General features: G+C 50.7%; 1 protein-coding gene across 1 annotated transcript; it reads left to right on the top strand.

Moving 5' to 3' along the window:
* The first annotated feature begins 10,114 nt into the window (after positions 1-10,114).
* On the top strand, positions 10,115-46,092 carry LOC122387099 (irregular chiasm C-roughest protein-like). Its single transcript, XM_043376947.1, has 12 exons — positions 10,115-10,294; positions 21,785-21,922; positions 26,914-27,119; positions 28,718-28,853; positions 30,459-30,761; positions 32,371-32,533; positions 33,172-33,308; positions 37,210-37,465; positions 38,518-38,676; positions 43,081-43,206; positions 44,135-44,346; positions 45,374-46,092. Exons 2-12 carry the CDS (start codon positions 21,785-21,787, stop codon positions 45,632-45,634), a joined length of 2,097 nt encoding a protein of 698 aa, XP_043232882.1. The 5' UTR covers positions 10,115-10,294; the 3' UTR covers positions 45,635-46,092.
* The last annotated feature ends 9,742 nt before the right edge of the window (positions 46,093-55,834 follow it).

Below are 55,834 nucleotides of genomic sequence, written 5' to 3'. Positions count from 1 at the left end.
GGAGTAGTTCGAAAAAAAAAAAATAGATAAATAAATAAATAAATAGGTAAATAAATGAATAAAAAACAAAGTAAATTTCTCCAAAAAACTAAGAACAACTAAGAAGAAACGAATCGAAGTTATGATCATTGTTCGAGCAACTCTCAAACATGCCAAATCAGGGCCTTCCGGTGTAGGGAAACAGACCACACATACGCTGCCAAGTAGATGACGTGCCGATGCACTCCGAGCCGCCTGTCGTAAAAACGCACAGGTGCGCCTTTTTACAGTCCAATTTGCGCTTCCATTTTTGGTATAACATTAGCGGAGCCGTAAAACTTGGCAAGTGGCCATTGTCACGCCGAAACAAGCTACACGCCGCGCCACATTTCTCGTTTTTCAACACCAGCAGTGCTAGCTTCAAACCTAAGTGATCAACATCATTTATCCGGCAAGATTTACGATTTTCTCCTCTTTGTAGAGCGCCGAAGCTGTTCTAAGACTGCAAGCACCTCCAATCCGCAGCGGGATGAGCCAGCGGCAGGAAACGGCACAAATCGGCCGCTCACTGCCGCCTAATTCATGTAATTTCGCCGGCGAATGGGCTTCGCGAAACATCTTTATGAAGCCGGTGTTGGCGGCGGCGGCGGCGCCGGTTCGTTAGCGCTCTGGGAGGTAATTGCACGTGCAGGGCGGCCGGGGCGGCGCCGGCGGCGGCGGCGCTGCATCTGGCCGGCCGCCGGGGACCGGGCCAGACCGCACATGTCAGCGAGGCCGTCCGCTGGGAGTGATGGCCTCGCACGGCAGGCAGAGTGGCGCACACGGGAGTCCAGCAGCCGCGAAGAAGACCTGTAGCAGTGACACTTGGGTTTTGTGGGTGGAAAGAGTCGAGAAGGCTGTATGTATCGTGTCAGAAGGCTATCTATGAGTACTAAGCAATTGCCGAGAACAAACGGCACGATTCAGCGCTCAAAACAGCGCATTAAAAACTTGAATAGCCTTTTGATGTTGCAAATCAAACAGCTTTGTTCCTTTGTGAAGAGTCTCTCTGTCACAAGAATGCAATAAATAACCCTTCAGGAACACAACCAGCGCGAATAAAAACCGGATTTTAGCGCTGGTGTCAGCCCTCTCCTAAATGCCACTTTGTCACATGCCAAAGATGCCTATTTCATCGTTCGCCCGCAGATCTGAAATTAGATAGAAGCAATCAAAACCATCAGGGTTTGAATTGAGATAAAGCCGTGGCCGCCCTTTGATTGACGGTTCGTCAAAGGGGCGCTGTATCACCGACACCAAACGTCAATTACTGACCGGGACATGGTCAGATAAGAGTGGCGGGCTATCGCGCCGTCTTAGGACAGCTGTCTCTGTCAGTTGTGTCTGCCGCATCCGTCTCTGTCAGTTGGCTGCGCTGTGGCTGACTCAATTCATTGTCTTTCCCGTTTCTGTTCCGTCCCTCAATCTGTCGGAGAACCTGACAAGTCAATAGCCTTTGACTCGCCGTGCTAGACAATACTCTGCTCAATGAGCAATCAACTGTCAGCTGTTAGAATACCATACAATACTTTAGGGAGTTTTTGGGTGTGAAATTTACCATGAAAATCATCATTTACTATACGTTCACGGGAGATAGATTGAGAGGAAAAGAAAGAGAGAGAGAGAGAGAGAGAGAGAGAGAGAGAGAGAGAGAGAGAGAGAGAGAGAGAGAGAGAGAGAGAGAGAGAGAGAGAGAGAGAGAGAGAGAGAGAGAGAGAGAGAGAGAATGAGAGAGAGAGAGAGAGAGAGAGAGAGAGAGAGAGAGAGAGAGAGAGAGAGAGAGAGAGAGAGAGAGAGAACGATAAGAGACTCACACGTTTGAGTAGGTACCTACTGCGTTGCACTTAATACTGAAGCTATTGCAGATACGGGTACTTTGCGTGCGAGAAAGCTGCAAATGCTATTGTGTACACATAGGCTCAACGCCCTAACAATTTCGACATTGTATTCTATTTTTCGGTCACCTAAGCCATTCAGCCTCGTATTTTGCGCTCACTCCAAATTAGCCTCAGTTATTGTCTGTATATCACATCTGATTAGACGGTAGATAAAACCAGATCCAGTCAGCTCCTTTTGTGGCTTCCTCGCTCGTGTGCGTGTCGGTCAGCGGCTAAACACGCTTCTCCAATTATCCAGGTCCCTGTGTGTCTCGGGTGCGTCAAATTTTGGTGAGGAGACACCCACGCCTGTCCGTGAACACGTGTTTGTTAGCCATGTTTGTGTATCGCTGGCTGCTGTCGGAAGGTTGATAGTATCATAGGAGGGAGAGACGAGGAGGCTACCGCTACGTCTCAGGATAAAATCGGCTGGAAAGAGGAACCAAGCTAGTTGGCGGACGCTGGGGGTTTTACTAGGCAGATGTGTGTCCAAACCTGGCCTGCTTATTTGCATTAAACGCTTTTAAAGGCATTCATAACCACATTCTTGTCCCTATGTGTATATTTTCGCCGCTATCAAAATCACATTACAACAGTTCATCATGCTTAGCTTCTCCGCAGCTCGTCCCATTTACCACGGCCACACCCAATCAACACGTGATCCTCTCGCTCAAACGACGCTTCTTGCTGCTGGATTTATCCAACACCTCCCGTCTAACTTCACCGCTCCGGCAGCTGGAGCGACTGTCAGCTGTCCCAAATGGATACACCGGGATGAAGCACGACGGCCGTCCATCACAGTTATTATAGAAGTTTGCTGGCCGACCGCGATGGACGACGTCACGAGGCACGCACGCGCCATCCTCCTGACCCTCAAACCAACGGTTGGACCACAAGCAAGGTAGTTATACCTTATATCAGCTGCTGGGAGGAGTGTACCAGTTGGAAGTGACCATTGAGTGCATTTGATCGAGTGACTGTGGCCTGTCCTACTGGGCCAGAGTCATCACTGCAGATACATTATTCTTAGGTAACTATAATGTACGGCTCCCAAATCCGCTCTTGTTTATGAATAATGTTTTATGGCAGGTATGGGTCAAGTCAGCTCATAACAAAATTATAGAGGCCTGCTGTGCCCAGGTAACCTTACGACCTATCTTTCTCCTTCATTCCCCTCCCCTCACTTGGAAGAGTGTGCGGTAGTTTTTCTTTGCCTTTATGAATACCCACGGCTACGCCTAATGAACAGAATGAGCTAGAAATCATCTCGGTAATGAATGAAAAAGATAAAATTGACGGCCAATAAAAAGCCGCCAGCTCTGTGAGACCGGCGGACCGTCAGCAGCTACATGCCCTCGAGAGTGTTTTAATTGCAGCTCACAAACAAAAACGCCAGCGCTGATTGGTGCGCTCCACATACTGACAACAGAAAGCCTCGCTGACCGTGGTCTGCTCTCGAATGCCGGCGATGCCAGCCACGGCACTCCCACTAACGTCCAACATTCGAGGCTGACATCGACACTGGCCCTGGTAATGACACTGACACTGACAGGACACAAACACTAACATGACACTGACACAGACCCGAGACTAATCTGGTGCGATCAGTTCAACGCAGGATAGTTACCCTTATCACATAAAAAATATGGTTGTAGGCATTTTTCTATAAGTATTGTTTCAGTTTAATTGCAAAAAATGGCAAATATGTATTCTAATGGCACCAGAATCCAGATGCTAACAAGGGTGTGCAAACGAAATAAATCAAAATTAATCTTTTTTTTTGTACAGAAAAACCATGACATGAAATTATCGAGGGTCATAAAGCAATTAAAAAGCATTTAGATCGGACCACCCAATTAATGCCTTGTAAAGGTTTGGAGGAGCATGCTTGGGCAATGCGTTACATGCCCTTTTAGTAGGTACTTTTGAGCTCGCCCCGTCTGAGGCCTATAGCCGTGCGCTGCCACAGTTGCAGTAAAAACGAGGCCGGGACACGTCACCACATCACGTCAGTGTCACGTCCACCGCCACCCTGTGACGCACGCGTGACGCGCGTGACGGCGTGACACCGGCTGACACGTCGGCAGCGGGTGTCACGCACCGGTGACGTGTCAGTCTGACACGTGTATTGGCAGGAAATGTGCAGTGCAGTATGCACCACAATGGTGACATTTGAGCGCGTTTCAGGGTATTCATCCCCTTACAAAATGCTGTAAGTTCGCTGCTGAGCCCATTCTTATATTCAATCCTTTCAGGAATATTGTATTTACATCCGGTCAGTGAATCACTTCATACTGGGGTTCGAGACCCACCGTGCAAATCCAAATGGATTTCTAAACCAGGATTTACATTGAACCTGATAATAATGTTCATGAGCCGTCGATGCAGCCGCTTCTCAGCACATCACTATTGCTGTTACCAGACTTGGTTCTGGCAACAGCGAGGCACATTGCACTTCCATGTGAACAAGTCTCATACAATTGTTTGATATTCTACCAAAAACGTTGGAAAGTGAATCAATGCTACATAATCCTTTTCATAAGAATCAGGATGCTTCCTTAATCCCCCCATATGCTCAGGGCTCTCTTTGAAGGCCGTCTCAACCGACTGGAAGTACACCCCTTCCGGTATGTCCGCTACCGAACGTAACCCTTCCTACACCGCCACCGAGGTCTGACCTCTGCTTATGTGGGCTGGAGGCGAGCTATGCTTGGGTGAACTGGAGCACGCAGCCGGACTCGGAGAGGGGATTATCCCCGGCGAAGACATGCCCCCGCGCGCCCTACTGCCCCCGGCCTCCCTGCCGTCCCTCTAAGAAGCGGAAGGAACTGAAAGGCCGGGAAGTGCTGTCGGCTGCGCGCGGAGGTGGCTTAGCGCGACCAGGCGGGTGCGTTGAGGCTGAATATTGAGTGCCGTGAAGCGTGCCAAAGTGCGAAACCAGAGGAAACGCTGGGTGAACGCCTTGATTGTCGTCGTCTGCGTGCTGATTTTATGTGCGAATGAGCCCCAGCTAGAAGAACTTGGATTGACATGATCTTCAATGCGGAAACTGTCCTGACATACATACGTTCGACTATCTATACTAGGTACAGGTGCAAGCGGGAAAGTGACAATGCTTCGAGTTGAGGCGTCGTTTTTTGTCAAATCTTAAACATGGTTTCAGGGGAGCTCTGCAAGCTTGATGAGCCGAGCTTACATAAGGTAGCAGCATTTCTACGAGATGCATAAGCGCATTTGTGTAACATAACAAGAATGGCTTATAAGGATGATTAGAAACCAAGGCTTACAAGGCTTTTAAATATAATATATCCGAATTAAAACGTCATCCCATAATTCATATTTGTCAGAAAAATGCCGGGATTCAAAACATGTCATGAATTTTCGTCGGATATTTGCTTTATGATTTTGAGACATCTACTCGTCCTTCTTATATTCGACATAACACGACATAACATCTTTTGGCAGCTGGACCTGTGAGCAGCTGGTCGCAGCGTCCATCGCTGCGTTTGAGGTGAAGACAGGCATCCCCGTAATGCTTCTGAGAGGCAGTTTCACACTTGAGTTCCATGCTCCGGTGTCCCGAACTGCCTCCCATGTCTTTTAGTTAAGGGCAGGCTAAATCATTGTCAAAAAAATGACCTACACGGCTTTACATTTCACAATCCAATGTAAGTTATCTGATATCTTGCTACCATAAGCCGTCAGGGCCGAATACAATGTTCAACGACCTTTCGTGCTTCAAAATGAATACTGACCAATCCATCAAGAGAGGTCAATGACATTTTCACTATCCCTAGTCTGTCTCATTGTCAGTGGTCAGTTGTTTCAGAGACGCCCGGCAAACAATCGCGGACCAATGTCCGTTCCTTTGTCGCACGGTTCGAGCCCCGCCGTGCCGCCAGTGACCGAGTCGGCATGTCAGAAACGCTGCGGCAATTAATTAGTGAAATGTTCGACATTCGGACGGATTTAATTTAATGGCCACGACCACTGGCCGGTGGCAGCCTGTCAGGATCACGTTTGCCTGACCCAGACGAGGTCATTTGCGGCACGGAGCGTTTTCTCGGCGCGGTAGAGGCAAGGACTGTGGGCTCGGTGTATAAGGTGGCCGCGAATAGCTCGGTGGTGGCAGCTGCCGCCCATCTCGGGACGGCAGTTAAAGGGCCGACATCCATGCAGCTGCCGACATAACAAGCCGACGGGAACAGCAACAACATGCTTTGTCTCCCGCGAAATGTCCGAAGGTAAAACTGGAGATGATGATAGGAGATAGAAGAAGAGCCTTGCAGCTGCCTCTCCTCGAAACAGATGTTTTGCGGTAAAATTCAATAGCGAATTTTTATAAAAGAATCTTTCTTGGCCAAACAGATGTTCAATAGTAACAAATGCATTAAATGCTAGCAAAAAATGCATTTTTATACTCATGATACAGTTTAAAAGCGGGAACTAATGATTAGCCTGCACTTTTAAGCCTGCTAGCTCTAAGATATATGGTTCAGCATCATATAAGTGGAAGACTGCAGTGCCCATCTTCCAACCAAGTTAAACGTTAAATGCAAATTATGGTAAGTGTGCAGGTGTAAGGCATTATTAACTATTAAGCATGCATTATAGTACACTGGAACAATGAATATGGCTGATTATTAAGTAGTAAATAAGGCTGATGCCCCGCGCTCTGCTATGTATACCAGTCCAAACTCTAACTCGCCCAGGAGGTACATTCTTCTACTAGGCATGTCGCTTCCGTAGAGACGGGTAAAACGGCAAACACAGATCTCATACAGTCGGAAACAATACAGTAGGCTATCTCAATGCCGGGGTAATTAAGTGTATTTACTATTTATGCTAGAAACAAAGGGACTGTGGAGAAAAACACTGTCACTGATATATGGCTTCTGCCTCCTGGCGATTGCCTCCTTAGCGGATATCAGCTATTGTTAATTAAGGCAAAATTTTCCCACAAACTATCAAAACTAGCCCTGTGTATAGTAAGACTGCGGCGCCAACCAGCTTCGCCACGCCGGCTAATCTGGAGAAATGGTCTAATTATCCAGCTCGCCGCCAGGCCCGGATGCAGCCCGAGTTCCCTCCTCGAGCGACACCCGTGTTCATTGTTACCTAGTGCACGGGGCCCTTATCAAAACTTGTGGAACAAAGTACCACTGTCATCACCCATTTATCAACTTCTTCCTCGCTGAAATAACACGCTGGCGTATTTGCTTCGATCGATCACTGCCTCAATTAGAGCACCCGACGTCGATCTGGAGGTCATCCTCCTCGGTCCCATAGTCATTTTGGCATCGTAACGCTCCCGGTGCCCTCCAAAGTGCGTCCAAATGATCTGACCCCCAGGATGCCGCTGTCGGGAGCTCATTATCTGCCCCGGTATGAGGAACCGGCCTGCCGGACATACTGCCCAGTCCTCTCAGTCCTAACCGCGGGCCAGTAGTTTGCGCTGATCATCGGTCGACCATAGGACATTTCTCACGAATTCGTATTGTTTGGATGATTAAGTTACCAGTGTGGTATGTTCCGCGTACAGCGAGGTCACAGGGGACATGTGGCTGGTTCGACCCAGCAGGCTGCAGGCTGGTTCGGCCGGGCTGATGGAAGTTCATTTCACTTCATGATTGGTTTGTCGGAAGCTGCGGTATGGATAACTGATTTCGAAGCAATCCAGTTCATTTCTAATAGAATGCAATGGTGTCAAAGCTTTTTTGCTCTGAATTTCATTCCTTGCACCTATAACTCTGCACCCGTACCTATTTTTGTTTTCCAGCCTCCAACGGCTAACATGGGGGTCCGGGGGGGGGGGGTCTGTTGGACTCCTGTCATTTGGTCCCTGAAAGAGCTAGTTTCGCGGAAAAATGAGCATGTTGCCCGTGACAAGACGAAGACTATGATACCCAGCTTTCAGGTCCAAGGTCAGTGCTTGACCTTCTAGGCCACGTCAAGGGTCCAAAAGTCGGGAAAATCGGAACCTGCTAAAACGTTGTAAATTTAGGTCGTTCTGGGGGGGGGGGGTCATGATTACGAATTTAGTGTTAGTTTTAATCAAAGGCGATGCATTTGGAGACTGGGGTAGGTCGGGTTAAGGCAGGTCAGGTCAACTAGTAGGCGTCTTGCCGGCAATCCATAGTAGGTGTTAACCACCACTGGCAGCTTAATAACATGTTACATGGAAACCAAAACTACTTATCAAATTTTCAAATGGCTTCTGAATTCGAAATCAGTTCCAAAAACTACTCTAGAGACATGCGAAACGCTAAAACGTGAACCAAAGTCATTTTAGGTTAATGACCTTGACCTGGCCATCACGTGACATCAACATCCACCATAATGCATGGGACAACTATAATTTCGCACGTTAGAGCCGTGTGCGCGTCAAACTGCGACTCAGAAAACAGCGACTTAAAAACTGCGACAGAAAAACAGCACTCACTCAAAAGAGCGATCGCATTTAAGCCCTCTAATACAGCGACTCGCAGCTTGAGCGAATATAATCGCTCAAGCGTGCGAGCATTTAGATAATTATCAAGCCGTTTCGATTATTATGTAAAAAGGCCATGCGTAATAGAGCGACCCCAGAGGTACAGTGACTATTCTAAGCTAATGGAGATTGAAAAAGCAGAAATTGACGATTCCCTGCGAAGAATATTTTTTTTTTATGAAAAATGCACTCGTTGTGTAGAACAGGACATCATATGACACTCTCAGATATCCCCGGGCAATCGGGGGGACTTGGCAATTAATTTAACCTGAAAAATTAACGATGTCAACGAAAAATCCCTTATCATCATCGAAGCGAATGAGCGACTAGTTGAAGCGAACTTGTATGTTACGAAATATGCTTTGATATTGAATGTTTACTGTGATTTTTTCAGTAAATAATGCGAAACGAGTGCATTTTACACAATGATGTACTTCGTAAGAAATCGTCAATTTTTGCTTTTCCATCGCCATTAGCCTAAAATAGTCGCTGTAGTTCTCTGAAGTCGCTACTCTATTACGGATCATCGCTTCAAACAATCACTCAAACATGTGAGTCACTGTTCTAGAGGTGGCTCTAAACGCGGTCGGTGTTTTGAGTGAGTGAGTCGCTGTTTTTCTGTTGCTGTTTTTAATTCGCTGTTTTCTGAGTCGCTATTTGAGATGTCAGCCCGTTAGAACGTTTACAACTACATACAAACTGGAAATGCACGGATAATATGCTCTGACGTGCGCCGAATCGCTACTCGCTATTCTGGCGCCTGACGTGGTCTCCAGAAATAGGTCACAGATCAAAGGCCTTTTAGTTCAGGGTCATTATTTTTTGGGATATAGCTGTAATCTTAATTAACTCGATGATACTGAACGTTTGGTAGCAATCAACCATTTTTGCGAGCTATTTGAAGAAAAAACAAGATTATCCGTATTATCATAGTAATATCAGATTATCCGTATTATCATAGTAATATCATATAAACGTATTATCCGTTTGATCCCGTCCCTCTCCCTGTAAGTGCGAAGGTTGAAATAGGTTTCGGTATTTTTCTCAAACACTCACTTCGCATATCATTATCGTAAGGGATCCCAGTTGTATTTAACTTCCTTCTCCAAGACAAAATCGACCGTCACACAACGCAACTGTTACACTTTACAGGGTTTGATTATAGGATCTAAAACTGCAAATTGTTTGGTTTCCCAGTAGCCCGAATAGGAAAGCAATGTTTCGTCAATGTTATAAGAATGTTCATTCCAAGCTCCACTGGCAAACTACTTGCATTCATGGCCGTATAGTTATGGTCAACTGTCATGCGCACTGCGTATACTGCAACGGATATGAGCTTCACCCACGCAACAGCAAGTACTAAATACATTGCGCCGCAACTGCCCTCATGCTATGAACTTTTTACTTTGAGTGCATTGCGGTTACCAGCTCGGTGAAGCACAAGATGCCATAACTAGCTCCCGTTATTAGAAAATTAAATGGCATACCACCATAAGCGGCACGCTGAAATTAAACACACTCCGACGCGCATTCATGACCAAACATTCACCTTATACGCAACACTAGCTCTCCCACACAAGCAACATAACACGCGCGCAGCCTCCAAGTTCCACACCCCTGACTACCCCAGTCCAGCCAGCCGCGGTATGGGTCCTTCCAGGCCGGTAGCCCTCCCTGGATCGGCCGTCGGTGTCGGTCGCCGCTCGGCTCAGCGGGGTCGGCGGCCGCCAGTCGTCCAGAAGCCGTCGTGGAGAGAGGGTGCGCGCCGGACGCTCCAGACGCCAGTCCAGTCGCGGCAGACTAGTGTTTGTGTGAGAGGGAGGGAGGACAGTGCCGCGCGCGGTGACAGACGAGATAGTGCGATTGGAGTGGGACTGCTGTTTGTCGGTGGAGGATTACAGAAGCGAAGGTGAGTTGGCTGCCGCTGAGAGTCGCGGGGATGGAGGATTAAATGTCGAATCTAGATTTGTTATTCTTTTGTTTTGGTTTTGTTCTGCAAATGGGAACATCTCCATAACTACATAGAATCATGATGCATGAAACTACAACCAAATTTGCATAAATTAAGGTGTCTTAACTCTTTACCGTGTAAAATGAAATAGCGTGTACACACTGAAGCAGTCAGCTGTTCAAACATATGTATTGGTATACAAAAATTATCTAACAGAACATGATGTCGACTACGTACTACGTACTACGTAGTACAGACTAAAATGAGGATCAAACATTTAGCAACAGAGGTCTGGTTATGAAAGATTACTACCAGTGACCCAACAAACGCTGGTAGCCATCACGCACCGGTTAAACCGCTGTGTTCCGTCTGACATGCTGTGACAGTGATCTCATCGAATGCAAATTTAGATGAATCTATGTGATATAGTCTTTGCGTCGGAATGGCTCCTGCTAACGTGGAGTTAAAGACGCCTTTTATCTGATTTCTCGAAGCGTTTAACGATGAAACGACTTCGCCCACGGAAACTGATTAAATTCCCGCTTGCCAATGACATTGAGCGTTTGATCTACGCTCTGGAACCCTTGGAGCCGGCGGCTGTGCGTGGTAAAGCATTCCCGATAATCATCGCGTATCAGTTGGTGTAGCCCTTTGGGTCTTCCTTTACATCACCGGGTGATTTCAGTAGGTACCCCTGGTGTCTGGTACAGCCCTGTAGGGGAGCGATAGGGTAGGATAAGACGGCGCGTTGCGGCTGTCGACATGTGATAAAAGCAAAAACTACAGGTGCTCCGGTTTTAATTAATACGTTATCTCGTTACACATCAGTACATGAAGGCAACTCATTTGAATAACCCTTATCATAGCTGGCTTGAGTTTGAATTTTTTTTTATGAATAAACAGTAAACAACATATGCATTATGCGGTACAAAGCGTTTTGCTATCGATTGCACTATTTTAGAAGGAACTTTATGAGCGAAACAATTGTCTTTGTCCTCGTTATGTTCAGCGCAAGGCACTCGAGTGTGCTTCTGTTCTTATCCGCGCATCATGTTCGACGTTTTGCTGTTTTGCATATCTTCTGTATCAGCTACGTCCGCTTCGGTGTTATTTGGTTGCGATGCCTTCGGTCTTATTAATCATCCTTCGTGAAAGTGGGCGTTTGCTGCGAAAGTGAATTATTGATTGTTGCATGCTATTTCAGAACATTTTTCAAGCTGTCGCGACCAGTTTTGATGCCAGGAGCGCAACGTTGCAATTGGCGATGAATACTGAGCCCCTGGCATGCACGCGAGATTAAATCATGGGCTAGATTCTTATCCAAACTTATTTTCTTTCACCGTTCTGTCTACACATGTAATGTGCATGCATGACCACATCCATCCGTTTGGCCGTCTGTCAAAACAAGGAATATTTTTATCAGCCTTCGTACAATTTCAGTTTTAAGATCACAAAAGAGGAAGAAGTACGACACCTGCGTATTCAAATGCCTCATTGGTTGCCATATCCCCCGTCGAATTCTTTACTACCCACGCCTGCCCCGTGTGTTTCTTGGCGTGCGCTTTTCACACTTTTCTACTGCTCGTTATGGCAGACCACGCTATCACATACCGAAATAAAATATCGAAATAGCCGCCGTCTCGGTCGGGGAGCGTTTAGTGGCGCGCGTGGCCGCGGGCAGTGTCCGCCCCGTTCTAACCGTGTCGCAGAGACCCGGTTCCGTGTCGGGGTCCAGTGAGACAGGGTCGCCGCCGACCCGGCTGCGTGCCCCGAGGCATTCGCCGACCTCCGGCCGAGTTTGAGCGGTCGGACGACCCCGACCGGGTGGACCGAACGGCCCGACCGACTGGAGCCCACAGCCGGCGGCGCCGAAATGTTGAGGGAACGACCTCCGACCAATAGCCGGCTGTGGTGACCGCCGGCCAGGTCTCGGCACGCCCCGGGCGGGGGTGTTTCAAGTTGGGCTCGAACGGTGACCTCGGTGGTCACGGACAGAGTTCTCAGAATCGCCTGGGGCACAGCATGCGCCCGAGGGCGAGGGGAGGGTAGTGATCGAATGGACGGACACAAGCCAAACGTTGGCGCTGGTCGAATCTGTCGGCGGCGCTGGTTAAAATGTAAAGCGATTCGTACGACGCAATGCTATTGATGCCGGAACAAAATGTCGCTGGAGACTGTGCAGTTATTGATAGGGAGGTGTATTGAGTCTCGCAGTGACGCAGAAGTGGACTGAATTCAGCTCGCTGAATGAAACGGCAAGGTCTTTGGACGCGATTGATGCCATATTTCCCTTGGCCATTGAGGCGCTGTTATTGAGAAAGTCTCGACTGCAGGTGTTGTACATTGGAACATGTAGTTCTAGTCAGTCTGTCAGTTCTGTATTTCTTGAGATTATAAAGCGATAGACTTCGGCTGTCGCTCGCATATTGCTGCTCGTTTCGTATCAGACCTCGGGCTTTTTAGGCAGATTTTGGATTCTTCGCATGCTCCGCAGGGAAATTTCGCATGTCTTCTAGTAAATGTCTTCTTGAAGGGAAAGTAGTTTATAATCAGCAATATATAACAGGATGATTGGCTCAATAAAATCACATAAGCAAACACATATGCATCATCATAACTCTGAACAGCTCTGATATCAGCTCTCGAAATCCATAAACATGTCTAAATTTTGTTTTTATATCGTCAGTTTACTGAAAATATGCGATATCTGATCTATCCAAGTACCGTACTAATCCAACTGGATGACATAAATCCGCAGTGCAGTGTGCTGAAAAAGCGCCATATTTAAGCTGCCTTTGACTGCAAACAGCTGTTTTTGTGTTTTGTCTTTGTCCGGGGAGAGCAATGTTTGTAATTACTGACAGATTCCTCCCGGAGCTTTATGGCTAGCCAGTTGCTGTTTTCCTTGCACTATTGCATAGTTGTTGTGCAGGAGCCAATAGCCCGTCTCGTGCCCTCTCCATCTTTATTGATCTACTACCTACTGTAGTTTGCTCAGAGTGTTACATTTCCAAACATTTCTCAGAAATGTTGTAATAACATTGATGAGCTTCCAGCCTTGCAAACAGGCAAGTTATGCATGCATTTATCTAAAATAGCGCTATGATGCTAGCGCCGGCTATGTAGCGAATGTTTACAACAGGATAAGCTACCAATTCTATCTGTGAACTGAGGCATGATGAATGTCACACAATTAAGTAAAATATGCAAAGTGCACGGGACATTCAATGGCGGCCGCGAAGTGGTAAAAATTGATGACGCGGTAACATGAACTCCATTTGTAAATGATAGCGCCTTCATGCATAACATAATTAAAGGGCATTGGAGTAAAAATAGCAAGGCTTAAGTGAATACCACTGCTTGTCAATGAGTGTGTCCCTACTTGTTTTCAACGCTCTAAAACTCATGTATGCCATTTTCATGTCTGTTCTTTTTCTGTCATTGCATTGTGCAAGCAGCAGCTGTCGTGCCGGCCGCCGGGTATGCATATCACTGCCGCCCGGCCGGATCGCCCCCGATTTCTGTCAGCTGGGGACTTTTGTGGCTGTTAATGAGGCTGCCCATCGCCCTTAGACGGCACCTCATGATCGCAGCGACGGTCTGAACAGTCACCGCCGGCCCAAACCAGCGGCCCTTACAATATCGTAAACCGATCTAAACCGGGCTTTATTTGCCTGCTGTGCTGCGGACTTCGACGTTGGCCCGTGTTCGGGATAAATAGTAAATGAAATGGCCCTCGAACACCACTAGGAGCTGGTAATGGCTGGCGTCGTGATGTATTAGACCAGGTGGATGATGGTTAGTGCTGTCCGTAGAAGTGACTCGCTGACTTAGCGGCTTTTGCAGATTGAACGGCACCACCTTCGCGGCTCATCTGAGTGTTATCCAATATCACAGCCGCTGGTGTCATACGACACAAACTCCTATCGAAAGACGTGTTTTCCGACCGCAGAGCGGGCTCAGCCAGCGCTGAGGGCTCGTGGCAGAGGTAAACCTGCGGTCAGTTGACCAATCCGGTGGCGAAAGTGGTCTGACGGCCCACGGTGACGTCTGGTGGGCCATCACCGACCGAGGACGGGCTTCTTCGTTACCAGTTCGGTGACGGTTGCGCCATCAAGAATCTGCAAACCTGACGGTCATTGAGGAGCTTCGTTTTCCTTCATCGGTCTTCTTTTAGTTTTCCTTTAGTACAGGAGTCTCTTGCGAATAACTCCTATGCATGCAGTGATGGGTAAGCTGTACAATGTAACCTAATTAGCGATTTGTGCCAGGGGCCCAAACCACCGGGCACCGGCATGCTCTAAAAATGCGTCCAAGACCCCAAATAACCACGTTCACACCATATACGGCATTCCTGCTTCCATATATGGTAGCATAGTTATGCATCTCATGCACATTTTATGGCTGCCAGTATAGCAATATTCCTGGATTACCGGCAATAGAGGCGTCATTCGTCCGCTTCCTTTGTTAGTAGCTGAAGGGCGCTGGGAGACTGGTTTGGAGGGCGGCCTAGTATGCGACACGCTCTGACGGACCCTCCTCGTGATGCCTCGGAGTGGTGCCGTGATGTCTCGTGATGCCGTGGTGCCTCGTGATGCCCTGATGTCTCGTGATGCCGCCTCGTCTTGGCGCCCACCACGCCGACTCGCGTGTCCCAGTGCACATGAGAACAGCGTGCGCTTCGCGTGGTGATATGGGCGGCATACTCGTACGTGTGAAAGACATTGCGAGGGCTGAGATTTGTTTTGAGCATTGATATGAATTGATCATAAGTGTAGGTACCTATTGGTAATAATGAAATGTAACTTTTTTATCGAAACATTACTTGCCCATGGACTGATGCGCCCAGATTCCGAGCTACCAAGACTACCAAGCCAAGGTAGAATGACATTGTGTCAATGTGAAATTATTATATTCAAACGATACACTTTACCACCGTCCGGCCGCCATGCCGTTGGAGTCCACTGCGCCGCATGTCGTCCATGTCGTCTCCGCTCCTCCTGTACTGCCGTCGTTCGCGACGATTCTTTGCGTCGCCTCCGTCGGCAGTTTACTCGCGCCGACACCGACCACTAAAGCCAGCGATAACAACTCGTCGGCCTCTCGCTCACCCAACTGTTCGCCAATCGGTAACGAGCGGCGGGTCGATCAGCCGGGAGTGGCGCGGCCCAAAGACCGGCGGCGAAAGCTGGCGCACCGATGGTGTGCCGATGCTTTGTTAGGTGCCGACGGCTGGCTTTCAAGAGGTCGACGCGCTGTGAAGCTCGCTTTGACGCGTTTGGGTGCCCGTTTGACAACGCTACGTTGGCGGTGAATGTAGGTTTTGATGGTTAACTGGGTCATTCACGAAGCCACATCGATAAGACAGGTGACAGCTGACGCTTATGCTTTGACCGGCTGGCTTCAGGCTGTCACCTGTCTGCGCTATCTCGAACCGTCGCTGGAGCTGTCAAATGTGACAGTTGTCAGTACTTGTGAGCTCGCAAAAAGACGCAATGTTTGTGTGTTTTATCCAGCTCTACAATCTACATCTCACTCACCGGCCAGATGATAAGTCGTCACCAGGACCCATTCTGCTCAATTTGGGCATCCTTGCATTCATAAATGCCGCCTGAGGCTAATCGATAAGTAGAAGGCACCTGGCTAAGAAAAATGCAACGTCACCCTATCGACTGCAAAGATAGAGACGACACACGCCGGTCGGCGGCGCTGAATCGCTCCACCACCCACGCCTCCATCCTCACTCCGTCCTTCGCTCGTGCTCCGGCGCGTCCTTCCGTACTCTGGCGTGGCCTGGCGTGCTCGGTCGTTCTCCGGCGTACCGGGCGTGCTCGGGTGCCGTTTGGCAGGATCCGCCGCCCGGAGATGTGGTCACGAACTGGTGCTTCTATCCCTGGAGGCACAGCGGTGCGGTGCTGCTCCTGAGGCGGGGCTCTCTCATCACGGCGCTCCCAGCTGCGCGGGAGCTACGGGAGCGCCGCGAAATGCTCCGTAAGAGAGCTGTTACACGCTCGGCTGAATGCCACCACGTGCGAGCTGTGTGGGCCAACGGTTAGATGCGCCAGTCGGGAATGTTGAGCAGGCTCAGACGACCAGCGGCGAGGTTGTCTGAGAGTTCCCTCAGAGGGAGAGAGAGGATTACGGCAGAAAGACGAGTGTGTTTGTCTGGCTCTATTAAATCTGGATATTTTGTACACAGTACCTCAAGGACGGTGTCTTATATAAGTGTTGTCTTCACACACTGCAAATTGCATGCATGGTAGGTTTTATTTTTATGACACGCATAGGTAGCTGCACTGCGTCTGAGAGCTTGATGGAATGAACGATAGCATAGATCAAAGATGCTTTCAAGCGTGGCAGTGTTTATGAATTCGCGAACCCTCTCCACGGCCGGCCCATGGCACGTTGGCACTGGCGCTGCAGCCAGTCCTGGTGGCCAGACCGGTCACCGGGCGGCCCTGGTCGGGGCAGGTGAGCAGGTGCAGGGGCGCTATCACTGCTATCCGCTCGTCCTCCGCGCGGACCGGACGGCTTTTTCTTACAGTCCGGTGGACCGGAGCGTTATCGGCGCCCCTGTGGCTGCCGACCAGACACACAAACCTACGTGACCAACAGCGCCGGGTCGGACCGGGAGCCGAGTAGACCGCGAGCGGACCGCCGTGGTCCGGCCCGCAGCCTCCAGCGCGGCCCTCCCTTCACTCCGATTACCGCCATACAGGCGCCGCAGCGTCGCGCCGCCGGCTGCCGGGCCGACCGCACTAACCACAAGCCGGCCGCTGCGCGGACCGCCTCATCTCGCTCTCTCTGCTCTCGGCTCTCTCCCTCCTGACCACCGCGCCGCCATCCGCGCCGCTCGCGCTGCCGCGGGCCTGGTTCTTGCCCTCGCGGTGCGGGAGCCCGCCGCGAGCCCTGCCGCCGGCGCTGGCTCGAGCGGGACTAACCAGAAGGCGGCGGAACACCGCCCATCGTCCCAACCGGCCACCAATCGGTCGCAGCCAATTACCGCCGCCGCCTAATGACCGCTAATTATCACCGGGGGAGCTCAGCGTGCGCGCACAGCGTATTTGCATTTGGCGGCGACGGCGACGGTATCTCTGCCGAGGCAGTGGCGGAGTGGGCGATGGTCTGACGCGCTAGAACAATGCGCCAGTTTTGTCGGCGCTGCGGGCGGCGGCGCGGCGGTCGCGGCGCGGCTGATTTGTTGCCCGTGTCCGCCGGCTAATGACTGGCGGTGCGGGGCGCCGGTGCCTGCCTCATTACCAATGGCTCGGTGCGGACAGAAGTTATCTGCCGAGACGGTCGGACCGGCCGGCCGCGGTCGGCGCCTCCGCCCGTCACCTGCCGCAACTCGGCGAGAGAATGCGGAGATGCACACAACGAAAAAAAGATGTGGGAAGATGGCGAGACCGAGCATCTGACGTTTGATTTTGCAGCGCGGGTGAATGCAGAGGACATCCTTGTCTGTGGTTTCCTCTCCCAAGGTGTTCTGAGAGCCTGCGGGGATATCTTGACAAACTTTAAAAAAGAGAGAACCTGCCTCAAGTGTGAGAGGGACGTACTCGTATGCGGATGCAACACCACAAGATCTGCTCCGGCAAGGGCAAATGAGAAGGAGTCGGAATTTTTGGAACTATGAGAACAAAGAGCGCACCAACAATAATAAGTCTTTTTGGGGGTCGTGAAAGCCAGCACATTAAAAGCAGCCATGCGCGAATAGATGATAACTGCACAAGAGTGATTTGACGGTCAGCCCTATAAGAATTCGTTCACAAGGTTACAAATCACTATGCCTGAATGACTGGTGGCTGATTTGGTCAAAGAAGCCTCACTCATATCGCAGCACTAGTGCATAGAGCATGGATTTGGCCGAGATGAAAACGACCTGGTGAATAAGGGGCTCACTGCTCAGTGTTTTGCACTGAAAGTTTCTCACGAAATGGCACCGTCTCTCTCATCTCCATGCCTCTCTCTCTCTCTCTCTCTCTCTCTCTCTCTCTCTCTCTCTCTCTCTCTCTCTCTCTCTCTCTCTCTCTCTCTCTCTCTCTCTCTCTCTCTCTCTCCCTCCCTCTCTCTCCCCTCTCTCTCTCTTTCTCTCTTGCTCTCGTGTCCGCTTCTGTAGGTACATCCTCTGTTCTGCTCCTCTCACACCTGTTCCTCTCGCTCTTCAAAAGCCATTCTCCGCCATCTCTACCAATCGGCTCGAAGAACGGCTTCCGAGGCGTGGGAGCCTCACAGTCATCTGACAGCGATGACACTGCTCTGTTCTGCCGCGTCATCCACCACCTGCCGCCGCGGTCACGATGGTGATGGTGACGTCACTGGTTCGAGATGACGTCATTGGCCCGAGATGAGCCGGCGGCGGATGTGAGACGCCCAAGGCCAGCGACAACAATTAGCGCATACTCGAGGAGCGGAGCTGTTCACTGCTATACGAATGCGAACAGGACAGGCCGCACGCTATCTAGACAATCTTCGACGTGGCTTGTATCTGCAGCAGCATCTGTGTGCCAATTAAAATATCAACAGACACCAAGATAACTTACATACCGTAAAGTGGGGCTATTTGAGACAGTGGGGCTATTTGAGACAGTATTTAAAATCGCTATAAAATGAAGAGCGTTTGATTTTTATGTGATATTTTTTATCAGGAAGGTGTGGAATCGAGCAGTAAATCGCCTCAGCAAAAATTAAGCATAAATTTGAAACGCTCTTCATTTTATAGCGATTTTAAATACTGTCTCAAATAGCCCCACTGTCTCAAATAGCCCCACCTTACGGTAGCGTATTATTGGCGGCCAGTGCGTCTGATAAGCTCATGCTGGAAGTTAATGAGGGTACCGACAGACGCAGGCATTCTAAAGTTTACGAGACATTTTTGTAGAGTTTCGCCGTTTATGGCTCAGTGGGAACCCGGTTTTGTTGTTCATAAAATTTTACCTTGAGGTTAGCCGAAGTTTATAAATCAGTCTACCACCTCGTCTCGCTTTCCGTGCTCTTAAATCTCTCCAGTGAATTGCGTGATAATTCTTCAAAGTTTCTTAAGTTTCTTGATTATTTCCCTAGGAACATTTACAGGTGGCTGACATTTTCTAAGGTGCATAGTGACACGACAGTGACATGTGGCACTGCGCTATGATCATGCGTACCAACAATGGCATCTTTTGCATAACTGAAATGTTACTCGTCACAGCCATCCAGCCCATCCAGTTCTTCGACCTCTGCAGGAATATGTCGTATGGCATCCACGTGCTCCTATGCTGCGGCACAAAGCTATTGCCTGCGTTCTGCGCGCCTACCCGACATTCTGTAAAACGGAACGGCGTGCAACGCTCCTCAGTTGCCATCTAGCGTTGCAGTCACGTAGCCATACATAAGGATAAAGTCACCTCTCTGGAAAGTGGGCATGCATTTCTCTAAGTGGCACACCGCGGCGCATTCCAATGGAGCGTTCCATTATGGCCTCGAGAGCCAAATTACCCGGCCGGCTTACCGATCCCGTTTCCCGATTTGTGGCTCCGTGCTGGTCGCCCCACGGTGCCGTATTCTCCGATCAGAGCGGCCCGCACAGTGGGCGGACGGGCCGCCTTCTTTGGCCGAGATCGCATGCCAGACTGAACCGCAACGCTGGGCTCCGACATCGCGGCGCCGTGATACGGAATCGCGAATTCATTAGAGGCCAGTTTTCCGTGCACGGGGTAGCCCGACGGTCGCGTGTTCGTACCTCGTTCGTCGGAGTCGACGCGGGTCGTCGGAGCGACGATCTGGCCCGACGGGACGGGACAGGTCGTGTCCGAGCCGACGACCACACAGCGGCAGTCTGTCCGGCAACGCGACGTAACGACGCAAATTATGCAGCGCAATCTGATAGGGCGTATATGGCACACATGGCGTGGTTTGACTTTTGTTTTCGCGCTGCTCGAGTGGGATTTAACGTCTTGATAACCTGGAAAAACGTCGTCGAAAATGAAGGCACTCATGTCAGATTTCCCGTTCGACCGTTCACGATGTAATGTCGTCGTTCAGTAGCCGAAATCAATCATGTGTGGACAATCCATATCGCCGCAGAATGTAGGCCATCCCGGCGTCATTTCCGACTATATCACCACATCACGGCGGGCATTCCGGCACAATTCCCGGCCACACGCCGTGCCGGCATGCATTCCGGCAAAGTTGCATTTCATTCCGTGCCGGCGACTGATGAATGACGTGGATAGCGCGGCGCGCCGGGCGCCCTGAGCTGTAGTCCGGCCCGCTGCAGAGCTGCAGCCAAGGTAGTAGCATTATGCAGATGTGGCTCGGTTCGGTGACCTTCGTGGCACGTATGTCCGTGTCTTCTGTCGTAGGGGCTGCCCTGGGCTGCTACAGTCGGACCTGATCGTAGTCGACCCTTTAGCGTCGCCGTGTGCTCAGTCGCTGTTCGCTGTATTATTACTAATGTTTCAGTCTCTGATCAAGACGTGCAAATCACCGAGCAAACATCATCCTCATTCATGAGCGGCTAATGGTTCTGTCGAGGCGAGGAGTTCCGATGTCTGTTGTCATGACGACATGCACACAAACGACTCACTTCAACCAGTGGCGTCTGCTCCCAGGGCAATTAAACAATCGTTTACTTCCAAAGAGTGGTCTCTCATGGCAAAACCAGATACCACAACGCGTCAAAGGGGTGGCAACTATGTATATAATTCAAGAATATGGGTTATGCTATGTGCAACACCTTATCATCAAGCTACAAGCTTATCAAAACCGCTCGTACCACACCTGATGTCCGCTGGCGTCTATCAATAGCAGGATCTTTGCCAATTTGCAATTCAAAGCTCCCTCTGGCATTCGAAGCGGCTGAGTTGCTTTTAAAATAACACGGCTGATCTCATGCTGTGCTTAGAGCTCCTGAGTCCTGATGGAACATAGCTGCACAGACGGATGGCAGGATCACGGCTCAAACATTTTTAGCTGTACGATTTTATTCCGGAGCACCGATATTATTCACTCCAGACTTCAAAGAATCAAAGACAAGGCTCCGTGCACACTGCACATCTCTCGTGTCCTGTCGGCTATTTTTAGACTGTTCAAATTGAAGTGTTGAAATGAGATACAGCTACGATGTAAATGAGCCTTTACCATGCAGCAATAAGGGGAACATTTCTCAATCCTTATGCTATTCTTCCCGTTGATTAGGTATATTTTAATTCAAGACCCTCTCGTCGTAAGTTTGTCGTCTCGCACTTATTACACTCTTCAGACGGTATTCTTTTTCTTTTGGAAAATTCTTGCACTTCTCCTCACACTTAGTCTCCAACTGCTATTTCACTTCTCCTACTTCTTGCAGATTTCTTACCCTCTCGCCATGGCGTCTGACGCTGATCCCGCGCTATGTATCACCCAAACGTGGACATTTATCGAAGGCATACCTGACGTGACCTGACCTGACCTGACCTGTGCTTTCAGATGCGTCGGTGGCGGTGTGCCGCCGCGGCGCTGCTGTTTCTGCTGCTGGCCTCAGCGGTCACAGCGCTGCAGACTTTTGTTCGAGAGCCGTCCGATCAGTACGTCCGGCTCGGGCAGACCGTGGTACTTCCCTGCCAGGTGAGTGACCTCGGGTCAGGTCAGGTCAGCGGGTGTTACGAAGGAGGTTAGCTGACCTTAGGTACAGTTGTTCGACCTTTGAGGGAGGGCAATAAATTCCATGAGAGATCTGTCCATCTAAAAGAGTGATGTCTTTTTACTGAAGCTAGTTGATAGTCGTCTCAACAGTACCAAGGCACTTCTCATCCGTCATTGCGAGTGGCCTCTGATCCTTTCAATATTCTACACTAGGCTGCAACAATAAAACTGATAGAGGAACCTGTCTGACCAGTCTCCGGTTGAAAAAAAAACAGTCTCCCGTTTGGGTGCCGTCGTTATGTCTGGATAGTTTATCGATCAGGCCGACCATTAGCGCTCTGACGTCGACAAAAAGAAGCGTCTCAACATTTATTTTTGATCATATAGTAAAATGCTGATGCACGATAAATGCCAAATTAACTTCGGAACCATTGTATTTCAACTTTCCCATGACAGCGCGGCTGCGGCACACACAAATGCAGGTTCCGTTCCATCTTTCAACTCCAACCAGAAATATGTCAACAAAAGATCAATCAATTTATTTACAGCTTTCTTAATATCCCAAAATACCGCTTTACCAGTAATTTCGTACTGAATCAACATTCATGCTCATCCATTCAAAATGAGTCTGACATAGGGGCGGGCATTGCGACACACTGCGGTACGCCGGAACAATGTGAACACATGCAATGCTGGGGTTACATGGGACCATGTGCATCGAACTACACGGTGCATTGTGAAACTTCAATTGAATGTAACCAATGCACTGTAATTAGCCGGGACTTCACCCCAGGATCATGACCACACGTTGATAGTTGTAAGCGAATGATGTCTCAAAGGACCGCATGGCTACTGCAATCAACCAAAATAATCTGTGCTGGGCGGTGCTGGACCATACATACAGGCCTAGTTGAGTCTGTAATGAGACCCCATGGTCCTGGTGCGGACCACACGGCTCGGCCGGCCGGCCCGCTCGGGAGAGATGGCGTGCACCTAACAGCCCATTAGGAGGTGCGGACCGCTCCGCTGCACGGCCCAGAAGCCGCCACCTGCCTGATGTGGCCGCTGCAGACGCTGATGGCCGCTCGGACGCTCTCTGCGGTCACTCCGCCGCTCTCTCCGGTCGCTCCGCTGCTCTCTAAGGTCGCTCCGCTGCTCTCTCTCCAGGTGCAGCCACTCAGGTCCTTCCTGCAGCCACTCATGACTTGTTCGTTTCCCTTCCGTGCCGGAGAGGAGCCCGCGCTGCCACCGACCCATTTGTCGTCCACTGTATAGCCGAACTTTCGCTCGTTTGGTCTCGACGGTCGCTGGCTTTCATTCAGGGCTCGGAGCTATTTTCAGTTGCTAGGGGTAAAAATTAATTAATTGTTGATCCACTTTTTGATCTGTCATCTGTTGACAGAGTAACATGCACTTGAACGCGGTCATGTATTCTTACAAAGTCACTTCAATAAAATCATGGTCTTCTCCATGCATTTGCTCTTGCTTGGGATATTCGACAACACACCCAGTTATTCACAAAGCGTGGAACGGGAAAAGGAAGAAACATCACACTGCTCGCTTAAAGGGACCCTCCCACCTTCAAAAAAGTTAATGAATTGGCATGAAAGTGATGTCGCTCGGTTCAGAAAGAGCAAAAATGAATATCTACCAAATTTCATCGAAAAATATTCACCGGTTTTCAAGATATTAGACTTTTACTTTTGTTTACTTTTTGGGATCTCCGCTGTTCCTAGCGACTTTATCTGAAAGTGCGGCATTTGTTGCGCGCAAAGCAGCATATACCACCGCGTGCTGCCAAACATTTTAGTAAAAGATTTAAAAATCGTTAGATCTCCGCTGACGTCACAAATTCTAAGGGGGCATACCAATGCATTAGCCCCTTAGAATCCGAAAACTGCAAGTTTGAAATTCCATATCTCCGAATTAAAGCATTTTTCGATGTTGTGAATGCCCAAACCGGTATTTTCAGGCCATGGCCACCAATTTGGCTATCTCAACTCAAAACTAATGTTAAGGTGGGAGGGTCCCTTTAACATGCTTTCAATTTCAATCCTGAGGCCTCTTGCACCAAAATCCTCTTGCACCAATGCTTGGATTATTTTGCATCGTATACCCAGTCCAAGTCTCAAATGTAACAATTTGCGTGCAAAATTTAGCAAGCACATGTAGGATTATGTATTGGGCTATTGCAAACAAATTTACCACCGTTAGATTAGCTTATTCTGAAACCGGTTTTTCGATTTTACCTAGCTAGGTAGTTTGGTGCAAGAGGCCTCTGTTTAGCAGCATATGTGACGTTTAATTGCCAGTTTTAACCGCATTCTAAACGGATGTTTATTCACTACTAATCCGAGAAATAGTAAGTAAAGAAATAAACAACACTTTCCTCCATGAGCAATAACACGAGAATGCATGTGTCCGCTTCAATTTAAACCAGTCTCATCACACAATTTCCACCAGTAACACCCAGCTAAAAACCTGCCTGAGTATGTGGCCATGCACATAAAACGTGACACCGGGGACAGTGTAATCTGATCATTATCCGGATGGACCGGTCCCATGTCGAGTCTGATCTACCCGACAGTGTACGGACGGAGGCACCCTGATCACAATGCAGCGTGCACTGACGCGACAGTCGCAGGAATGTGTCGTGCATGACAGAGGTCCGTGAGTTGGGCCGTAGCGTCGTTCGTCTGATGGCCTGTTCGGGACTCCCAGCAATGACGTCATGAGTGGAATCCTTTGTGTAGAGCGAGGCTCTCTCGGGCCGGCCCGCTGACTCCCAATCGGCCAGATATCGGGTGGACCGAGATTCATTCTGCAAACGCTTGCAACACGGCCTCTGCGGTTTCTTCTCAGAGCGGCTCTGACTGAGACGTTATGGCTGTTTCTGTGAATTACGAGTTAGCTCGTACTTGGAGATCTCTAGCTAATTTTCATATCTTCATCTTCATCAACCGGTATGTGGACTTTCCACAGATACCCATAGCGCCCCACCACTGCCACGTCCTGCCACGCCTCGGCCATCCACCGTATCGTTTGCTGCGACCCTCCGCTCCCAGCAGCACTCTCGGACACCTCAGCGTCCCTCCGCGAAACGCCGGGCAGCCTCGGGCGGCGATCATCTCACCTCGTTTTGCCGCTGCCTCCGCCGCCACCGCCGCCTCCGCCTCCGCCGCCTCCGCCGCCGCCCCAGGCGCCTACTGATGGCCCACCTGTGAATAACACCGCCTCGGGCCGGCGCTGACTCTCTCGGAAGTGACTGCCGCCGGCCCCAGGCCGACCCGTTCATCTTCCAGCGTCTCCCGACCGCTCCCGGGTGCTCCCGGCGGTCTCTCGGCCGTCTCTCGGCGCGGAGCCCAGCGTCTCCCGGCGTCTCCCGGTGCTAACGGGCCGCGGACGGGCGTGGGAAGGCACGCGACGAATCCGCCGGATCCGTCGGCCGTTTCAGCTAATTGGCGCTCCACGTCGCTCGAGCTGGGCGATGATCGGCGGATCAGAGGGCGGCCGCTGACCGGTGGCGGTGGGCGCCCTCTTACATCGCCTCTGTCGGCTGGGGCGGAGCCCCGGGACAGGTGAAACGGGAGACGGTGCCGAAAAACGGCGACCGGAACCGGGGGTCGCTCCACTGAAAATGTGGAGTTGTCATGAAGATTGTATGATATGTGAAGGCTGCACGGTGGAAGTTGTTTTACCGTGTTTGCATGGTGCAGAGGGGGAAGTAACACCGCAAAACAGACACGTGTTATTGCACATCGACCGGGTACAGACTGTTTGCAGTTTGGTGCAGGAATACTACATATGTTTTATAGACGCGGTTGTCGTGAAATGAGAACGAACAGCCTTACGTTGTTACCTAATTTGTCGCGGTGATGACGTTGTCAAGATGGAATTACATGCATATTTAATTTTTAGATAGTGTGTGGCAGGTGACATGCATTCATTCACTCGGGTCACGTCATGGATACAATGGCGTATACAGCAATTAATTTCCTTCTTTTTGGGGAGTTGGGGGTGAGAGACCGGGGTATTAATTCATGACAAATAACTCCGAGGCTAAATGAAAAATGGGCCCAATACGAAACAATTCGTTCTCATTTTACATTCATCACTAAGTCCCAGACAGTGACATTCTTTGTCATAAGGTGTGCCATAGCGGATCATAACCTAAAAATTGTAATGTAAATGATAGCAGATCATCCAAGTCCAGTTTTGTGGACGCTTCGTGACATGTTCTGTGTCCGATGATTCATGCACTCCCATTATCGTCACAGTCATCACGTCACGTTTCTTGCTGTCATCACTCGCGTTCGTTCTCTGATCTCTCGATTCGTCCGAGTAAAAACGGAGCTCAGGACCCGGCATCGTGGCCTTGTGTGGCTGTCGCACATGACTGTGGTCCCGACTCCCAGCACGAAACGAGTTAGTATCTTTGGTCGCGTTTGTCTTTCCGAACACTTGCTGACACTGGTAGACACTGGACGTACGGCTTGATTAGCAAGGAAGTTTGCTGACCTTTGAGTCTGATCATAGTTGCCGACGCTAGATGTTTGTGGTTGTGGTAGCCAAATATCTTTCATAAGCTCTTGTTGTCCATTGTCCAAGTCCTCTCTTTTCACTCTAAGGGCGCGCCTCGCGTAAAACCAAGTTTTTTATTGTTGTTACTTATAAATGTGTTTAGCCACGTAGGGTGCTGTTGTTCTCGTAAGGTCTTCTAATCATTTTATTCTTTTTCAGCTCATTCGCCGACGTACATTTCAAATCTCTTCGGACTGTAGTTCTATTCATTCTCTGCTGTACACACGGCTGTGCCTGTTACAATTTGATTTTCTGTTGCCTTTCACGATTTCTCCTTTTCCTTCTTCTTTAGATTCAAGCTTATCTCTACCTGCACTCTTCCAGCACCCTTTCACCCTGCCCTCTCCTCGCCACCACCTCTAACAATATACCCTTCTCTGCCCGTCCCACAGGTGGCCAACTCAGTGGGACAGGTGCAGTGGACTCGCGACGAGTTCGGTCTGGGCATCATCCGCGACCTGCCCGCCTACCCGCGCTACCAGATGATCGGTGACGACCAGGAGGGCATCTTCTCACTGGAGGTGCAGCGGGTGAAGCTGGAGGATGACGCCGTGTTTCAGTGCCAAGTGGGCGCCGCTGCCGGAGTGCCCGGCATTAGGTAAGGACTAAGGAGGCCAGGCGTATTTGGGAGGGATGAAGGCCTGAGAGTGGTAAAGCTCTTAGGAGCTTTGGAGTTTGGACAATGGACATGTTTGAGGGGATTTAATGGTTACTAGACAGGGCACCAGGCGTATTTATGTAGTGGCAATCGAGTCATATAATAGAAGTTGAGAACTCCAAGCGCCCTCAGAAGACGGAAACAGTGCTTGTGATATACATAGCCATGGATGAGATCTAGCCGGTGATCAAAGCATACATGCTTCAAAACGGTGCTTGGGCAGTCGGTATTCGGTATGTGTATGGACCGATACGCTCGTTAACATGTTTCGTTGCAGCGAGAGTTTAAGTGTGATTACTCACCCTTAGGCTCCTCACAGCCTGGGCATGTGCCGGATTTTCTGCTTTTTGACATTCCACGGTTCCATTGTGTTTTGTAAGAAGGATGGGAAGGCCCTGTGATATGCTCGGAAGTGATACCTATCGGTTCTTCCACGAGTCTATACCGGCTATTGTATCAGATTGAATGTGGCGGGTGGTTCCAGCCAGACAAAGTAACGCTGAATTATGGAGATCGACATAGCCATGCTAAATGTGATTGTTGTTGGACACGTTAGGCTCATAGATAATTAAGCTCTGGCATTCAGACCTGAGGGCCAAGCTCAGTAGAAGTGACTGGCTTCCAGAACCGATAGACTTCTTACGCCATTCACCAACAATTCATCGTAAATGATATTCAACCTTCGTGGGAAGCAGACGATAAGGTTCGATAGCGGTAGTCTGATGGGCATCATCCAACCGCAAGCCTAGTTGGGCTCCCGCGGCCCATGTTTTCATGACCTCACGCGAGGTTGGCTGTTCCAGCCGCTGCAGAAACCCGGTCCTTCGGCGCCGTGGCGCGCCGCGAGACGTCAGCATATTAATTCAATGATCGTATGCGAGATTGTAGCCCGGCATAAATATTTGAAGCACTATGGGGTGGGCGCTTGTTAGTCGCACACCACTGGCTATGTTTTGTCGGTAACCGGTGCCGAAAATAATAAATGTCGGTGGCTGGAGTGGCCGACTATGTTTTACAGTCTACCGGGCTGGCTGTCGAGCGGTGAAACATTGTGTCGAGTGGGGACTGTCAGACTACGCACTACTGGCGGGTGTTACTGTGCACGGTGGAGGCCTGTGCTATAATCGAGTCGCGTTCTTGGGCGCTGTTCGTGCTGAAAGGTGACCCGTGCGCGCCATTACAGAGTGTTAGCTCAGTGGCATTCCGCATACCAAGGTGTACCCTGACCTGTCAGCTTACGCGCGTTTTCGTGTGGGTATAGATGCTTCTCATTGCTTCCCCTGAAGCACTGGTATGTGAACATGTATTGACCTGGATGCCGGAAGCAGAAGTATCGTGTGTTGTGCTGCTTTTATGTTGCTTACATTATACCATACGAGCTATCTTTTACCCTATGGATGCCTATATTGTGCCACCGTTGTGTCAGTATCCAGCCAAAGTGAAACGTTTATATCTTCCCTGGGTCATGTATCTTTAGCCGTCTAGTCCGTCGCTCTGCGTTTTCAGCAGAACTCACGACGCAACATCTTCTTCAACAGGTCGAGGAACGCTCGTCTGACAGTGCTAGTGCCGCCGGAGCCGCCGATGATCCTGCAGGGTGAACAGATGGCCACCACGGCCGGTCTCAATGTGCGCCTCCAGTGTCGCAGCACGGGCGGAAAACCCCCTGCAGAGGTAAGCCACGACGTCCGTCAGGGCGTCTTGGTGCAACGACAAATCACATTGACATGGTGCATAGGCTAGTGTTTAAATAGCTGATGGTGTAGTGGTATAACTCCAGGTATAGTGAAACTTCGAGACCTTGAGTCTGCGCGAGCATTTTGTCTTGCTTGGCATGCATATTTTATTTGTTACATGGTAAGGCCATTTTTCTTCTTCAGCATTATGCTTTATGTGCTTAGAAGCTGAAGATCGGTCTTTTATTGTACGGTCAGGGTAATTCTATAAATGCCCCCAGAAATCCGGGTTTGGCGTTCTTGTACTTACGATATAAACGATACCGTTACATGTATGCACATTGCACAGCGCATATTGCACGTTGCACGGCTATATCAGCCGGTGGTCCACCGCAGAACGAGGGAGGTCCGCCGGCAACGTGTCCCGCTGTTTGTGGTCCTCTCAGCGGCTCCATCTGAGTCGTATCGCTCGTCAATCGGTCCTGTCTCCGTCAATCTTCCGCGGCCGGCGATTCCTCTCCGTCCGAGAGGACGTCCTTGGTCGGGGAGACAAGCCGTTCTCCTGGCCTCGCCTGGTTGAATGCTGTCTGTCTCTGTCAGCGGTAAAAGCTGCTGTTCGCCTCCTTCAGCTGGCTTCAACTCCGTGCACAGAGTACAGTGGGTGTCCTTCTGTTGCAAACAATGTCGTTAAATATGAACAAAGAACTTTAAGGTACCCCTCTACTTGCGGCTATCTATACTGTTTAACGGGAAATATGCATACCGAAGTAGCGTCTAGAGACCCAGCAACTGCCAACTACATTTGGTCATGTGCATTTTAATATGATAGCGCGAGGGCTCTGTTGTGAGCTGAAACGGATCAGATAAAAGACCAGTTCCGGACCCAGTTTTATTCTGTTGTTCTTTTAAACACGTGTTGTCATTACTTTCTGTGGGTTGCGTGACTGCCTGTCGCTGCTCAGACTGCTGATCTGACATGTCATCTGTCAGCTTTCCCTGTAGTCCGTCTCTGTTGTCTCTTCTCTGGCTTCCAATCTGACCGGCAGCACGCCAAGGTCAGAGGGCCGAGCTGTCTGGCGGGAGCTGCCGAGCGTCGGGTCCACCCCGTCCCCGCCCCGTCCCGTCCCGTCCCCGAACCATGGGGCTAGGCCGCTGAGTATGAACGAACCTGGTCCTCCGGTGAATCATCGCCATATCATGTCGCCTCGGTCTGAGGACGCCCGGCCCCGGTCTGGTGGGCTCACATGGCAGCCAGCTGCTGGCGTTAATGTTGCAAGTCAAACAACCCACGTCGGATACCCCGGAGAGCTTTGATGTTGGACCCAGCCGCGTTTCCGCCGCCATAGATATGACAGTGTCCTGAAATACAACATTCAATTAAAAACTTCCGGAGGTGACTAAATGTAACTTATATGATTTTCCATCCACGGTGCGACCGGTGAGCCGTTCTCGAAACTTTTTTTTACCAGGTTCTATTTCTGGAAGTCTTAGCTGAGTCACACTCACTTACTGCAGTTACCAGCAGAAACTTGTTATATTACACATATACATAGCTAGAATAACTTTTTTCATCGTGATGACGTGGGACGTCTCTTTCCCACAGATCGAGTGGTACAACGGCGATCGCGAGCTGATCGAGAACCGCAGCGAGACGTCCGTCTCCATCCTCCCGGACGGCAAACTCAGCGAAGTGCTGTCCACCCTCAGCTTAGAGGTCGGCGCTCGTCACCACGGGGCCAACATCACGTGCCGGGCGCACAACTCGGCCCTCAGTGCGCCTCAGACGGCCGCCATTCAGTTGGCGGTGCGGTTTGCGCCTCAGGTGCAGCTCTCCGGTGATACGACAGCGGTGCTGGAGCGCCGAGATGTGACGCTCAACTGCGAGGCCACGGCTAACCCGAGTCAGGTGAGGGTCTTCATAGAGCACAGTAGTCAGATGATGTATTAATAAATATTAAAACTGGGCGTCAGCAGTGGAGGCAGATTCACCGAGCGTTACCAAAGTCTGCAGACAACAATGCAGCGACACTGCATGAATTGAAAAATGTTGCCGTTGCAGGGCATTCGTAACGATGTCAAGGTCGCTTATATTTACTTTGCAGTTTGACTGGGGCACACGATTTCAGACCGTGAAGTCTTTTGATTTTTTGCTCGTCTAGTAGGAAAACGAGCCATCACTTTCTTAGAACGCCAATCTTCTGCCAATCACAGGTGCTTTAAAGTTTACCTCGCGAAGGTCAGCAGGATTTATCACTTACACCTGAGAGTAAACGAACGGGTACGCCGACTCCAGTTAACTTTAGTTGACTAGTAAGTCCAACTTGGAAATGGACGGCATGGTGGTGTCTAAAACTTAGCCATCTCTGAAGATTGCATCGTGCGAGTCAATTCTGTTCAGTGACCCCCAACCCTGCGGATTGGCGGTGTGGTAGTAGAAAATCAGCGATAGGTCATCGTGAGGTCACTGGTAGGTCATTGAGAGGTCAAAGGTAGGTTATTGGGAGGTCGGTGTTAGATCAAGGATAGGTCAGTGGTACGTCATTGATAGGTCATTAGTAGCTTAGCAGAAGGTTAATTTGAAATCAGTATGAGATCAGCCATAGGCCAGCGGTGGTCAGAGGTAGGTCAGTGGTAGGCCAGTGGTAGGTCAGTGGTAGGTCAGTGTGAGGTCAGTGCTAGGTAGAGTTAAACCAGCGGTAGGTCAACGGTAGGTCAAGTTGAGTTCAGCGCGGTCCGGCGGCGGTATCGGTCGCGGGAAGTACTGATATTTTGTATTCCCGAGGCGTTCAGCGGCAGACTCGGGCCGGAGAGGCAATTCCGCCGCGCCGGGGCTGGCCATTGTAACTCTCGGCACCGCTGCGGCCGGCCAGAGCGGTCAAATGTAGCCGACCCGGGCAGAGGACCGACAGTCGAACCGGCACGGGCAGAATAGAGGCGCTAGGTAACGGTGCCGTCTTTAGGGCATTTCGCCTCGCCGCCGTGTTTACAATCGAAGGTCTAAATAAAGGTCCCGTTTGGAAAGTTTTGTCCGGTGTTCGTCGAAACGCGGCTGTGAGGCGCCAGGGATGAGGGTTTGCTGACTGATGCAGATCTGTGTTATCTGTTGCCAGTTGACACCATTTGGCCGTCATGCCAGTGGGTGTTCATTACCGTTGAGCGCATCTTTTTCGGGCTTACCGCTTTTGGGAATCGGCTTGTAAACTTTGTTCAGTTTAGATAGCCCCAAAATGGCGCATTTCATTAGTAAATGATGCGATACCGAAGCCATAATGCTTCAGCGACCTATTACTGATTGACCGATTCATCATCGTCCCGATGTGGGCATGACACGCGGCACCGCTCTGCAGCTAGTCCGCCATGCCGTGTTCGAACGCATTTCCGGCTGTTCGCCACACTTCTAATCAGGATCACCGTGCCAAGAAGCATGCGTTACAAACGACCCACCACCACGCCACGCGCGTCATGTTCATTTGGCAAATGGCGCCCTGCTGACGGCATGTCTGGGTGACCCGCAGGTGACATACCAGTGGTTCGTCAACGAGGAGCCCCAGGTGGGGCACACCGGCTCCCAGCTGACCCTGAGGGCGGTTGGACGCGACCTCAACAATGCTACGGTTCGCTGCAGGGCTGCCAATGAAGTGGGGGCAGCCAGTGACTCCAAGCGCATCACAGTGCTATGTGAGTACGGCTTTTGATCTGGTTGATCGTGATCTAATGAAAATGTGTGTTCTTTGCATTGTTTGAGATAGTGCACATCTTATCCTCTGTGCAGCGCTAAGACCATATCTTATCCTCCATGCATCGAGTCATAAGAGTCATAACTGTACTCCTGCAACGATTATAACTAGTCTCGGTATGGCCGAGCCACAAATCTCCAAAGATAACCGATACTTACCAGCCCCTGACTCTCGGAACCACAGCTCTCCTCCTGCCTCTCCGATCGTAACTAGCCCCTGCCTCGCCGACCCCATTTAGCCTCTGACTTCCTCGCGCCGAGGGCCTGACGACGGCGCTCGGCGGGCCGGCTCAGAAGTGGCATCAGCCGCGGATTGGCGCCGGTCACCGGCCTGATGCGGGTCGACGAGCGGCAAATGAGCCGCCCCCGCCCCCGCCCCCGCCCACATGATCCGCCCCCGCCCAGACCGGCCGGCCGACCGCCCGCTCCCGCCCATGCCTGCTCCGGGCCCGCCCGGCGCTGATGTTACATCGGCCGAGTCGAAAGGTGCTCTATTCTGGTGACCTGGCCCTTGTTCACGCGGTGCGCCGCTCTATTCTGATGACCCGGCCCTTGTTCTCACGGTGTTCTCCGCCCCCAGATGCGCCCAGGTTCCGGCAGGAGCCTCAGGATGTGGCCGCCGACGCGGGTCATGAGGTCAGCCTCAGTTGTGACGTCGACTCGAACCCCGAGCCGCGAGTGACCTGGGTCAAACGCGACTGCCAGTCCTGCCAGAGAGTGAGTGTGCCTGTGAGGGGGGGGGGGGGGCGAGGGAAGTCGGCTCCTGTGCTAGCTGGGAGATTGATAGTTATCTCACGCGCGGGGTGTGATGTTAATTGAAGGAGTGATGTCAGAATATGCGCTGTGAATAGAAGTTACTACACTCAAGATCGATGGCGCATATGGGGTAATATCAATACAACGGATGTACTTTTAGCACAAATGATGAATTGATAAATATTTATCGTCCATCTCATGGTAGTCAATCTCTCTCAGAATTCGCATTATTTATAGCATACAAAGCACTTCGCTTAGTTTCTACCTAACCACGGGAATAATGATATGCCTTCGAATACGCCGGAACATTAAAATCAAGCCAGTCAATTCATGAGCTGAAGCTCGATATATAGCCCGTTTCGAATTCATCAATAACGGTCATTAAGGCTCCGCGAACAACTATGTCCGGTTGTCGGACAACCAAGTCCGACTCGCTATGGAAGTGTATCATCATCGCGAGTCGCCGGAACAGATTTGTGTCAGTGTGGTGATACTCGATGGGCCGCCGGCACGCACCGCGCCAACACACCGCAGCAGCGGGCTCTGCATGATGAGCCCACGCAAAATCAGTTGGATACACACGGTGCGTTTTGAAGGAGGTGATGTATCGGATAGCCGTGCGGGTTAGAACAAGCGGTCGTCTTCATAGTTCACTGTCCAGCTTAAGCTTGATAATGCCGAGGTGGATTTAATATGAATCGTTAATGGCCACTCAGCTAAATGATAATGGATAGCTGCCGATCATTTCATCAATACTTCATTTGATCAAAATTAAAATCTAGCTGATAAGCTTCAGAATAGCTAAAACTGTTGAAAAACTGCCCGAAGAAATGATATTAGACATAAAGCGGTTCCGGGATAATGTAGCAAACAATAGCCTAGCTCTTGAAAAAGCAGCAAGTGTAACTCTTCCGCTTCATTCATCCCAATGTCAGGACCACATCTGTGATAACCATACGCACGTCATGCGTGTTTGTGATCATTGATCATTGATCAGCGACCGTCATATGTCATACCGTGGTGCCCTGATCCGCTGACCCAATTTGCCGACCGCGGGTCTCGGCCCGTCAGTCGGCAGCGACCGCTGAAGTCTGACTGACAGACTGCGGATGATGCCCCGCTAGTCTCCGGCCCGCGACGCTAATTGTATCGACCACTAACGGCCGCTCGTGCTGGCCGCAGGCCTCACTAGCAGTGACTCATCGGGGGAGCCTAAGTAGGTGCGGGATTGACGACTTGGACCCTCTGACCCCGGCTCCAGCCTCCGGTCGTCGACTTTTCCCGGCTCCATTCAGTGTCTTCGATCAAGGCGAGGGTGAATTCAGGGCTATGCGGTATACTCGGGAGCTCGCTAGATATTTGCATCGCGCGCGGTGTGAAGCATTGGTGAAAATGATCACTCCATTTGGACTGTTCAATATGATCCTAATTCGGTCGGCTGCATTAGCGTTGCATGTAATAATTGTCGTCAGCCATCTGCATACTGATAGCATCTGCATAATGAGGCGATGGACGCTTTCTGCCAAACACAGGCCATCACGGTATTGCTCGGCTGCGCGGCGCTATGCGGTGCAACAAGTCACTAAATTTTACATGCGGCAAGAAACGAGGCGACTTTCGTACGGTAACGGTCCTGAAGTGGTGGGTACGTACAGGGTCAAACTTAACGGCCCAACTTCACCGCAAACGGCCCGCTCGTGGCGCATGGTCGTGTGAAATTTAAGTGCATTAGACACCCAAGTAGCGGGTGTGTGTTCTTTGTCGCACCTACTCTTGCGATTTTAAAGTATTTACTTGGTATTAATCGGAAGCCGCGTTAGGCATCATGCAATATTTGTTAGGCACACTACTAGAAGCACGGTGTGCTGTGTTGCACGCAGTTTCACCCTGTGTGTGCGCTCCTTAATTTCTCAACACGGCGAGGCCGGTTCTGCCGGTGGACACACCAAGCACCATAAATCAGCAGGGCCCTCGTCAGGGACGTCACATTTCTTTTGATCTTCTGTTATCCCTCATGATTGAGAAATGCCCGCAACATGTGTCACGGCCCGTTTCGTGTTTAACTACAGTTCGCCGGGCGCGATGCAACATTCATGATTCCATACACAAACACCGCGGGTCCATGTAAACACTATCGGTCCTCGTGAAGCGACGTGCTGTCGGCCTCGACGATGGTCCAGATGCGGCACCGCGGCAACGGCTCCCACGACCCCGACGGCCATCGACGTGCCGCGCGTCGGGGCGAGCGGTCAACACAGAGGCGACGCTGGTCTGACCGGCCATGGTTCATTGGGGCGGCTGACGACTTGTGCAAACTCTATGGCTGTCTGACACCTGTCTGGACGCGTGCAGTGGACGGTATGGAGCATGGACCGTTCACAGTGAGCGTCTACAGTGCCTCAGTCAACAACGCCTCCGATCAATGGCTTCGGTGCTCGGACCTCGGATTCCCCCCTCCAGCCAGCTCCCCCCCCCCTCGGCAAGGTGCACGGGCATGCATACATGCAGGCCAAGGCCAGCGTCCGTCTGACCCGGTAGTGTAGCCGTGCGGACGGTGGTCACGGCTCTTTGGTTAGCGCTGTTGCTCGAGGGAGCTTGAATTTGTTCGCGTGACCGGGCCAGAGAAAAGATTCAATGGTGGTTCAAACGTAGAAGCGATAGAGGGAATGCCGTCCACTGGTGCAGTGGATTGTTTTTCTTGTATGCTTCTTCAGTCGTGCACATGACCTAATACTAATGCCTCGCCGAATCCTGACTCGGTTTCTCCCACGGTTCGAACTCCGAACCCCGTCTCACGTCCCACCCCCCACCCTGAGGTACCGCCGTGCCGGACCGCGGCGGCGGTGGCGGTGGCGGCGGTGGCAGCCCCTCGGATTAGGCCCCATCAGCGCGCGGTGCTCCCTCCCCCGCCGCTATTGTGAGGAGGTGCCCAGATAAATTACAGAGCGGGCAGATTGGCCGGACACGTCGTCCCGCCGATGGCGGACATTTGGTAAATGACGCCGCTGTAAAAACGCCCCGTTCCGGTCACCGTTGCCGGCCCGCGGCGTCGCAACCGATGATCGTCGTCGGCGGCGGGAGAAATGGCGTGTCAGGAGCGACGCGACGCCGCTTTTATCGGCGCTCACTTCTGCTGCGGAGATCGGACATATTTGGCGGTAGTAGATCCTGGACATTGTGAGGAATCATAGGCACATCAGCCATATCTGACAACCACAGGTTTAATGAAGGGGCAAGGGCTGATAAGAAGCATTTTAGTATTTATTAGTTTTCCTGGGTTGTTGTAAATTAATAAACATTGTTCTGTCGTGTCCGGTTTTCTGATGTCAAGTGCCAAGCCCTTTTTCAAATTGACATGTTGTTGCCTGCTACCTTATTTAGAGGGTCGTTAATTGGCCTCTGATATCTCGCGTTGGAAAGGTACTCTTATCTTTTCATGACACGATTCGTAAACATGCTGTAGGTATTCTCATGTCGTAGCATGCTGTCAGCTCAACGAGCTCGACAAGCGAATCATAAAATAACAACTTAACTTGGTTACGTGCTTACGAATTATGTAGCTGCAAAACACTGCACTTATTTATCTTCATTCCATTTTTGTTTTCCTTTAAATTAATCTCATCATAGAGCGCACATCTATGGATACTTCACCACTGACCCCAGCTGTAAGTCGTATGGGTCAGCTTTAGTTATTATGCTTTCCTCAAAGATCGTTCGCTTCTCCAAACTCATACATTTATCTGGCGCAACCGAACAGTTATGTGCTTCTCCTGTCCTCATTTTCGCTTATCTTCCTCTCTCCCGCTCTCTCCCTGTTAGCCAAATCACACTCTAACCACCGGTTGTGTCTGTCCGTTTCCAGCGTGTGGGCGTGGGCCGGCGGCTGCGACTGCGGGCTACGCGCGAGTCCGTGGGCCGCTACGAGTGCCGGGCCGAGGTGGAAGGCTTCCCGGAGGTGTCGCGGCAGCTGATGCTGTTCGTGAGGGCCCAGCCGGAGGTGACGGCGCACTCTACACAGCACGGTGTCGAGGGCGAGACAGTGCGCGTGGAGTGTGTGGGCGCCAGCGTGCCGCCGCCCCAGGTCACCTGGTACTTCCAGCAGACGCCCGTGCCGCTAGGTGAGTCGCGAGAGCGGGGCGAGCGGGAGGGAGAGGGATGAGGAACGTGGACTGATGCCTGCAAATGGCCTTGTTGGACTTGGATTTCGTGATGCAGTTCGAGAAGTTATTGGAAGGCTGGTTAATTATGGTTAAAACTATGAAGCCGGCCTATCAACATCAGGTCATGAACTCTGGTTTTCTTCCTTTCCTTATTCGAATATATCAAAAAGAGATTCACGAAGCATCTCAACATGCCTTCATTGCTTTAAAATCACTTTCCTCCCTATAATCATTTCTCTAATTGAACGTCAACGACAGACCATACGGCGTGTCAGCTCATTGAAATATCTGCCTGGTGGTTGGTTGCTCTGGAACAATTTCCATGACCACGCTGTCATTTCGTGGCATCGGTAAGCCGGCTGTGAGATCATTTTGAATAGTGGGTTAATTATAGCGTGGTCGTGGTAAGCCAAAATCGATGCCGCCGACTCGCTATATCGCCTGGATTGAGGATGCCGCAGCATGCCGTGTGTCTCGGAAGTTCCGTGTACTTTGCTTATTGGAGTCTTCTGAAGTTGTCACGTAAATCTCGATGGAATTATGCTCTAGCGCATTAATTCCTATTGCATACTTGTTAGTCGGCAACGTACGTAATTAAATTGGGTCAACTCAGTGACTCAATCAGAGTAGATGTGTGAGCGGTGGCGAGCTTGTTGGCTAGCTTGGTTTGATGTTTAAGCGGCTTTCCAAGTTGACGGGTTGTTGTCTACTACTATTGACGGACCGTAAATGCTCGAGTCTCTATAGGTAATGTGTTCTCTGTTTGCGACGTCAGCTTATTTGTCTACTTGAAGAGGCGTGTTGTTTGCTCATGATGTGGGTTTGACTGCGTGTCTGTCGGCTTGTCGTAACTTTGTAGGTGTGCCTGTCTGTCGTGACCTGTGTGTTGTCTGGTAAGGCGTTTAAGGATGTAAATACCTGGTGCCGTCTGCTAATGAGAGCACCCTGTCGGCCTGTAACTGCAGATTGCCAATGGGAGACGAAACTGACGCATGTTTCTGTTGTCGCAGACGCGGACCGTTACCAGGTGATCGAGCAGCCGGAGGTCGGAGGTCTCCGCAGTTTGCTGGTCATCCACCGAGCCACAGACAGCGACTTCGGCCTGTACAACTGCACGTTCACCAACGCCTACGGCAGCGACTCGGCCGCCATCATCCTTCAGAGGCAGAGTGAGTACCGCCATAGTTCCAAACGACTCGAAGTTAGCTCCTGTAGCGTCGCTCCAAAGAAACTCCACTACACACTATTCTTTCCGATTCTGTGCGTTAAATGGCCGGGAAAAAGAGAACCTCGCACCGGGCGCTCCATCTCAAGTTTCATACCATATTCAGTGAGTCATTTTTCTTCCGTTATGTCAGCCGTTCGTGTCGCTGTAAACATTTTATCGTCGTGCGCACCTTCCTCGAGGTGTTTTTCGGCGCTGAGTCGGGCGCAGAGCCGTCTCACCTCGGATTACACGACCGTTCCTTCCGCTCTGGGCGTCGGAGAGCGAATGATGCGACTACTTCGAGCACACAGGACTCGTTCTTCGCGGCAATGACTCGTTTGTTTCGGCCCCTGATCTCCACACGAGTGAATATTGGAGCCAATTGAAGCTCTGACTCCGTCCCTCGAAGTTCACCATCCGATCCCGACACGGGCCGCCGAGCTGACAGGCAGAGCTCGCGGACGGACGGAGGCACAGCGTCGGTGTCCCACACCGTCCCCCTATTGGACGTGGCCCGTGTTTGATCGCCGATTAATAACGGGCTCAGTGTATTCAGCGTCGCCGGAGCGGAGCGGCCGTCGGCGGGGGCGCGGCGCACGAGCCGCCGAATCAATGGCCACGCCTGGTCCCGTGAAAAAGACCCACCGCTGGGGCCCCCGCCGCGCCGGTGCGTGTGCGTATGGCGACGGTTGTGATGGAGGAGGTATTTGGGCTCTTGACAGAATACAGCCAATTGGTGTCAGTGGATTGCAAATATGAGTATTGATTGGTGATATGCATGGATATACTTCAGGCGCTGTTGGCCCCTAAGATATCGAAACCCATGACTGGACGAGACAGCCGACCCACACTTCGCCCGCCAAGTTTTGTGGACCTACGACTAGGCCCCAATTCACTTTCAGCTTGAATCTTGGTCGGTCCGAACCTTGTGAAGCCCTCCAGAACCTGTCCAGCCCTCTCCAAAACTTGTCGGGCGCGGCTAGAACCCTCTTTATCACTCTTGCAACACAGTTCACCCTCTCCAGCCTACATGGCTTGTTCAGCGCCACACCGGTCACCGCGGAGCCCCCGGCCGATTCTGAGCGGGAACGGGGCACCGTCGAGCACTCAGCGAGCAGTCTCTCCACGGCTTCCTCGAATGCTGGTCGAGCGCCGCCAGTTTGGTGCGGACTGCGGCATCGATCGCCCGTTTGGTGACGGTGTTGGGTGTCCGAAGGTGTCGGGGCGTTACATACAAGCGGACGCTGTTCTTGGAGGAGTGAAGTTGAGGAATAGGGCTTGGTGTAAGGGTGATGGGAGAGCCTGGGTAGGTGTGCTGCTCAGATGGCTGAACCAGATAATAACTGCTTTTTAGTGGAATTTTGCCAATCGCTTGCTGTGTGACGGTGCCAATAAGTTTTCTCCTAAAGTTGTTTCGCCATTTTTACGTATTTTTGGACTTTCATAGAAGTTAAATCTTACATTTTCTCTCGCCACGGAATCATCCAGATAGTAACCCACAATCGGTCTCAATCACCCACCATGTCTCGTGACTGCATTTTCCCTTTCCTCATGGTACCCGCCTGAGGCTATCTGGCGGCTGTTCGCCGATCTGGCAACCCATCTGGCAGCGCAATGTGGGCCGACATATATTCGCTGGGGCACAGCGGGAGGGCCCACTTTGGACACGCCCGCCCGCTCCGCTACCTTTTATGTGCGTTTTGTAGACTATATTTCTCGTTATTGAGTTTGCTGTGGGGGACATCAAAGCACGTTTATTGAATGGCGTGCGCTGTTAGAAGCGAGAAATGAAGCCAGGCTGGGCCTAGGACGACCACTGGCACGGGCGGCGAGTCTCCGGAATCCAGCCTGCTCTGTGGTAGTTTTGGCTCCGACTGGTTCTGCTCCGCACTCTACCCACAACTCCCCGCTTCCCCTCTGCCTGGACAGCAACGATCGAATCTCAGTTGTAGACCAGGATACTGCTTTCCTATTTCACTGACATGGACCATTTGAACGAATTATGCTGAGAAGCGCAAAAGAAAACGATGTCCTCTTAGCGGGCTCTCGTAAGCACATTTCTTCGAACATTTTTTAGTGTTGTCATTTGAGATGCAACATAATATTTTGCGTAACAATCTGTTTTCCCTGGCAAGCTTATGTTGTTTCCAGCCTCCAGGGATGAGGAGCCGTGGAAATTTCAGACGGCTCCGGCTCCGGCTCCGAGTAAAATGGTCCGGCTCTGGCGGCTCCGGCTCCGGCTCCGGCTCCTGTACTCAGTACATCCTCTATACAATTAAATACGGCTGGAAGAAAAAAGACGAATGTAGGTATTGGTTAACGTTGCTTCTGTACCTACTTGCATAACAAGGCTATTTTGAATACCAAATGTTTTACTGCCTTGTACTGTCAAACCGAACTAGGTCAATAATTTTTTTCCTCTTAAAAAAAGGAGCCGGAGTCGCCGCCTTTTCTGACGGCTCCGGCTCCGGCTCCGGCTCTGGGCTTTATTGTTTCACGGCTCCGGCTCCGGCTCCGGACGAAATATGTCGGCTTCGGCGGCTCCGGCTCCGGCTCCGCACCCCTGGTTGTTTCCCTTTCACTCAATTTATTCACCGATTAGGATCCAGCGGTGATTTTATTCACCCTTCCTCCCCTCACGTCAGGCCTTCCCGGCTCCATACCGCCCTCCTGGGTCTCTCCCTCCCGACAGAGAGTTCCTTCCCGGGGGCGGCCGGTCCGGTTTGTTTGTTTGCTGCCGGTTTATTTATCGCCAGACATCAGTCAGATCGTACCATTAGCGTCACCTACCCAGTCAGATTAGGCCCAGCCCGGAAATAAAAGAGCACCGTCTCGCGGGCACGTGACGGCGCCTGGGGTGGAAACAAAACTAACCACTCCGGCGACGCGTCCCGTGTCGCAAGAAAGGGGAGAGAAATGAAGATGCTGCACAGAAACGCAAGCGGAGGAAGTGGTTGCAGCTGGATGAGAAAGGCCAAGTTGAATGTACCTAGTTATTTTAAGGAAAGGCACGGGTTTGTACCTGTATGCTCAGTGAAAAACAAAAACAAACAAACATTGAATTGCATCGACATTGATAAGCTAAATGCGTGAACAGAAATTTCGAAATTCCAATTCGCGCTATAGGTTCCGCTTTTCTAGGAACGGAGGAAGTTAAGTCAAAACTCAAAAGTAACACAGTCTAAATTCTCTTGTCCTCGCGTTCATATCTGTGGACTGGACTGCGATCCCTGACTTTTCCCCGATATTAGCGGCAGCGTAGCTTATCCACCGGGCGTCTCTCCCAGGAGCCGATTTCCGCCTGTTGTTCCCTATTACGCCACCACCGGCGCCGTGCGCCTCGCGCCCCATCGCCTCCCCGTCTGCTGGTGACACTCCCTCACTGACGCCATGGGCCGGGACGGACAGATCCATTAACAGCATTCCTTCTACGCTGACGCCCCGGGTGGCCACCCGTGCCGTTCACGTGGCGCGAGCCGAACACGCGCCGTCAGTGCCACGTGTGCGAGAGGTCGTGGCGTGAACCCGTGTACGCGTCCGATGCTTTGGTGCTTGGTATATATGGTGTCTCGGTTCCTGATGGTGTCTAAAATCTAAATGACGCTTGACAGTGCCACTTCCCGATGGCGATGGGCCTGAGACTCTATTTGTAGATTCCATCTCCGCCTGTCGAGGCGACTCGCCCCTGGGTTTCTCCACCTGTACCCAGCTGTAGGCTGAAATGGGCTTTCATGACGACCCCGAACCCACGGGTGCGCGCGACGCAGGACAGCAGCGATGCAAGCTGACGTCTGACTCGTGGAAGGGTAGGGAGTTGGAGTGTTTGAGTAGGGGTGACAGCGGGGCTGTTTGTGTGTTCAATATGGAAGTTGGGTGGCTTTGTGTGCGCGACGAGCTAGCATATTTGCCCCTGACTGACAGGGAGGAAGACTGAATAAAATCAGAGATTTACGTCAATGGTACGGGGCCGTGAAAGACATCCTGCAATAAGCCGGTGTCGTGACATTTTGTCTTATCTGACAAGGCATACCAGTTTCATTGCTGCCAACAATCTACAGCTCAATCTTCTCGACTGCCAAAGATAATACGGCATCGTTTTTACCCATCCACCATCACGAACTAAGCCAATAGCCTTTCTTTGGTATTGTCCATCGCAATCATGAAATGAATCATAGAAAATCAGAATATCTACTTTGATATGAAAGAAGTGAAAGGCTAAACTCCATCAGCTGACTCTATCCCCTGGTCCTGTTTCTTTTGTTGCCTGTTACGACGCATCAACTGTATCGATGCATGCAGGTATTACGCCTGTATCGACGACGAGGCTAGCCATACCTGAGGCTGACAGCACCGCGTTTCTCCTCAGGAGCGCTGCCTCTGCTCATCATCCTAATTATCGTCATCGGCGGCATCGTGGTGCTGACGGCCGTCATTCTCGTCGTCATCATGTGTCAGCGTCATCATCGGCGGGCCAAGGAGAAGCCCACTGCAGGTGAGCGAGAGAGAGAGAGAGAGAGAGAGAGAGAGAGAGAGAGAGAGAGAGAGAGAGAGAGAGAGAGAGAGAGAGAGAGAGAGAGAGAGAGAGAGAGAGAGAGAGAGAGAGAGGGGAAGGGGAGTGGGAAAGATGGGAAGTGAGGAAAAAGAAGGTAGCGAGTGGGGGAGAGAGGAAGTGGATAATGAGAGGAAAAGGGAGGGAGAAAGGAAGGAAGAAAACTCTTCAGATAAATCATTTCAGATAATCACTTCAGATAATAGTTAAAGATGATATGCCAGCTTTACCAGAACAAAAGTCGACAAATGTCAATAAAGACTAGAAAATAGATTTAAGTCATATGATAAGCCGTCTGTAGTGAGTACGGTTTTCCTGTGTCTGCGTCTATTTGGACGAAAAGTCATATCGGAGAGAAATGGTCCGGACAGCGACGAACCTCAAGAGCCGGTCGCTTTGGACAGGGCCTGAGAAATGTCCCGACTTCGTAGGACACTACTTTAGGCCGGGAGAGCACCCATGAAGTGCCCCTCATCGAGCCATATTTTGTTGCTGATATGTGGGCTTGAGCCTATAAAGATATCTTGAGTGGTCTGATGCTGATACTTTGAGGAAAAAACAGGATAGGTTTGGGTTGTTTGTGCTCTTCCCCCAAACACTGCTTTCATAGATAGCGTCTACGGATTTTACTTATTCGCTCTCCAACCTCCATAAACAAGTGCGATGTAAACAAGGTGTAACTTTGTAGTTCAAAAGCTCTAAGCTGTGTAAAAATGTACCGTTTCGATCAAACCATTACCCGAATGCTTGGTCCTGGTGTATACCACATGATCCAACATCTTCCATATCGATTACCCAATATTCACCAAACCCTTTCCATGCCATGCCAGGTCAGGTCAGCCCTTTCACCACCATCTCCCTCGCTCCACAGAAGAGGTGGCCCGGGACAAGCTGGGCCGGGACTCGGAGCCCAACTCGTCCGGCTCGGACCTCAAGGTGGAGATCCGCACCACCTCGTCCGGCTCGGGTCACGTGATCACTGATCGGTGGGATGGCGCGCACGAGCCGCCGCCCTCGCACGTGCGCATGGCGGGAGTGGGCGAGGAGGCGCCCGCCGACAACGGCTTCCCGCCATTTGTCAAGGTCAGTTGCTGCAGGGATACGGGATGGGACTTCTTTTAACACAGAAAGGGTAGCGACAGTTCATAGAACTTTGTATAGACACTCGTAGACCTCGGTATAGAGAGGTCTATGGACAGATATATCAGAATTTTGTCATGAAGTCATTTGTCGTCGTGAAAAAGTGTAATGCAAAATTCCGAATTCGACTTTCGTTGTCTTTTCAAAGAGCCGTCGCTTTTTTCGCGTGTGGTCTCAGGATTCCGGTATGAAACTCATTGCAGGTGACATCTGATTACCTTCAGACATTAACTAAATGAAAGAAAGAAACGCTAGCTCGAATAGAGGCTGCACAGAGAACCAGATTATGATGAATAGTCGTGGGAGAATGGAGGTTGCACCTTCATCCCCGCAGGCCAGTCGAGATGATTCAGTACCGAGGCCGCCCGGGCCACTGCAAATCACCCTCTCTGCAACTCTGTTTAATGCAGAGCCGACTCTGATTTTTGTGACTTGCGTGTACTGAGTAGTTTTGCGTTCTCGACGAACAATGTTCGGCGACTTTAATGGTATTTTTTACGCGCGTGCGTTTACGCAGCGCGGTCCATTACGCAGCAGTCACGAAAACAGGCCGATACCTGGGAAACATGCCTGCCGCTTAATGAGCAGCCGGCACGCACCTCTAATTTTGTCGAGTGTTGCGTATTTGTACAGGCGCAGACAAACAGGCGACGCGCCCGACCTCGGCGATCCGATCGATGACCTTGCAAATGAAGGGGTGCTGCGAACAGCGAAACGTACCCGCTGTCCCCGTGGACTGAACACTTGTTTTCACAAACAATCTATTAGTCACTGTTTGAATGAAACGCTGATTTGTTTGTGGTATCCTACCCTAGAGTATGAGTCGTAGCGTCCAGCCAATACAAGCTGCTGGGTTTTTGCTCATAATTATGCTTACAAAAGATTTCAAGTTGTGGACAAAGTGAACACTCCGATCACAGAGATGAAAGGATACGTTGTGTTGCTAACACCCCCTCCTGTCGTTCCGCAGGAGGCCCCGTCCCCGGTCACCAGCGGCGGAGGCGTGGCGGCGTACCCGTGCTACGACCAGCACGGCTACGTCCGACCGCCCAGTGGCGGGCTGAGGGCGTTCTACACGAGCTCGCCGAGCACGCCGGCCGAGTACGCCCCGACCACGTCCGCGCTGAGCGACTACGGCCGCTACGGCGGCTACGGCGAGTACGGTGCGGCGGCCGGCCAGTACGTGGTGGACAGTCAGCTAAAGCCCGGCACACTAGCCACCCACGTGTGACCCTCGCCCGGCCGGCCCGGCCGCTGGCTCGTGTAGCTCCGGGGCACGGCCGGCGCCCCGCGGGCGCCGGGGGCGCAGGGGCGTCCGGGCGCGGCCGACCGGCACTGGCGGGCGCCCTCACCTTCCCCCGAAGAACGGTGTGTGCCAAAGAGGGGTGCCGCGCAGATGAAGCGGCTTAGAGTGCCGAACAGAACTGCCAGAGTTGTTAGTGACGTGCCGAACTTTGCGAGAGTGTGCGTGCTTTGTTCGTTTTTGTTGAGAGTGGACAAAGAAAAGATACGGATATGTAGTGCGCGGACATTACGTGTGTGTATATGACTATGTTTTAGGTGGTCAACTGCGCGAATCATCACATGGAGCAATGGTGAAGTGTTTTGTCACTGTGTCGATGTTTTCTACTCTAGTTCGATGTATTGCGACTGTGATAATTTGTAAATAAAGATGCTATGACCTGTGAATGGGGTGTGGTTTGGAAATCCCTAGCGCCTGAATAAGACCATGGACCTTTTATCAAGAACTTGGAAGATCTGAAGTCCAGCAATCAATTCGTAGTAAGGGAATGTCGGACTCTCCTCAAACCTTATGGGTAAAACTTTGATTTCTTTGTGAAATTCATAAGAACCAATCACATTTGTAATGCCTCATATAAAAACGGTTGCTGACTAACTTGCAATATAAGCCACTTGCATCTGGTTTTGGGAATAGATTGTGAATAATGAATCACAATTTCATTTTGCTGGATTCAGTTAACAGATGACAAATCGCTTCTAATCAGGACAACACACAGACCGATCCAAATATGCACTCCGGACGAACTTACCTGCCATACACAATCAGGACAATCCATCATTGAAGAGCCTCACTCACTAAATGACACACAATCGATTCAGGAGTAGATAAATGATGTCTACGAAATTCAGCCTTATATCGATCGACATGCAATGACTGGTCCTTTCGTATTCTAGCATGCAACACCACTGGTTCTAGGAACTGACTGGATAATTTTATGTCAGCTCGTGCTCACTGTCCACTGAATACATCGCGTGTTCTCTCCGGCCGCTGTCACATTACAAAGTCCAACCGGACACTGCTACCAGCAAGTGCGCTTATTTTCCTCGGCCCGTCTCCGTCAGGGAGCGCTTCGCGTGCGGCTCGTGCTGCTCGCTGGACCGTAGCCTGGCCGACCGGACCAGGACCTGTTGAGTCGCACTGATGTCTCGGCAAAAAGAATGAGCCGTAAATGCCGTCCGAATCTGACAGACATCAGCAGCTGAGATTGAGCCCGCGGCGGCGGCGGCGGTGGCGACGCTGGAGCAGTGTGGTTCTCGGAGCAGCGCGTCCGCTCGTGCTGGAGGGATTAGCTCTGACTTGACTGCGCTTGTCACTGCTCTAGTATTTATCAGGGTAGACTAAAGACGCCAAAGATGACATGGCGGTCGCGATACATGAAATTATAACGGTTTGCAGGGTGATTTAATCGCCTGTGCTGTCAACGGAAGTGAAACAAGGCAGGTGCAAATTGAGCACAGCTTTTTAGAGATACGAGTATATGGTTGCTCACTTCAAGTCCGTTTCATTCTTTTTATATTGTAATCGAAACGTCAGAGGCCATGGTGGACCGTAGCACAATCACGCTGTCGCGTTTGTTCAGTTCTTTTTCGTAAATTTCAAACCAAGGTTCAGTTGTTCTGAAATGTGCGATCTTCTGTTCTTCAAAGAACGGTTTTAGCATGATCGAGGCGACTTCGATTCGAGACGGGTCTCTTAGTATTGGCGCCACGACTCTTGTAAAGTGAAACTGCACAATTGGGTTTGACCTTTCCGCCGTGATTTAGACGACCGCCGGTTACCGCCAGACGCTGCTCATAGCCGCAGATCGACCAATTGGCCCGGGTTTACGGTTCCCGGCCGATCTGCAGCAATTAAAGTCACCTGTACTTACGGTCGGTGTCGAGCAGCCCTGGTCGATAGAGGCCCAAAATCCGGAATGGACTGAAACAGACTTGTAGACGTTTCCGAAGGGCTTAAAGGTGATCTTTTATAACAAGTCCCGAGACATAGTTATAACTTCAAAGTCAAAAGTTTCTAAACCATGCTTACATTTTTGTAACTTAATTCAGAACATTTTGGAAGGACCTGCATATTAAATACGTTACTGGGTTTCCTCTACCCAACTGCATTTTAATTTTGCATGCGATTTAGAAAATTGTATTTATATAACAAATATTTCATTTGTCAGTGAACACCATGTATGCGACCGTGTAGGGCTCACTAATGCAATTTAGCAATCGTGTAGCGCTCTATAATCATTACGCTACATTATTAAGGTTTCGCTCTGGCACTGCCTCTGTTGCAAAGTGCACTTTGGTCAGCAGCCCATCGCCAGTCGTGTGGGTGTCTGGAATGTGGCTCTGCGGCGCTGCGGCTGACAAAATATATACCTTGGCCGGTGAGCCGGTCGCTGGGCAATCAGCGGCCCTGATATATGCGCTGCAGTTGGAGCCCATGCACCTGCCGCAGTGCTGGCCGGCGCCGGTGGTGACGGGTGTGACCGTGCTCTTGCACGGATGACTGAGCACGCCGGGGTCGGTCGTAGAGGAGTTAAAGGGCAGCGTCAAAGAAAGGACGCCGTGGTGCTGAAAGTAGTACTGAAGGTAGCGATGTAAGGTTAGTGGTTGTGGTAATACATAGGTGATGTGTTAAGTGGTAGCAGAGAAGGTATTGTAACGATCAACGCCTGCTTAGATGGCCTAACTAAGTTCGTACAACCATGGAAATAAAGTCCCGTTATCTATTTATTCGTCATCATACACAGATTGTGCCAGCTTTCTTCAGCCAATTGCTGTGCGGCATACTGAGAAGCTTATGCAGATGGCTCAACATTGGCACAATTCACTCTTCTGAAAATCATTCTCATACCGTTCTGTTCTGCATCTGTCATGAATAATAGTGAACACAGTCTAGGCATACCTAATAACTTATTCCTGCATCTCCACTACCGAATCCACTGCCTTTACTTAGCACTACTATTTCGCTATTTTCTCTCTCTCTCTCTCTCTCTCTCTCTCTCTCTCTCTCTCTCCTCTCTCTCTCTCTCTCTCTCTCTCTCTCTCTCTCTCTCTCTCTCTCTCTCTCTCTCTCTCTCTCTCTCTCTCTCTCCTCTCTCTCTCTCTCTCTGTCTCTCTCTCTCTTTCTCTCTCTCTCTCTCTCTCTCTCTTTCTCTTTCTCTTCTCTCTCTCCTCTCTCTTTTCACGTCTCGCTGACGAAGTATGACCATCTTCAATCAGCCGCATCACCTAATTGTTGTTCAGATCCCGGCCTAGATATCATTGTTTTCTCCCCTAAACGAATGTCCGTTTCCACAGAGGAGCGACAAAGGTCTGTGAAAAGCGTGGGACGCCCCGTTAGTCGTGTTAACCGTCGCCCGGCCATCGGTGCCACACAACAAACCACCGAACAATGCCAGAGGACCCGGCGCCACGCAGGATAAATGACTCGACGCGATGTCGGACGGAAAAGGAGCCAGACGGGAGCAGATGAGATCGACTCGGGACGGAGGTGGGAGGGGAGAGGAACGGAGCGAGGCGGGGGAAAAGGGCGATTAGTCGAGGGAGGTGAGAATGAGGCGAAGTAGTGACTAAAGAAGAGGCGATATAAAATGATGTAAAAGATGATGCAGGATATTTGTTGATGGTTGCAGACAGACAGACACGGATATTTACTTTTGACGGGAAGAAGACGGAGTGGAAGTAAAACAGAGTCGAAATGGAGGGATACAGAGCGGGATGGAATTACGAGTAGAAGGCAGAACGACGATTAAACGGAGACGAAACAGAGGCGGAACGGAGACGGAACGGAGACCAAATGGATGGAGACTAGTTGGAGAGGGAAGGAGACGGGACAAATGTTGAACGGAGAGAGACCAAACGGAAGGAGAATGAGACGGGAAGAAGCCAAATCTGAAGCGGATAAACGGATCTGACACAACCGAAGACAAATATGGCCGGACGCGCGCACTGCCTCGGGAAACGTGACGGCGATGGGCGCGCTGGCCGGTCATTAGTGGTACGGAGCCCGGATTAATCAGGGAGACGGGATTGGGTCGGAATGATGTCCGCCCGAGGACCGGACCGCGATCGTTAGCGGGCCGGCGGGCAGAGCGAGAGGAGGGAGGAGAGAGGAGCGGAGTTTCACGGTCACCTGCCGACCTCGCCGGACGCGGCGGTCACAGTGCGAACAGATAGGACCACTTGTTTTTGTGGCGTGGTCATTGTGCTCTCTGAGAGGTGCGGACGGAGGCCGAGCGGCGGTCCGGCGCGGTGTCAGATGTCAGCACCGTCCGAGTCAGGTGTCAGCGGCTGCTGTGTCAGGTGTCATCGGGATGACCAGACGGCGCGGCGGTCCGCACACAAAAACTGCCCTCCTCTTCTTGTCTCGCCGCTGCGTACAAAAAGCGCCACCGGCATACATGCGGTTTTTATTGCGGGACATCTATTCTCCGTGTAATTACCGGAGGTCGAGCCGCCGCGATAATCAGAGTTTACGAGCTGCGGCACAACTTCCCCGGCCGGCCCGGGAGCAGTCGGCGCCGCCGCGCTCCCCCGAACGCCGGGTTATTACATCCGCAACGGCCCGCTTTAGTGGCCGATGATATCCATGAAGTGCCGTTTGGAATGTGATGTGGTGAATCGGAGCCGGTCGCCGCGCCGGCCGGGAGGTCTGAGATGGTCCGCCGCCGACCGGCCGGCCGATGGCACTGCCTGATCGGAGCGTTGATACGGTCTGCTCCGCCGGCCGAGGACAAGGAGCAGAGCCGGACGAGGGGCCACCCACCGCCGACCGGCCGCCGAGCAGTGCAGAGCACCAACGAAACCGAACCGGTTTATCTGAACACCGTTCGGCTGAGCTGCCCGTCCCATCCGCCCCACCGCACCCGTCAGTACCGTCCATCCCCCACTCATCAGCTCCCCCCCCCCCTACCGTCTACGGGAGTCCTCCTGGCTCCAGTGACCTCTGAACAAACTCCGGCACTCTGCAGCAGTAGTCGAGACGGCCGTGAAGGTCAGCAGCAGCAGCACTGCGGCCGGGGTGGGCCGGACTACTCCTCGGTCGCCTCCTCGGCCACCACAGCCGCCGGCAGCGGGAGCGGCAGCTCGGCCGTTTGCACCTGCCGTCTGGCGTCACCCCGGTCAAACCGGCCCCAGCGAGAACCGGACCCCGGCCGGGTCGGTCCACGGCGGACTGGTCCGAGCGTGGGACCGCGAGGAGGACCGGCGATGGGTTGGTGGTAAACATACGGTCGAGGCAAAGGGGCTACATTGGTGGGGAGAGAGGGAGAGAGAGAGAGAGAGAGAGAGAGAGAGAGAGAGAGAGAGAGAGAGAGAGAGAGAGAGAGAGAGAGATGGAAAGAGGAAGAGATATAGAGTATGAAGATGTGTTATGTTGAAGTTATTGAATCTCATCTCATTGAATGAATGAGATGATGAAACTTGGAGAGAAAATGGTAGATGAATGCACTGCAGCTAAAGGTGGGATACCGGACATACCACGCCATCAGGCGACCTCGGTGGCAGCTGCAAGGCAAGCTCATTTGCATCGGTCATGATGCCGCTGCTTGTGGCCACTCTCACGTTTTCGTGTGATAAAACAGCTATCCGGACATAACAGGCGGTCTGCTGTCGCTCTTGACATTTGTCAGTCAGTGACAACGTTGCAGATACGAGGGTGTTGTGGGGGCTTACAAGACAATCTGCACATGCGTGATGCTCTGAGTGATGCAGCAGTGGGCGAGTCGTGCATCGTCGCCTATCCATGAACATTTTCAATGACTGATGCCGCGGCACTGCATGAATATGGTAAAAATGTAGGCATGTATGCACATTGTAGGACATGGCCATTGGCCATTCCTGCAAGTCACGGCTGATGGCAGCCTCTCCGGACAGCATTCCATCAATTCATGATCCTATGTTGACCAGAATAGCGAGCATCATAATTTCCAAGCAATTGAAATGTCAAGTTTCTAGCCAAAGTTCATCCACAGAATCTTTTTGTTGCTGTCCGTCACATGAGAACAGAAATAGATTTGCGAAATAATTGCAAAATTACTGTGAAATTTTGCTGAAATGTGCAAAATTTCCGTGGCACGTAGAGCTTATTTGCTATTAAAGATGTCATTTACCATCAACTTTGTCGGCAAACTATGATCAACATAAAATGACTGGGGTGTGGGCTGGCGCCTGTGTGCAGCAAATAAAAAATGTCAAAGCCATTCGCTTATAAAAAATGTCAGAAATTAGTCGAATGACAAATCGATCGGCGGTCGCTCGGACTAACCCACGTATCAAAGTGAGCGTATAATTGCAGCATTCCCTAATCTATTTTGATTTCTTGCGGCAGTCCATGCCAGATGCAACAAATTCTTCCCACATACCCCTGATGAGTTCCCACAAAAGTTGCCCAGTCAGTCTCCCGCCAGTTAGTCTCGATCCGGTGCAACCCCAGGCCTCTCCATGCTGTGAGAATGTGCTCAACTTCCGTCTGTTGCAGGACTGCAGCCAAGAGTTTCGAACTGGTTGTATCTCCAACGTCACCAGTTCGATCAACCCCGGGTCACCAGCAAGCAGGAAGTCGTCAGTCGAGTTAATTATTGGACTTTTGTTGGTGTGCTGAGTAGTGACAGATCTGGAGCTAAACGTTCGTTGCTGTGGCTACTTTATGTCGAAAAGATAGGTAATTGAGAATGATATACTAAGTGTGAGTCACCCACGAACGGAACTACTGAAGACGTTACATAACAAGAAGACATACTTCCATCTCAAAAGCTTCTTGATGTACAAGCTTCTTCAGGAGTTCTTCGTCACTTTTACAGGACGATGCACAAAGTTAGGGTTAGATGAGTGCGCTTTCGGACGTTGTGCAATGTGCAGTTCCCAAGAAGCATTTCTTTCAAAACGCATTAATCACTATACCTCCCAGCTCCAAATATCTAAGTCATCTCAGTTCGATATAATTTGTCTGAATTGAGGGCCACCCTTTCGAGGCCATGCATTGCATAGTGCCTTGTGGCCCTTGTGGTTCGGGATCGGATATGACAACGATTGTTACTTCCACGGTTGACCTTTTACAAGATGGCTTCAGCTCCATGGCACATGACCGGCAGGGCTCCTTAATGTTCACACCTAATTAAAGCCTGTCGGAATAACTGCAATCGATCGGTTAGGTGCTTTGTTTTGTAGTGCTGAAGTGATTTAGGTCAGGTCGGCGTTGCGCCATCTGCAACAGGTTGTGTCGGTGATTGGGTTTCAGAGATATCGCAGCAGCTAATTACCTTCTTCCATTACCTACGATTGCACAGTTGCACTGCATTAATCGATAGGGATCACATGTTGCATGGGAAGTGTAGCGGGTGAATGCATGAGTGGGGCGGCATAATTGTGTGTTGATGTGCTGATTGTGGCGAAAGAATTAAAATGTCGCATATTTTAGCATAGAAAACTGAGCCCGATTACATAAGCCTAACAAATATAGCAACTAGTTAAAGTATATGAGTAAACATGACTTCCATAACGATGCACTAACAAGATTGTATTTTTAATGCTGCATGTCCGATGCCATCAGTGTTTCTACCAGATACCTAATCCAAGTATGTGTTCGTTGACTAAATAGCGCCTTTGGCTGCCGCTATCTGCTAGGACAAATGTGTGACAAAAAAAAAAAGACTACGGCCAATGTTTTGTCCACCATAGTTACCGCCTGTCCACTTTTGTCGTGAACTGAAGCGTTCATAATTGCCCTATCCACATTGCAATCTTTACCTGAACCAACTTTGTTTGACGGCGCTTATTGCATGATGGGTTGCACCATTTTACGTCTATCGGGAACCCCATCGAAATGCCTTGCAATTAACAGTTTTAAAACTCACGGCTATCAATGTGCGAAGGAGGCTGGTAGAAATATTGTGGAAAAAGGTTAGGTATGACTAAAATCGAAGCCCTTGATTGTATCCCCAGTTGAAACTAAACCTTATCTCCACGCCTGGATCCCCAATTCAAGTCCTATCCCGATTGCCTTTTCTTACTCCGTCCTCATTCCCTCATGCCAATCCCATTCCTTTCTCCATTACCATCCCCATCCCCACCCGCCTTCCCATGGCAATCCCCATCCCCACCCCGATCCCCATCCCAATCCCCATCCCCACCCGGCAGATTTCAATGTGCTGTTGGTTGTGCACTGTGCACTCTGCAGTCGTCATTCATCAGGGAGCTGACCGGCCGGCTCTGCAGACTTGTTTTAGTACTCCGCCACCGGCCAGCGAGATTCCGACAGATAGTGTGACGTCATCAAGGTGCAGTGACGTCATGTCGTTTTTTCACCGGTGAGAAGAGCACAACGCGGCAGGGGCCGGCTGAAGGCCTGGTGGAAGACATTGGCCGGTGGACGGTGGACGATGGACGATGGAAGATGGACGGTGGACGATGGACGATGGGCGGAAGACAGCGATCAGAAGGCACCTATGCATATGTCGGGGTGGCAGCGCTAGATGGCTCACACCACGCAACGGTGCACCCTAGCCGTGCCATGTTCATTGCACATTGCACGTAACACATGGAGCTCAGCCAGCGCTGCCAGGCTGGACGATAAGAATCAGAAGCTATTGGGGGCTGTTCAGAGAGCCGTCGGCACTGGTCGATGAAACACCAAATACAATAGGCTATAATTATAACAGTCCATACCTTGTGAAAACACTAGCACACTTTTAGACGCCTCAGTCAATCTATTGGGTGCCGATAATGCATTGCAAATCAGTCTATTTTGCATCGGAAGTATAGAATTAGTTGCAGAACTGATAACTATTTTGGTGCAGCTTCAAACGCGATAATTATGGACAAACATAGGTCTTGGACTCTGGAATATGTTTAGGGCTGCAGGGAGATTAGTAATGTTGATGCATTTTAATTAGCGACACCGTTAATTAACTCCTCTCAGCCACGTGCTGTTCCTTCTTTTCCTCACGCGGCAATCAGTGTGATGCGAAATCTTCGCGAGGCTCTGACGAGAAAACGTCAGACCCAGAGTGAGAAAATGAATAAGGAACAGCAATATCAAGACGGCGAAATTTATGCGACTCGCTAAATTTCAATCAGACTGTCGGGAAGATACAGAAAATTGCACAGGGCGCTTCCATCCGGAAAGCTTTCCGGAGCGAACCAGCCTCATGCAAACGAGGCTCCTGCAATCAGAATGACCTTCAAATCATATCATGTTGATAAAACTAGATGGCATCACCTACATATGGTAGGCCATACAAGCTTCCGCGTTACAGAACATGGAATTAATTCCTTGTGGTAAAATAAGTCTTAAACCTACTTGTTCAAGACTTATTTAAAAAAAATCATAATGAGTAACGCAAATCGACCTCGTATAATGCTACGTACTGTTTGCAGGAATGGTAGGCAAGCATTTTTTAAATGAATTAAATAATGTTTGAATTTGTATCATCTATCTAGCTTGGGAGAAACGACTGACATTGACATCGTTGCAATCTTTCTATCAACTTTGACGTAACCGATATGACGACACAGCCCGGCTGTTCGATACCTCCTGCTGCGGCCCGCGCCTGAACAGCGCGCTGCACAGGCCACCCCGTAGCGCGAATTTCGCACACATGTCGGACGAGCTGAGAAACACGGCAGCTGGCGCCGTTTTGAAGTCCAATGTCGCCACCCAGAGGCGACCAGACAGTATTCATTCGCCCGCCGCCGCCCGCCTGAACTGATGCAGAATACACCTTCCACTCGCTCGGCGAACACTTTTACTTCGATTTATGTTCGATTATGAAGTTGCCAGGGGTTGAATATCAGCTGCACCACGCTGGCTGATGTCATGCAATGCTTTTTTTTTTCTTTTGAAAAATATCTTGCTCTCGTGGGCCGGCTAAGCTTTGTTCAAAGAATATGACAATTAAAGCGACATCTTGACGAATCCGGACACTGCTTTATGACAATATGCATTCATGAACTCGTGGAAAAGGGTGATATATTGCTCAGATCCATCATAATGTTCGCGGGGCGGGGGCTCTCATTAGGCGACTCGTAATTCATCTGAAATACGAAAAGCATTCTAGATATTCAGCAGAGCTTTGAAGAGGGTATATTCAAATCGCTCTTATGAAATGCCTGCCACTGAAAGCATTTCATACGA

The sequence above is a fragment of the Amphibalanus amphitrite genome, unplaced genomic scaffold (assembly GCF_019059575.1).
Source record: "Amphibalanus amphitrite isolate SeventyFive unplaced genomic scaffold, NRLGWU_Aamphi_draft 000273F_arrow, whole genome shotgun sequence".
Lineage (NCBI taxonomy): Eukaryota > Metazoa > Arthropoda > Thecostraca > Balanomorpha > Balanidae > Amphibalanus > Amphibalanus amphitrite.
Note: the sequence above shows the minus strand (reverse complement) of the source record. Positions and strands in the feature narration are given on the sequence as shown.

Coding starts and splice junctions, on each gene's coding strand:
- LOC122387099 (XM_043376947.1), top strand. CDS start 21,785: ATGCGTCGGTGGCGGTGTGCCGCCGCGGCGCTGCTGTTTCTGCTGCTG. Junction 28,854..30,458: donor GCGGAAAACCCCCTGCAGAG/GTAAGCCACGAC, acceptor TCTTTCCCACAG/ATCGAGTGGTACAACGGCGA. Junction 32,534..33,171: donor CAAGCGCATCACAGTGCTAT/GTGAGTACGGCT, acceptor CTCCGCCCCCAG/ATGCGCCCAGGTTCCGGCAG.